The sequence below is a fragment of the Solea senegalensis genome, linkage group LG20 (assembly GCF_019176455.1).
Source record: "Solea senegalensis isolate Sse05_10M linkage group LG20, IFAPA_SoseM_1, whole genome shotgun sequence".
Classification (NCBI taxonomy): Eukaryota; Metazoa; Chordata; class Actinopteri; order Pleuronectiformes; family Soleidae; genus Solea; species Solea senegalensis.
In genome coordinates, this window is record NC_058039.1 from 212,129 (window position 1) to 283,951 (window position 71,823).

General features: G+C 42.7%; 4 protein-coding genes and 1 pseudogene across 8 annotated transcripts in view; all 5 read right to left on the reverse strand.

Annotated features, from left to right (window-relative positions):
* Positions 1-23,549: 23,549 nt before the first annotated feature.
* On the reverse strand, positions 23,550-31,791 carry LOC122786953 (annotated as a pseudogene).
* A 1,589-nt stretch (positions 31,792-33,380) lies between these two features.
* Positions 33,381-42,199, reverse strand: LOC122786540 (H-2 class I histocompatibility antigen, Q10 alpha chain-like). The gene is made up of 9 exons (XM_044052911.1): positions 41,984-42,199; positions 40,790-41,062; positions 39,631-39,921; positions 38,409-38,693; positions 37,925-38,044; positions 37,605-37,634; positions 36,690-36,740; positions 35,425-35,475; positions 33,381-35,305 (listed from the first exon to the last, which is right to left on the reverse strand). The coding sequence occupies exons 1-9, from the start codon at positions 42,066-42,068 to the stop codon at positions 35,256-35,258; spliced, it is 1,236 nt and encodes a 411-aa protein (XP_043908846.1). The 5' UTR covers positions 42,069-42,199; the 3' UTR covers positions 33,381-35,255.
* Positions 42,200-42,980: 781 nt separating this feature from the next.
* Positions 42,981-46,517, reverse strand: LOC122786598 (pyroglutamylated RFamide peptide). Its single transcript, XM_044053011.1, has 2 exons — positions 46,007-46,517; positions 42,981-43,663 (listed from the first exon to the last, which is right to left on the reverse strand). Exons 1-2 carry the CDS (start codon positions 46,055-46,057, stop codon positions 43,133-43,135), a joined length of 582 nt encoding a protein of 193 aa, XP_043908946.1. The 5' UTR covers positions 46,058-46,517; the 3' UTR covers positions 42,981-43,132.
* Positions 46,518-46,584: 67 nt separating this feature from the next.
* Positions 46,585-51,945, reverse strand: LOC122786580 (LIM/homeobox protein Lhx9-like). Of its 2 annotated transcripts, none has more exons than XM_044052982.1 (7): positions 51,886-51,945; positions 51,496-51,703; positions 51,015-51,223; positions 48,230-48,338; positions 47,854-47,992; positions 47,520-47,752; positions 46,585-47,094 (listed from the first exon to the last, which is right to left on the reverse strand). In XM_044052982.1, exons 2-7 carry the CDS (start codon positions 51,637-51,639, stop codon positions 46,744-46,746), a joined length of 1,185 nt encoding a protein of 394 aa, XP_043908917.1. In that variant the 5' UTR covers positions 51,640-51,703; positions 51,886-51,945; the 3' UTR covers positions 46,585-46,743. The 2 variants fall into 2 exon arrangements, with proteins under 2 accessions (XP_043908917.1, XP_043908916.1); XM_044052981.1 differs by having other exon boundaries at positions 51,496-51,718; positions 51,886-51,944.
* A 2,102-nt stretch (positions 51,946-54,047) lies between these two features.
* LOC122786467 (tenascin) overlaps positions 54,048-71,823 on the reverse strand; it is an 18,478-nt gene continuing 702 nt past the window's right edge. The window contains exons 2-18 of one of the 4 annotated variants that reach the window (XM_044052802.1): positions 71,332-71,490; positions 71,039-71,087; positions 70,733-70,948; positions 68,332-69,327; positions 66,515-66,630; positions 65,543-65,690; positions 57,224-57,346; positions 56,750-56,893; positions 56,404-56,523; positions 56,186-56,335; positions 55,944-56,098; positions 55,616-55,736; positions 55,397-55,548; positions 55,226-55,322; positions 54,989-55,144; positions 54,738-54,901; positions 54,048-54,465 (exon numbers count right to left, since the gene is read on the reverse strand). In XM_044052802.1, the coding sequence (XP_043908737.1) occupies positions 54,367-54,465; positions 54,738-54,901; positions 54,989-55,144; positions 55,226-55,322; positions 55,397-55,548; positions 55,616-55,736; positions 55,944-56,098; positions 56,186-56,335; positions 56,404-56,523; positions 56,750-56,893; positions 57,224-57,346; positions 65,543-65,690; positions 66,515-66,630; positions 68,332-69,327; positions 70,733-70,948; positions 71,039-71,087; positions 71,332-71,472 (3,147 nt within the window). In that variant the 5' untranslated portion in view covers positions 71,473-71,490 and the 3' untranslated portion in view covers positions 54,048-54,366. Of the gene's footprint in view, positions 54,466-54,737; positions 54,902-54,988; positions 55,145-55,225; positions 55,323-55,396; positions 55,549-55,615; positions 55,737-55,943; positions 56,099-56,185; positions 56,336-56,403; positions 56,524-56,749; positions 56,894-57,223; positions 57,347-59,970; positions 61,955-65,542; positions 65,691-66,514; positions 66,631-68,331; positions 69,328-70,732; positions 70,949-71,038; positions 71,088-71,331; positions 71,554-71,823 lie in introns of those variants that run through there. The other 3 variants (XM_044052801.1, XM_044052800.1, XM_044052799.1) reach the window with 3 other exon arrangements.

Consider the following 71,823-nt stretch of genomic DNA (forward strand, 5'->3'; position numbering starts at 1 on the left):
CATTTTGGACGACTTACTAAAGTATGACCTTTTTGTCTCATTTTGGATGACATACTGTACTATGACCTTTTTTTTTGGACGTCAGAAATGTGAAAAAAAACTAATACTTTAGTATGTTATCCAAAATGTGAAAAATGAAAGACGTCTCAGAGTGTACCGGAGTTGAAGTGGCTTAATGGATGAGACATACGGCTCCTAAGCCAGGGATCGTCAGTTCAAATCCCATCTGTGGGAACGTCTTTGGGGCTGCCCACCGATAATGTAGTTATATTTTAGTATGTCGTCCAAATTTTGACAAAAAAGTCATAGTTTAGTATGTCATCCAAAAATTGACAAACAAGTCATAGTATAGTATTTCGTCCAAATGTTAACAAAGACGTCATAGTTTAGTATTTCGTCCAAATTTTGACATAGACGTCATAGTTTAGTATTTCGTCCAAATTTTGACAAAGAAGTCATAGTTTAGCATGTCGTCCAAAATGTGACAAAAAAGTCATAGTTGCCCAAAAATTGAAAAAGACATCCACATATTGAACTGTGCATTTCTGGAATTGAACCTAGTACCTGGCAGGCCTCACGGTCGTACAGTCACGAACTAAGCCACCACACCACAGGTTCCTGCTGCCAGCAGGACTTTTCGTCACCTTTCAATCTTCACTGTGGATGTTGAACTTTAAGTTGTGTTGTTCTTTATAAGAACTGAACCCTTGACATTAGTACTTCAAAGCAGTGTTCTTGTCCACTGAGCCACCTGCTCCTACACTTCTTCATGTTTGCTTAGATCCTTTTTTCTGTAAATCTTAAACTAAAAAAGTGCACTTCATTATAGGATTTGAACTCACAATCTCAGGCATACAAGTCTTACTCTTACAACAGAAGCTATTTTGACTGAGCTGCCAACCGTTCCCTTTCTTGGTGAATTTAAGTTCTGTCTTGAGTCCAAAGTTTTAAAAATCTCTTTGGTGGACTGAGACACTTGTCTTCATGCTCTTACTGTGAATTCTTTGGTTTCTCATCTTGGTCAGAGTTTTTCCAAAAAGTGAACCGTTGTTATTTAATTATGAGGACAAACTGTTTGATCCCTCATCAGTTGATCCTCTGTCACTGTAGGGAAGATCACCAGCGCTGAAGATGGTCCAGTGGACAAGGACGTCGCATCATGACTCAAGACATCATGGGTTCAAATCCCGCTGGAGGTATGTGTCTACTAATATATGTGTGTCTGTCTGGGTGTTTCAAAACCAACTAAACCAAACCAAAAACCTTCAAAAGCAAACAAAATAACTTCTGAAAACTCTGCGTTGCGTTGCGTTGCGTTGCGTTGCGTTGCGTTGCGTCGTGTGCGTCATTTCAATTTCAACAAGGACTTCAACATCATCAACAACTCTGGAATAATGGGAGGAAAGAGCCAGCCGTGAAAAGGCTTGAAAAAGCCTCGAAAGGTGCTGGCTGAAACTTTTTGTTGACTAATGTCTGCAAAGACCAAAAATTGATAAAATTAGACATACTATACTATGACTTTTTTGTCTCATTTTGGACAACATACTATACTATGACTTTTTTGTCTGATTTTGGACAACATACTATACTTTTGACTTTTTGTCTCATTTTAGGACTACATACTATAATATGACTTTTGTCAAATTTTGGACAGTATACTATACTTGACTTTTGTCTCATTTTGGATCTACATACTATAATATGCTTTGGCTACATTTGACTACATACTATAATATGACTTTTGCCACATTTTGACGCATATACTATAATATGACTTTTTTGTCAAATTTTGGATTACATACTAACCTATGACTTTTTTGTCAAATTTTGGATGACATACTATAGTATGACGTTTTTGTCAAATTTTGGACGACATAGTAACCTATGACTTTTTTGTCAAATTTTGGACGACATACTATAGTATGACGTTTTTCTCAAATTTTGGATGACATACTAACCTATGACTTTTTTGTCAAATTTTGGATGACATACTATAGTATGACATTTTTGTCAAAATTTGGACAACATACTAACCTATGACGTTTTTGTCAAATTTTGGACGACATACTATAGTAAGACTTTTTTGTCAAAATTTGGACGACATACTATAATATGACATTTTTGTCTCATTTTGGACCTACACATACTATACTATGATTCTCTTTTGTCACGCCTTGAACTTATTACACTATTCTATGAATTTTTTTGTTCAATTTGGACTCCACATACCAATTACATCTTTTTTGTGTAATTTTGACTAATATACTTACCAAATATGACTTTTTGACTGATTTTGGACAACATACTATAATGTGACTTTTTTGTCACTTTTTGGACAACATACTATCCTATGACTTTTTTGTCACATTTTGGACGACATACAATACTATGACTTTTTTGTCACATTTTGGACGACTTACTAAAGTATGACCTTTTTGTCTCATTTTGGATGACATACTGTACTATGACCTTTTTTTCTTGGACGTCAGAAATGTGAAAAAAAACTAATACTTTAGTATGTTATCCAAAATGTGAAAAATGAAAGACGTCTCAGAGTGTACCGAAGTTGAAGTGGCTTAATGGATGAGACATACTGCTCCTAAGCCAGGGATCGTCAGTTAAATCCCATCAGTGGGAACGTCTTTGGGGCTGCCCACCGATAATGTAGTTATATTTTAGTATGTCATCCAAAAATTGACAAACAAGTCATAGTATAGTATTTCGTCCAAATGTTAACAAAGACGTCATAGTTTAGTATTTCGTCCAAATTTTGACAAAGACGTCATAGTTTAGTATTTCGTCCAAATTTTGACAAAGAAGTCATAGTTTAGCATGTCGTCCAAAATGTGACAAAAAAGTCATAGTTGCCCAAAAATTGAAAAAGACATCCACATATTGAACTGTGCATTTCTGGAATTGAACCCACTACCTTGCAGACCTCACAGTCGTACAGTCACGAACTAAGCCACCACACCACAGGTTCCTGCTGCCAGCAGGACTTTTCGTCACCTTTCAATCTTCACTGTGGATGTTGAACTTTAAGTTGTGTTGTTCTTTATAAGAACTGAACCCTTGACATTAGTACTTCAAAGCAGTGTTCTTGTCCACTGAGCCACCTGCTCCTACACTTCTTCATGTTTGCTTAGATCCTTTTTTCTGTAAATCTTAAACTAAAAAAGTGCACTTCATTATAGGATTTGAACTCACAATCTCAGGCATACAAGTCTTACTCTTACAACAGAAGCTATTTTGACTGAGCTGCCAACCGTTCCCTTTCTTGGTGAATTTAAGTTCTGTCTTGAGTCCAAAGTTTTAAAAATCTCTTTGGTGGACTGAGACACTTGTCTTCATGCTCTTACTGTGAATTCTTTGGTTTCTCATCTTGGTCAGAGTTTTTCCAAAAAGTGAACCGTTGTTATTTAATTATGAGGACAAACTGTTTGATCCCTCATCAGTTGATCCTCTGTCACTGTAGGGAAGATCACCAGCGCTGAAGATGGTCCAGTGGACAAGGACGTCGCATCACGGCTCAAGACATCATGGGTTCAAATCCCGCTGGAGGTATGTGTCTACTAATATATGTGTGTCTGTCTGGGTGTTTCAAAACCAACTAAACCAAACCAAAAACCTTCAAAAGCAAACAAAATAACTCTGCGTTGCGTTGCGTTGCGTTGCGTCGTGTGCGTCATTTCAATTTCAACAAGGACTTCAACATCATCAACAACTCTGGAATAATGGGAGGAAAGAGCCAGCCGTGAAAAGGCTTGAAAAAGCCTCGAAAAGTGCTGGCTGAAACTTTTTGTTGACTAATGTCTGCAAAGACCAAAAATTGATAAAACTAGACATACTATACTATGACTTTTTTGTCTCATTTTGGACGACATACTATACTATGACTTTTTTGCCACATTTTGGACGACATACTATACTATAACTTTTTTGTCTTATTTTGGACAACATACTATAGTATGACTTTTTTGTCTCATTTTGGACAACATGCTATAATATGACTTTTTTTGTCTCATTTTGGACGAGATATTATACTGTGACTTTTTTTTACTGATTTTGGACAACATACTATACAATGACTTTTTTGTCACATTTTGGATCTATTATACTATACTATAACTTTTGTCTTTATTTTGACAACATATTATAGCATGACTTTTTGTCTCATTTTGGACAACATGCTATAATATGATCTTTTTGTCTCATTTTGGATCTAGATATTATACTGTAATTTTTTTTACTGATTTTTGGCCAAATATACTATACAATTGATTCTTTTTTGTCACATTTTGGATGACATTGTATACTATGACTTTTTATCACATTTTGGATCTACTAAACTATACTATGACTTATTTGCCCAATTTTTAGATCATTATTACTATAATATGACTTTTCTGTCACATTTCCTGGACAGCTATTACTATACTCTGACTTTTTGTTCTTATTTTGGATCTATTATACTATAATATTTTGATTTACATACTATAATATGACTTTTCTGTCAAATTTTGGACAGCATACTATAATATGACTTTTTTGTCAAATTTTGGATGACATACTAACCTATGACTTTTTTGTCAAATTTTGGATGACATACTATAGTATGACGTTTTTGTCAAATTTTGGACGACATAGTAACCTATGACTTTTTTGTCAAATTTTGGACGACATACTATAGTATGACGTTTTTTTCAAATTTTGGACGACATACTAACCTATGACTTTTTTGTCTCATTTCGATCTACATCTAACCTATTACTTTTTGTTAATTTTGGGATCTATACTATAGTTGATTTTTGGGACTACATACTATAGTATGACTTTTTTGTAAATTTTTGGACGACATACTATAATATGACATTTTTGTGTCATTTTGGACGACATACTATACTATGACTTTTTTGTCACGTCTTGAACGACATACTAATCTATGACTTTTTTGTCTCATTTTGGACGACATACTATACTATGACCTTTTTGTCTCATTTTGGATGATATACTGTACTATGACCTTTTTTTTTGGATGTCAGAAATGTGAAAAAAAACTAATACTTTAGTATGTTATCCAAAATGTGAAAAATGAAAGACGTCTCAGAGTGTACCGCAGTTTAAGTGGCTTAATGGAGGAGACATACGGCTTCTAAGCCAGGGATAGTCAGTTCAAATCCCATCTGTGGGAACGTCTTTGGGGCTGCCCACCGATAATGTAGTTATATTTTAGTATGTCGTCCAAATTTTGACAAAAAAGTCATAGTTTAGTATGTCATACTATAAAATTGACAAAGAATTCATAGTTTAGCATGTCGTCCAAAATGTGACAAAAAAGTCATAGTTGCCCAAAAATTGAAAAAGACATCCACATATTGAACTGTGCATTTCTGGAATTGAACCTACTACCTTGCAGACCTCACAGTCGTACAGTCACGAACTAAGCCACCACACCACAGGTTCCTGCTGCCAGCAGGACTTTTCGTCACCTTTCAATCTTCACTGTGGATGTTGAACTTTAAGTTGTGTTGTTCTTTATAAGAACTGAACCCTTGACATTAGTACTTCAAAGCAGTGTTCTTGTCCACTGAGCCACCTGCTCCTACACTTCTTCATGTTTGCTTAGATCCTTTTTTCTGTAAATCTTAAACTAAAAAAGTGCACTTCATTATAGGATTTGAACTCACAATCTCAGGCATACAAGTCTTACTCTTACAACAGAAGCTATTTTGACTGAGCTGCCAACCGTTCCCTTTCTTGGTGAATTTAAGTTCTGTCTTGAGTCCAAAGTTTTAAAAATCTCTTTGGTGGACTGAGACACTTGTCTTCATGCTCTTACTGTGAATTCTTTGGTTTCTCATCTTGGTCAGAGTTTTTCCAAAAAGTGAACCGTTGTTATTTAATTATGAGGACAAACTGTTTGATCCCTCATCAGTTGATCCTCTGTCACTGTAGGGAAGATCACCAGCGCTGAAGATGGTCCAGTGGACAAGGACGTCGCATCACGACTCAAGACATCATGGGTTCAAATCCCGCTGGAGGTATGTGTCTACTAATATATGTGTGTCTGTCTGGGTGTTTCAAAACCAACTAAACCAAACCAAAAACCTTCAAAAGCAAACAAAATAACTTCTGAAAACTCTGCGTTGCGTTGCGTTGCGTTGCGTCGTGTGCGTCATTTCAATTTCAACAAGGACTTCAACATCATCAACAACTCTGGAATAATGGGAGGAAAGAGCCAGCCGTGAAAAGGCTTGAAAAAGCCTCGAAAGGTGCTGGCTGAAACTTTTTGTTGACTAATGTCTGCAAAGACCAAAAATTGATAAAACTAGACATACTATACTATGACTTTTTTGTCTCATTTTGGACAACATACTATACTATGACTTTTTTGTCTGATTTTGGACAACATACTATACTTTGACTTTTTTGTCTCATTTTAGACGACATACTATAATATGACTTTTCTGTCAAATTTTGGACAGCATACTATATTTTGACTTTTTGTCTCATTTTGACTCCATACTATAATATGACTTTTTGGCCACATTTTGGACTACATACTATAATATGACTTTTTTGCCACATTTTGACCTATTACTACCGAGTATTATGACTTTTCTGGCTTCACAAATTTTGGAATAAGTGGCTACTATACTTTTACTTTTTTTTAACTTATTTTGGATCTACATACTATACTTTCACATATTTTTCTGCCTACATTTTGACAACATACAGCCTTTTCTGCTTCCATATATATATATTTTGGACTCCAGGACATACTCATACTATGACTTTTCTGTCACATTTTGACAAATATATACTATACTATGACATTTTTGTCTAATTTTGACCCACATACCATCCCTTGACTTTTTATCTCATCGATGACATCTAACTCTATTACTTTTTGTCTAATTCTTTTTGGATCTAATATACTTATAGTATGACTTTTTGTCAATTTTTGGATCTATATACCATAATATGATTATTTTTGTGTGTCATTTTGGATCTACATAATTATACTATGACTTTTTTGTCAATGCCTTGAATCCATTATTACTATTCTATGAATTTTTGTCTAATTTTGACTCCACATACTACACTAATATGAATTTTTGTAATTTTAACCATTATACTCTACTATGACTTTTTTGACTGATTTTGGACAACATACTATAATGTGACTTTTTTGTCACTTTTTGGACAACATACTATCCTATGACTTTTTTGTCACATTTTGGACGACATACAATACTATGACTTTTTTGTCACATTTTGGACGACTTACTAAAGTATGACCTTTTTGTCTCATTTTGGATGACATACTGTACTATGACCTTTTTTTCTTGGACGTCAGAAATGTGAAAAAAAACTAATACTTTAGTATGTTATCCAAAATGTGAAAAATGAAAGACGTCTCAGAGTGTACCGAAGTTGAAGTGGCTTAATGGATGAGACATACTGCTCCTAAGCCAGGGATCGTCAGTTAAATCCCATCAGTGGGAACGTCTTTGGGGCTGCCCACCGATAATGTAGTTATATTTTAGTATGTCATCCAAAAATTGACAAACAAGTCATAGTATAGTATTTCGTCCAAATGTTAACAAAGACGTCATAGTTTAGTATTTCGTCCAAATTTTGACAAAGACGTCATAGTTTAGTATTTCGTCCAAATTTTGACAAAGAAGTCATAGTTTAGCATGTCGTCCAAAATGTGACAAAAAAGTCATAGTTGCCCAAAAATTGAAAAAGACATCCACATATTGAACTGTGCATTTCTGGAATTGAACCCACTACCTTGCAGACCTCACAGTCGTACAGTCACGAACTAAGCCACCACACCACAGGTTCCTGCTGCCAGCAGGACTTTTCGTCACCTTTCAATCTTCACTGTGGATGTTGAACTTTAAGTTGTGTTGTTCTTTATAAGAACTGAACCCTTGACATTAGTACTTCAAAGCAGTGTTCTTGTCCACTGAGCCACCTGCTCCTACACTTCTTCATGTTTGCTTAGATCCTTTTTTCTGTAAATCTTAAACTAAAAAAGTGCACTTCATTATAGGATTTGAACTCACAATCTCAGGCATACAAGTCTTACTCTTACAACAGAAGCTATTTTGACTGAGCTGCCAACCGTTCCCTTTCTTGGTGAATTTAAGTTCTGTCTTGAGTCCAAAGTTTTAAAAATCTCTTTGGTGGACTGAGACACTTGTCTTCATGCTCTTACTGTGAATTCTTTGGTTTCTCATCTTGGTCAGAGTTTTTCCAAAAAGTGAACCGTTGTTATTTAATTATGAGGACAAACTGTTTGATCCCTCATCAGTTGATCCTCTGTCACTGTAGGGAAGATCACCAGCGCTGAAGATGGTCCAGTGGACAAGGACGTCGCATCATGACTCAAGACATCATGGGTTCAAATCCCGCTGGAGGTATGTGTCTACTAATATATGTGTGTCTGTCTGGGTGTTTCAAAACCAACTAAACCAAACCAAAAACCTTCAAAAGCAAACAAAATAACTCCTGAAAACTCTGCGTTGCGTTGCGTTGCGTCGTGTGCGTCATTTCAATTTCAACAAGGACTTCAACATCATCAACAACTCTGGAATAATGGGAGGAAAGAGCCAGCCGTGAAAAGGCTTGAAAAAGCCTCGAAAGGTGCTGGCTGAAACTTTTTGTTGACTAATGTCTGCAAAGACCAAAAATTGATAAAACTAGACATACTATACTATGACTTTTTTGTCTCATTTTGGACAACATACTATACTATGACTTTTTGGTCTCATTTTGGACATCATACTATACTATGACTTTTTTGACTAATTTTGGATGACATACTATACTATAACTTTTTTGTCTCATTTTGGACGACATGCTATACTTTGACTTTTTTGTCTCATTTTGAACGACATACTATAGTATGACTTTTTTGTCTCATTTTGGAAAACATGCTATAATATGACTTTTTTTGTCTAATTTGTCGTCCAATGAGACAAAAAAGTCATACAAAATGATGTTTTTATGCTTTATGTACATGGGCCAGACATGACCGTCAAACAGGCCTGGTGGGTCTGGCACTGAGTAGTTCCTGCCACACCTCCTCTTTTTGCATTCTTCATATGGGACGACATACTGTACTTTGACTTTTTTGTCTAATTTTGGACGACACACTAACCTATTACTTTTTTCACACACACACACACCTGAGCTGTATGAATCCCCCGCTGTCGCCACGGTGACAGACTGCACATGAAAAAATGTTAAACGCAAACTTTTTTTTTTTCATTGATGGAAGATGAAGCTGCTCCAGATGTTCACGCCCCCTCTGTGTCGCCACGACGACAACAACACAACTGTCTTTATACTTGACTGACTGCAGAGGCTGAACACGCCCCCTGACCTGTGACCCTGACACACACACTGTTTTTTTATAGTAGTTTAAATTGTCGTATTTTATGAATTTGTCTTTTTTTTTTTTTAGTTTTAAATTCATTGTTTATTGTCTTGTGATTGTTTGTCATGTTTTATAATTGTAAATGAAAACACACCCTGTGTCTCTGTATGTGTGTGTCAGTGTGTGAGTGTGTGTGTATCGTGAGTACATCCACCAGGCGATCAGAGCAGCATCCAAATCATGTCCATCAAAGCTGTGGGGCTTGATGAAGACGAGAACGTTGGTCTGTACCTGTGAAGCCTCAGCGGAGGTGAACATGTCACCTGAGAATACTGCCGGCTTAACGACAAAAAACAATAAACAGACCGTTTTTTTTGTTGTCTGAATCAAAATCGAATAAATCTGAATAAATTCAAATAACGCTGTTTCATAATAATAATAATCTAAATCACATATATATATATATATATAGTATATATTAATATATACTATTGTATTAATATATAATTATATATATTCATATATATATAATTATATATTAATGCACTATTACATATTAATATTAAATAATAAAGCTGTTAAACTCAAAATGTGTGACGCTGATGATGATGTCATCACAGAGACGCTGTACACACGTTTTTACTAATGTGTGCTGGCATTAAATGCCCCTGATAGCGTGTGTGTGTGTGTGTCTGTATGTTTAGCGTGACCGGCTACTGTCGTCATGACTCAGCACATTCCCTCAGAAGCCTTGTTGTTCTGTGAAGAGCGTCTTTGTTCCAGAAGCTTCTGTCAGTGAAGTTGTGTCACATGACACACGGCGTAAAAATCACGATGTTTTCAGTTACACTAAAAAAATAATAAATAGATTTTATTTCAGCTCAAATCAAATACAGACGATGAACAAGTGAACTGTTCTCAGCTCTTCAGTGACCTCAGCTCTTCAGTGACCTCACCTCTTCTCTAACCTCAGCTCTTCAGTGACCTCAGCTCTTCAGTGACCTCAGCTCTTCTCTGACCTCAGCTCTTCAGTGACCTCAGCTCTTCTCTGACCTCAGCTCTTCAGTGACCACAGCTCTTCTCTAACCTCAGCTAATCAGTGACCTCAGCTCTTCAGTGACCTCAGCTCTTCTCTGACCTCAGCACTTGTATTTGTATTTATTTATTTGCACCATAAAAAAAACGACAATACAAAAAACAGAAATTAAAGAAGAATAGTAAGTGCAGGAGAGGTTAAAAAACCCTACATGGGCTTATAAGAAGCACCTCCCCAAGAAATATACACATTCAAAGGATAAATCAACAACAACAACAATAGGAGAAAGCAACAACAAATAACAACAAAAAAGGAAGCAATACAAGTGCCATTTTATAGCAGACACTCAAAGAAGTCAGAAATAAAAACATGGGTATGTATAAATATAAAATGATTGTATTTAACTGAGTGTATAAGCATGTAAAGAGATAATGATCCAATGACAAATATACTGGAAATATACTGGAAAAAAAAATAAAAAACTATTAGGAACTTTGATTTAACAGGTAAGCTTTCAGTCTTAACTTAAAAGTATTGAGGGATGAAGATAATTTAACAACATGAAGATGGGAATTCCAAAGTATGGAGCCTCTGTGAGCAAAAGAAAACTGAGCATGAGTAGTGCGGCAAAAAGGGGGATGAAGTTTATCAGTCTGTCTGGTGTTATAAGAATGGACCTGAGAGTTAACTGTAAAGAATTCATGAAAGGATTTGGGCAGCAAGTGGGAAAGTTGAATATATTTATAAGTAAATACACATGATTGAAGTATATTAATATCGTAGACTGACATTATCTGAAGATTCTTAAACAGAGGGGCAGATGGAGACAAATAATTAGAGAAGGTGGCTAATCTAACAAATTTCTTTTGCGCGATTAATAATTTCTGTAAATTAGAAGGATAAGTGCTAGCCCAAACGATATTACCGTAACTGAGATGTGGATGAATTAAGCTATAATACAGTATATTTAAAACTTCCTGAGATATGAAATCACGAATTTTTCTGATGATACCAATGGATTTCAACACTTTATTATTAACAAGTTTAATATGTTCGGACCATGACAACCTCTCATCAATTAATACCCCTAAAAATTTGGTGGAGGAAACCTGGATTATATCATTATCCCCAATAGTGATTTTAGCACTGGATTTACAATATTTTTTTCTTTTTCCCGTAAATATAATAAAATTTGTTTTTTTTACATTTAATGTCAACTTATTTATCTGGAACCATTCAGAAAATTTAATAATGCCAGAATTGGCTTCACTAATTAAAGAATCAAAGTGACTGTGAGTCAAAATCAGATTAGTATCATCAGCAAAAAGTATTGGTAGCATCGTGGAAGAAACAGTTGCAAGGTCATTAATGTAAACAAGGAACAATAACGGACCAAGAATGGAACCCTGGGGGACACCATATGTCAACTGGGCTCTGGAAGAAGTACAACCATTGACATAAACAAACTGTTCTCGGTTTGAAACATAATTAACAAGCCAAATATATGAAATATCATGAAAACCATAACGATGTAACTTAGAAAGTAAAATAGTGTGGTCAACAGAATCAAAGGCTTTCGATAAATCTAAAAAAATACCCAAAGCATATTTATTGTTATTTATGGCTGTATAGATTTTTTCAACCAGCTGTAAGAGGGCCATATCTGTAGAATGATTTTCCCGGAAACCATATTGGTGCTCGTGTAAAATGCTGTGTTTATTTAAATGAGATAAGATTCTTTTTTGTACCAGTTTTTCTAAAATTTTTGAAAAACCTGGTAAAATAGAAATTGGTCGATAGTTATTAAATGATCTTGTATCCCCAGTTTTATGAAGTGGGATAACTTTAGCAATTTTTAGATCTTTAGGCACACATCCCGTCTGCAACGATAGGTTGAAAATATATGTTAATGGTTCAACAATAGATGAAGACACAGATTTAATCAATGAAGCACAGATATCGTCATGGCCCGGAGCAGATGTTTTCAGTCTGCCAATGATTTCCATCACCTCTGCTATGTCTGTATTTTCAAACTGTAAAAGAGGGGGGAAGTTACCCTTTATGTAATCCAATGGATTTCTGTTAGAAGGTTTAATGTTCTTTGACAAAGAGGAACCCACTTGTGCAAAGAAATTATTAAATTCACAAGAAATTACATAAGGATCAGTAAATGTTACACCACCTTCATTGAACTCTGAAGGATGAGAAACAGAAGACTTTTGTTTATTCATAAGTTGATTGATAACCTTCCAAGTAGACCTGATATCAGTGGAATATTCTTTGAGTTTGTTACTGAAATATATTTTTTTGGCTATTCGAATTAAATGATTATATTTGTTTCTATATGTTTTGTACTTTTTTGAATTCAGAGGTGTAGGATTGGTAAGAAACCTCTTATATAACTTATTTTTGGTTGTTGAGGATTTGTGGAGGCCGGACGTATACCAGGGTTTTTTATTCAGTACAGCAAGGTTCTTTTTTAATTGTACCAGTGGAAAGCATAAATGAAATGCAGAATTAAAGGTTGTCACAAAAGTCTGATAAGCAGACTCAGCATCTGTATGTTTGTAAACATTATCCCATGAAATGTCATCAATCAACTTTTTGAACCGTTCGGTATTTTGCCGATTAAATAATCGACGTACATTACCGGAATTTGTACCAACAGGGCCAGTCTTGTCAGAGATAGAAAAATGAAAAATAGGAAAATGATCTGAGATATCAGTGAAAAGAATGCCTGATTTAGTTGTATTATTCACAGAGTTAGTAAAGATATTGTCAATTAGGGTGGCAGATGATTTTGTCACTCTTGTTGGCTTGTTAATAAGAGGATAAAAAGAACAGGAAAACAAAATATTAAGAAAGTCTGAAGTCCGAACCTGAGTTTCACATTTGAATAAATCAAGGTTAAAGTCCCCCAGTAGAAAACATAGTTTCCTTTCCGTATTTATCATTTCTAATATTGACCCAAGCGTATCATTAAAACTTACAGAGTCTGTATCAGGGGGCCTGTAAACACATCCAATGATAACATTTCTGCCACTAAAAAATGAACAAGAGGTAATTTCTATAAACAGGGCTTCCACATCAATGTTTTTCAATTCATGGGCCAGATCTTCTCTAACACAGAATTGTAGGCTGGTATGAACATAAATTGACACACCACCCCCAGTTCTCCGTGGTCTACAACAGTTAACTGCCTTATATAAAGGTATATCATATAACATTTCTGTTGAATCTGTCAGCCAAGTTTCTGACAGGGCGATAATAGAAAATTCATGATTGAGAGAAGATAAATAATTAGTAAAGTCATCATAATTTTTTGGAAGCCTACGAGCATTCAAATGACAAGTAGAAAAAGATGAATTAGAGAAACCCTCATGTAAATTTTTAAATTGTTGAACATTATAATATTCACAAATGGTAGACAAATTGCTGGTAAATTTAAGAAAATTTGAGTCTGGATCAGCAGAGTCAGTATAACCATCAGTTCCGTTTAACTCAAAAGGGTTGAAAACATGCTCAGCACAAAAGTCCTTTAAGTCAACATCAGTTAAAAACTCATTCATAATATGACAAAAGAGAAAAGAAAAAAAAAAACAAGTAGCACTTTAAGCTGCTAGGTTATGAACCAATTTGTCTATAGAAGACTCATGCATAAGCATTACCTAGATGTTGATTTACTTGTGGTGGGCTTGGATGAGGGAGCGTGAACAATCAGCTGGTCATACTTTAGATAAGCAATGTTACCTTTCATTCGTTCCTCCTTAAGCCTTGGCATTAACTCCTTCCTTTTGGAGCGCACCCTCTCAGAGAAGCCCTCATTAATAAAGAACTTTGTGCCCTTCAGACACTTGGCCCCTTTAATAATTTCTTCTTTGTCCTTGAATCGAAGGAGTTTGACAGTCATGGTCCTGGGTCTGCCATCTAGTTGGAAGGTGCCATTTCGGTGCGCTCTTTCCACTTCAATTAGTTTCGGATCCATCTTAAAGTGATCAGCAAGGAATTTCTTGGCTTTAACTTCAGTGTCATGCCAGGTTTCAGATTTCTCATCTTTGATGCCATCGATGAGGATGTTATTCCTCCTTGTCTGGTTTTCAATGTAATCCATTTTGGAAGTGAGGGCTTCTAAAGATTTTTGAAATTCATCAAAGTTTAAATTGATCGATTTAGAAGCGCTCAGATTGGCTGTGTGAGCACTCTTTAGGTCCTCCACTTCTGACTGAGAGTACTCCATACTGTGTTTGTATTCCAAGACATCTTTTACAAGATCATCTATTCGTTTGTTGGTTGAATCCATGACAACCGTGAGAAAGGTTTTAAAGTTCTTTTCCTGGAGATCCAGCATATCCTTGTAAAAGAGCTTTTGCTGGTCGAGTAGCTCCCTTAAAGTGCACATAGAGACATAGTCATTATCCATACTAGTTTTAGGCTCCTCATTTCTTTCCCCTTTTGGCTTTTCACGAGGCATGACTGAAGAGAAAGGTGGCTAAGAGCCACTGGGCCTGGTGGTGGCTAGCTGGCTAGCTGCTGCTGGTGGTGGCTAGAAGCCACTGGGCCTGGTGGTGGCTAGCTGGCTAGCTGCTGCTGGTGGTGGCTAGGAGCCACTGGGCCTGGTGGTGGCTAGCTGCTGCTGCTGTTTATGGGGCTCACCCAACTTTGGAACTCAATCCTTCAGATATCTCCACTTTTAAAAACCATCCACCATATATGAAGCTATGGAAGGAAGTATTTCCAATAGAACAACATATGGCTCTCAAAATGTTCAAAAAATTCTTGTTAGAAATCAAAAAATTACAGCTTTCTTTCACAAACAAACTGGAGTGTCTTTTCTCCAGCTCTGTCAATGTGACCTTAGCTCTTCTCTGACCTCAGCTCTTCTCTGACCTCAGCGCTTCAGTGACCTTAGCTCTTCTCTGACCTCAGCTCTTCAGTGACCGCAGCTCTTCTCTGACCTCAGCTCTTCAGTGACCTCTCCTCTAGCCTCTTCTCTGACCTCAGCTCTTCAGTGACCGCGCCTCCTCTCAGCTCTCTCTGACCTCAGCTCTTCAAGTGACCTCAGCTCTTCTTCAGCTCTTCTCACTCTCTGACCTCAGCTCTTCTCTGGCCTCAGCTCTTCAGAGCTCTTCTCTGACCTCAGCTCTGACCTAGCTCTCTCTGACCCTCAGCTCTTCAGCCTCAGCTCTTCAGTGACCTCAGCTCTTCTCTGACCTCAGCTCTTCCTGACCTCCAGCTCTCTCCCCTCAGCTCTTCTCAGACCTCAGCTCTTCAGTGACCACTCTCTTCATGACCTCAGCTCTTCTGACCCTCAGCCTCGCGGCTCTTCTCGACCTCAGCTCTTCATTGACCTCTGACCTCAGCTCTTCAGTGACTCACCTCAGCTCTTCAGTGACCTCAGCTGACCTCAGCTCTTCATTGACCTGCTCTCTCCTCAGCTCTTCCAGTGACTCTCAGCTCTCTGACCTCAGCTCTTCAGTGACCTCAGCTCTTCTTGATAGCAGCTCTTCAGCTCTTCATTGACCTCAGCTCTTCTCTGACCTCAGCTCTTCAGTGACCAGCTCTTCTCTGATTGACCTCAGCTCTCTCCTCTCAGCTCTTCATTGACCTCTAGCTCTTCCTCTGACCTCAGCTCTTCAGTGACCTCAGCTCTTCTCTGACCTCAGCTCTTCTCTGACCTCAGTTTATGTCACAGCTGTTGAACCTCCAGTCGTTTGATTGTGACGCTGCTGAATCGTGTGATTGAGGATTGGATTTGCAGCCGTTGATAATCGCTCTCACAGTCAATGACATTTTAAGCTTGTTAAGACGCAGCTGTTGAAAAGACGTGGCGTTAAACTGAGGACAGAGTCTTCATCTCACACTCAACCATGGCAGTGATTTTACACTGTAAAACATTCATGAGTCAGTAAATCTACGACATCTTTGTCACATGATCACGTCTTTATCTCACTGTTAAACTGAGGTTTGTAAACCACTCACTCTCACACACTGAAGCACATCAAGAAAATCAGTATTTTTAACATTACAGCACACAGGAGACTTCACTCAGTGACATAAAGTGACCACATGAGGCAGCAGAGGACCAGCAGCTCCAGCTAAAATCACTGAACTTTCCCTTTAAATAAATACATAAATGCACTTTAACACGACAACGCTGATGTGAATCACAAGTTTCTGTTTAGCATCAACATCCTTTCATCTCAGCAGCAGAACAGACACAGACCTTTGTGTTTAAGAGCTGAAAACGTTCACAGGAGCGACAAGAACTGGAGGTCACGGGTTCAAGTTTCCTTTCAGTGCTTTAATTTACAAAGAGATGTGGGAGTGTGTGAGCAGCGTTAGCTCAAACGCTAACACCAGTTACTCCTGCTTCTGACGATCAAACAGCCAGGGAGCGAGCACGACAGGTCAAAGGTGAAGGGTCGAGACCAGAGCATCTGAGACAGACTTTTATTTTGAAAATCCCTGTGTTTCCACTGCAGGAGCCAAAAAACTGTGAGCGAGAGTGTGTGTGTGTGTGTGTGTGTGTGTGTGTGTGTGTGTGTGTGTGTGTGTGTGTGTGACAGTTTCGAATCTCTCAGAGAATCTGAGGATGAGACGAGTGGAGCTGCGGCGCCACTGTACGTGTCACAGACAACACACACACACACACGCACACACACGCACACACACACACACAATCTTAAATGCCCAATGAGCACCTAGTCTTGTCCAGAGGGGGCGGGACTACAGAAAAAAAAATCAATTGTTCAGTCGGATTCAGTTCAGATTTCACAATAAGGTATTCTTGGTGATATTTGACTGAATTTCAAAGTAAAGGTTATGCAAGCCCCTCCCCCTCCCTGATGCCCCTCCTCCTTCCAAACACCTGTTTCTTACTGTCCAAAAAAAAAGTTGTCATATTGATGACAGAGAGTAAATGTTTGGGGTGTGAGCGTCAGGAGGCTTTAAGCCACTCCCACATTTACATCTGTGACAAACAGCTGAGAAACGACACTTTTTAAAAGTATTAACATGGGAGTGAATGAGAGGTTTGAGCAGAACTAAGAAAAACTACAAGTCATATGAACATGAAAGCAAAAATTGACGCAATTAAAATGGGTTTGTGTTAATGCCGTTAATTACGTGTTTAACTAACAGCACTAATATATATATACACACGTGTATATATATCTATAAAGATATATATACACACGTGTATATATATCTATAAAGATATATATACACATACATGTATATATATATACAGTGAAAATATTATATATATATTATATATGTATATCATATTATATATATAATATTATATATATAAATATTAATATTATATATATATTCTGTATATATAATATACAGAAAGTATTCAGACCCCTTTAAATGTTTCACTCTTTGTTTCATTGCAGCCATTTTCTAAAATCAAAAAAGTTATGTTATGTTATGTTATTTCTCATGAATGTTCACTCAGCACCACATCTTGATGGAAAGAAAACAGAAAAAGTGAAATATCACATGGTCATAAGTATTCAGAGCCTTTGCTCAGTATTGAGTAGAAGCTCCTTCTGAGCTAGTACAGCCATGAGTCTTCTTGAGAATGATGCAACAAGTGTTCCACACCTGGATTTGAGGATCTTCTGCCATTCTTCCTTGCAGATCTTCTCCAGTTCTGTCAGGTTGGATGGTGAACGTTGGTGGACAGACATGTTCAAGGTCTCTCCAGAGATGCTCTATTGGTTTAGGTCAGGGCTCTGGTTGGGCCAGTCAAGAATGGTCACAGAGTTGTTCTGAAGCCACGCCTTCGTTATTTTAGCTGTGTGCTTAGGGTCATTGTCTTGTTGGAAGGTGAACCTTCGGCCCAGTCTGAGGTCCTGAGCACTCTGGAAGAGGTTTTCTTCCAGGATATCTCCAGGTACTTGGCCGCATTCATCTTTCCTTCAATTGTAACCAGTCGTCCTGTCCCTGCAGCTGAAACACACCCCCATAGCATGATGCTGCCACCACCATGTTTCACTGTTGGGATTGTATTGTGCAGGTGATGAGCAGTGCCTGGTTTTCTCCACACATACCACTTAGTTCAATCTTGGTCTCATCAGACCAGAGAATCTTATTTCTCATAGTCTGGGAGTCCTTCATGTGTTTGTTGGCAAACTCTCTGCAGGCTTTCATATGTCTTGCACTGAGGAGAGGCTTCTGTGGGGCCACTCTGCCATAAAGCCCCGACTGGTGGAGGTCTGCAGTGATAGTGGACTTTGTGGAACTTTCTCCCATCTCACTACTGCATCACAGTGATCTTTGGGTTCTTCTTCACCTCTCTCACCAAGGCTCTTCTCCCACGATTGCTCAGTTTAGCTGGACGGCCAGGTCTAGGAAGAGTTCTGGTCGTCCCAAACGTCTTCCATTTAAGGATTATGGAGGCCACTGTGCTCTTAGGAACCTTGAGTGCTGCAGAAATTCTTTTGTAACCTTGGCCACAATTCTGTCTCTGAGCTCCTTGTGCAGTTCCTTCGACCTGATGATTGTCATTTGCTCTGACATGCACTGTGAGCTGGAAGGTCTTATATGATATGTATATATATATATGTATATATATATATACATATTATATAGACAGGTGTGTGCCTTTCCTAATCAAGTCCAATCAGTTTAATTAAACTCCAATGAAGGAGCAGAACCATCTCAAGGACAATCAGAAGAAATGGACAGCATGTGAGTTAAATATGAGTGTCACAGCAAAGGCTCTGAATACTTCTGACCATGTGATGTTTCAGGGTGCTGAGTGAACATTCATGAGAAATAACATGAACTTTTTTGATTTTAGCAAATGGCTGCAATGAAACAAAGAGTGAAACATTTAAAGGGGTCTGAATACTTTCTGTACCCACTGTGTATATACATACATATACATGAATATATACACATACATGTACATATATATATATATTCACGTGTATATATATCTATATAGATATATATACATACATATATATACATGTGTGTATATATAGATAGATATATAATAATCCTCATGTGTGTTTGTTAGACTGATGCAGTCGCAGCTTCTAAAGATGATGATGATGATGATGAACAGAGGGAGGAGGGAGGGATATAGGAAGAGAGAGATGATGGAGTGAAGAGAGGAGAGCTGTCCTCACAATGACCCCCTCCTCTCTCTTACACACACACACTCTCTCTCTCTCCTCACTCACTCTGCCTAATCTACTGAAAAAAAAGAAAAGAGAAGAAGATACACTGTTAAAAAACGGTTGGATTAACATCAGAATTCCTCCACACGACGAAAATGATGTTTATTTACATTAACGTTCACATAATGATGTAAACATAAAAAAGACAACTTTCCACTCACCGGTTTTTAATAAAACTAGAAAAAAAACAGAACAAACAAAATGGCTGCCTGTCCAAAAAAAATACTGCAAAAACATCGGCAAACATGATAAAAACCATGTAAACTTTCCTCAGTTTTCCCACACGTGTCGCAGCAGTAGGGGGCGCTGTCACAGCACCGTCAGTGTCTCTCTGTCTTTATCAGAAACACATTACAGCTGAGAGAGAGTTCAGGTTTAGCTGCACGCACACACACACACACACACACACACACACAGTAGAAGTAGGTCAGTAGTGAAAGGGTTCTCAGTTGTCCTCACGCGGCCTCTGCTCGGCCTGTTTCACCACGTGTCGACTGTTTCTCCTCCTCCTCTGTCTCCCTCCCCTCCCCTCTCTCCCTCTCTCTGTTTTCGGCGGTCGGCTGGTGTTTTCTCACCGGCCTCTGCCAGACCGTCTGTGGCGTGTAACCGGTGTTTTCGAGGGAGAACCGACGCCACAAAATGGGGCCGAGCACATTTGAGTGTGCGAAAGAACGTGACGCGACCATTTCACTCCACCCAACACACACGCACACGCACACACACACAGAAAAAGAAGTGATTTAGAGGAAAAAAACAAATCCTGTTTGTTTTCTGTGAACTTCCAGGAAAAAAACGTCCAAATCCCAGATCAGGGAGAAACGACCGGATTATCTAACATGATTTACAGAGGAGGCTGTGTGTGAGCTCACACTGCCACCTGCTGGACACTCACACACATACAGATTTGATTTGAACAAATTTTAAATTTGTAATTATTGTTGCAATTTATTTTGGGTTTTTTGGGTTGGTTTTTTTTTTTTAAATCAATGCTTAAAGAAAATCTATAAATTGTTTTATAAAGTTTGTTTTCATACTTTAAATTGTACATTTTTATTTTCATTATTATATTCTACATTATAAATTCTGTATATGTTGTATAGATATTTTATATTGGGTTAGGGTTAGATTAGAATTTAGAAATATATATATAAAATCTTAGATTTCTCATTGTTTATTTGTTATTCTACATTTTTTTAGTATATTTTAAAATATTATAAACGCTTCAAGAAATAGTCTTTAATAAAGTCTACATTAGTATTCATACCTGTGAAAGGGTTCATATACATGTTTATTTAATTAAAGATTCTATTACACGTTATCTGTGTTAATATCATTTTAGTATATTAGTAGTATATATATATATTAGTATATATTATACATCATATTTAATGCACTTTTCTTTTCTCACACTTAAGATTCTCGTTCATGTAAAAATGAGTCAGCAGTTGTTTTTTTCACTTTTTATTTCTTTTCATTACAGACAAAAAGAAAAGAAAAAAATCCATGATATCATGAATGAAGTCCAGATATAATAATAAATAAATTAACTCGTTTATTAAAGCAAACATACAGAAAACATCTAAGCAGACGGCTCCACCTGCTGGTCGTTCTGTGACGCTTCACAAACACAGGAAGAGAAAAAATGCTAAATAAAAGCTTATTTCTTTATTTTTATTTTCCTCACACGTATGAAAAAGATTAAAAAGTTCCCGTTTTTTGTCCCTAAAATATCGTGTGATGAAAAAAAACCTGAAGATTGTTGAGTTTTCACCCGTATTCATAAACGACGCGTGTTTTTGTTTTCTCTGTAAAATGATTCTCTGACACTTTGGCGACGACATAAAGAAACATTATTATCATCATTATTATTATTCTTATCATCACTGTGTTATTTTCATGCATACAGTATTAAATGACATGTAAATGACTCACTGAGGTAAAGTTTTCTGTTTCCTGAAGAAAAGCAAACATGCTTTTGTTTTCTAACTTTTTTTTATAGTTTTTTATTTTTTATCACTTATGAGTGTGAGGAACTACAGAAGGTTATTAGTGCCAAATGATGAAAAAAAGAAAGAAAGAAAATGGCATGAATTCTGAGAAAAAATTCAGAATTCCGAATTTTCCACATAATTCTGGATTTTTTGCCCCCTCAGAATTCCGACTTTAATCTCAGAATTCCATGTTATTTCCCCTCAGAATTCCGTCTTTCTGATTTTAATCTCAGAATTCCAACATTCTCAGAATTAATCTTAGACTTCTGACTTTAATCTTCAAATTCCGAGTTCAGTCTTAGAAATCCAGTTTTAATCTCAGAATTCATAGCATTTTATTTTTTTTACTTTCTTCTTTCTTCTGCTTTTACATGTGGCACTAATTTTCTTCCGTAGAAGACAAACTGTGTGGGCTTAAAAACATTTGAAGAAATTATGAAAAAATCCACCCCAAAAACATTTTTTTCAATTTTTTGTGAACTCGACAGTGAATAAAGAAAAATGGCCGATGTGGCGACTCTGGATCGGCCCCTTGTGGCTGGTTGCAGGATGACAACATAAGCCCCGCCCACTCCACATCAGCGGGACAAGTTTCTGATCACAGCTGAGACGACATGATTGACAACACTGACGCCTGATTGGTTGAGCAGGTGCGTGGGCGTGTTGTAAGGTCCCGCCCCCACCCACACATAGAAGTTTGTCGTGTCCTACGTAGCATGTTTTTGTAACATTACATTTTTGTAACTTTTTTTTTTCCCGTAACATAAATGTGTGTTTTTGTTTTTCCTGACATTCGTAACATTGATTCTTCAGTTTCCTCGGTTTACGTAGGATTTCAGAAAATATGCAAAATACAATCTAATAAAGTGCGAAGTAAAATATGCTGAAATATAAAGCACATGAAAGCATATTTGTACGATCACAATAATCTCATAAATCCCGAGCTGTAAAGATAAAAGTTTTTGTACGTAAGATTTATGTAAACATAATAATCGTATCGTAGCAAAATCACGGTTTCTGTGTTATTATCAAATAAAAAAACTTGTTGTTTTTTACCAGGGAGGGGTGGAGCCTAGTCAACCTTAACCTTAGGGGTGGGGGTCGCCAGAGATGTCACAGCGCGATATCATGCTGTTTGCAAAAAGTAGTACTTACAAAGTTGTGTATTGTGATAAACTCTCACAACAGCTCTAATGAACTGAAACATTCATGTTTCAGATTTTTATCATGTAAAAAATATTCATACTTCTCAAAAGCAATACAATAACACGCAGAATACGGCGATATTTCACTGTATCGATCCCCCCCCACACACACACACATACACACACAATCATACAGTCAATCACAGAATAGCCCCGCCCCTAAAGCACCCATTTGACCCCACTGGCGCATTTCCACCAGCTCTACTTGCCTCGCCTTACCACGGCATGGTTTAAGTAGCGTTTCCACTAGCCTAGTACCTGGTAGCAGGTACTGTTTTTAGTACCTGCTATCAGGTACTAAAAACAGTACCTGCTCTGGCGAGGTTCCAAGCATGCTTAAGCAGGTACTATGCGATGATTGGTCAGACTGCCGGCCGCTGACTGGCCAGAGTCCCGTCACAGGAAGAGACATCCCACACAGAAATCAAGCCGAACAGCACCGAACTGTAGATCACTTAAAACTACTTAACAATCCTCCAACAACTACCAGGGAAACAGGAGTCTTTTAAAGTGGAGTAGTGTATTTAGTGACAGCGCCGCTGATCGTGAGCCACAGACCGCTGTAGTCTGTGGAGTAGGAGGCTGTACCCCGGAGACGTGTGGACAGAAATCAAGCCGAACAGCGCCGAACTGTAGATCACTTAAAACTACTTAACAATCCTAACAACGTGGGTTAATCTCCAACATCTACAGAAGTGTGGTGTATTATTATTTTATTTTTAAAGGTGGTATTTTATTGTTTTTTTAAGGTGGATTTTTCTTTTATTTGTGCTGTTTTGCTGTCATGTGTCTGCTGAGTGGAAATAAAAACCCTGAAGTTAAACCGTTGAAAGTGAATGGACCCAAACTCCTGCAAACATGGATTGTTCAGTGGACTCAGTTTCCATCGTGGTATGCATGTCGATCGGACTTTAAAAAAAAAAAAAAAAAACAGAATAATGTTGACGCACATTTTTAGAAACAAAATGGCACGACTTCAGTTTGTTGTTTTCATTAAAAAAGTGGCTTTAAAAACCTTTTCTTTGAGTAAAAGTTGAGCTTGGGCAGAAAAGCATCTCGATAGTTCCTCTTTTATTCTGAAAAAACGTGCGAGGTCTCACCTCTTAGAAATGTCTTGGATTTTTTTCCTTCTTTATACAAATTTCACCTTAATACATAAGAAAAGGCCAATAATGCGAGCCCGGCCCCCCTGCCCCACCCCCCCCCACCGCTGGGTCGGCACGTTGTTTGTACAAGAGCAGAGCCAGAACTTACTCTGAATGTGGACTTGGTCCCAGAAACAAACTCAGTCCTGACGCTTTGTCCTTCTCAGCTGTAAAGTTCACCGGGTCGCCGTCACGTTCCCCGTCTGAGGTTTCACAAAATCCATGTTTGGGTCCCGACCCGGCAGCTGAGAACATGGACGAACAAACTCACCGCCGTCTGCGCCGGGTCCACAGTGGGGGAGGTGATGCTGATTCTGTGGAGACGGAGAGATTTGTCTTTCATTTTCAGAGATGGTTCAGGTTTTTTGTGGTTGTTTGAGGTGCTGACTGTGCTGTGAGCGCCCCCTGCTGCTGAGAACCAGACTGAGACCGAAAAACTCACTCTCAGTGAAAACAAAACCACTTAAAAGGCTCCCACACCAAAGTCCAGAGAGAAAATCAGTGATTTTAGCTGCGGGGACACAGGAGCTGCTGCCTCCTGTGGTCACTTTGTGTCACTGAGGAAAACCTGAACATAGGATTTCAAACAGCAAACTCCTAAAATCAGACATTAGAACTTTTAATCTTTTAATGCAGATTGAGCTGGTGGTCAGGTTTGACGACACATCAGAAAACAGAAGATTTTCTCTACGTTTCCGTGTGTACGATAAACAACATCTCGTGTGTACGGACTCACCTGCTTATGTCTGTGACTGGCTGATTCCTTCACCTTCCTCCCCCTGGGGCTCCTCCTCCCTCTGGGGCTCCTCCTCTTCCTTTTTGCAGTCATCATCTGAAGCCTCGTCTCCTTGTTCCTTCACCTCCATCTCTCCATCACTGTCCTGTTCTGCCGCCTCCTCTTCTTCTTCTTCTTCTTCCTCTTCATCCTCCTCCTCCTCCTCCACCGCCTCCTCCTCTTCTTCTTCCTCCTCCTCCTCGTTCTCCGCCCCGTCCTCCACCTCGGCCTCCTCGTCGCTGAACGGCCCCTTGCCCTCCTCGGCCCTCCTGGCGGTGGAGGAGAACCACTCCCTCACCTGCTCGTAGCTCATGCTGGACTTCATCACCAGGTCGTCGAGGTCCTTCTCGCTCAGGACGCCGTGTTTGAGGTAGTAATCCTTCAGGAAGGATTTACCGGACTTCACCTGCGACAGAACACACGTCAGCGAAAGTGTAAGAAAGCTCACGTCAGTATGTAAATGACCACAGACCTTGATGGCGGTGGCGCCGCCCTTTGGAGATCTTTTGCAGGAGTGTGGCCGCCGCGTCCTTCTGGACCAGCCCCGGTTACGCTTCCTTGACTTCCTCTGAATCTTGGCTCCACCGTTCAGCGCCTCGTCCCCCTACAGGTCAGATATGATAAGAGAGCAGCAGTTAGAATAAACTTCCCACAATGCTTTGCTGTGCTCTGTGCGTGATTCAGAGGTGTTGAGCTACCTTCCCGCTCTGGTAGAGGTAGTACCACTTCAGGTTGCTGTTCTTGCAGGCGTAGCGCGTGTCCCCGAACCAGTTAACGATGTACGACCTCTGCAGGCCGCTGTCTTCCGCCATCTGATCGTACTCCTCGGCCGTCGGCCACTGCGAGCGGACAAAGGCTTTCTTCAGGATGTGGAGCTGCTCCGGGGACTTCTTTGTGGCCTTCCTGCTGGCAGGGGGCGACCTCTGCCTCTCGCGAGCTGAGGATGACGGCGTGGCGGCTGGTTTCACTTTCTCTGCATCGACGTCTTTTGTTGAAGGCATTTTCCGCCTCTCGGTGAACCAAGCGTCAACCTCTCGCCTCGTCAGCTTCGTCTCAGCTCGCAGTCGGCTCAGCTCCTCGTCCGAGGGCGTGTCTGACTTCTGGTAGCTAGCCTCCAGGACGAACAACTGCTCCGGCGTCTTTTCCTTGAACTTCTGTGGTGTGAAGTCGGGGAAGGCGTGGCGGAATTTGACCCGGGTGTTACCGGATCGGCCATGTATAGTGCCGGGCGCTGGCAGAATGGAGAGGAGTCGCCATGCCGCTACTGGAGTCGGCGACGCATGGTGGCCACGTTGTCGCTGCTGTTGATAAGGCTCCCACCGCTGTTCCGTCCCACTCTGCCGCCACCCGACGATGGCGCCCTGCTGGGCGACAACTCGCTCAGCAGCACGGCATGATGGTCCTTGGCGTTCCTCTGGTTGTAGCGCGTGTCGCTGAACCACTTCTTATGGCCTGCCGGAGAGTCCACAGTGACTTGGCATGAGTCGCAGAAATCTCCTACCAGTGGTTAACTGTCGCCGCCTTTAGTTGACTTGAAGCCGGGCCAGCTGCTCCTTGATGCCGCTTCATCCGTCGACCCAACTGAGCCAGCCAACCGAGGAACCCACATCTCGCCGCTTGACTGGCTGGTTCGGGCGGCTTTGGGCTGGTTGCCATGGACGCCCGCGACCGCCAGTGTGATGGGAGAGGCGACCGGCATGGTGCCGCCGTTACCCGCTACCTGAGTGAGGACAAGCCCCGGTTGTCCAACGATCTGACACGTCTGGAAGATGGACTGCAGGCCATTGGTGGCAAGGTTGGTGGGGATGACGGTGATGGTCTGAGGGACGGACTGCACCGTGCCATTGAACTTCTTCCTCCGCGCCTCCTCCACCTGCAGAAGAGCAACATGCGAGAAACACACGATAAACACAAAAGAAACAGCTGCTGTGTGGTGACTTTGTGACACTGAGGTCAATCTGAACAAACACTGAAGTCGCAAAATGAGACATTAGAACTTAGTGATGGAGGCAGCAGTGCATCAACAACTCTTGTGTGTGTGATGTTAAAATCACTGATTTTCTCTATGAGGTTTGGTGTGTGTGGGTTTCCTGTTGTCTGTCTGTCTGTCTGTCTGTCTGTCTCACAGTGCGATAAAGACATTTCCCTCAGATAAAAGTTGTGTGAAGGCCTGAACAGTTTCTTGCGTGTGTGTGAAGCACTGACCTCCTCTGGTGTCCAGCTGACTCCATGTTTGAGCCTCTGAGCAGAAAACCACACCTTAATCTGCTCCTCGCTGAACTTGGTCTGAGACGCATAACCTGCGGATCTCTGACAATCGACGGTATCGAAACTCCGTCAAGAAGACTAAAACACACAATCACATTTGAATGAACTGTGAGCCGTGAGGATAAGAAACTAGAGGCTCCGCCCCCACAGTGACATCAGGTAGTGATGAGACAAGATCTGTTCTTATTTTAGACATCGTTATTACAGGTGTGTGTGTCACCTGTTGTAGGCACTCAGCAGCAGGACGTTGTTGTCCATGGTGCTGTTGTAGGTGGGGATGCTGCTGATGGGGATGAGCAGCTGCGTCTGTGTGCCGCTCTGCTGCTGCTGCTGCTGCTGCAGCGCCGACAGAACCTGAGCCAGCGTTCCTGGAGGCAGCACGCCGCCCGAGCCACCTTTGATCTGCAGCAGGTTGGAGCTGTTGACCACGATGCTCTGTGGCACGGCCTGGACCTGCAGCGGCGCCGACACCGGGATGAGACGGGGAGCGGTGGCGGCGGTGGTGACAGCGATTGCTGTCATGGGCGCCGGGGAGAGAACGGGCGGCTCCTTGTCGTCGTCATCGTCTTCCTCCTCCGCCTCCTCTACCTCGTTGTCGCTCTCCACTTTAATGATGTCGTCATCGGCCATCTTGTGCGGCGCTGCGGTGAACTTCTTGGTCTCCAGTCGTCCCCTGATCCTCATGATGGGCGTCTTACTGAGGGCGATGCCTCTGCACGACATCTCCTCCGCCTCCTCGTCCTCCATTTTGACAAAGCTGCCGTCGAAGGTGAGGTCGTTGACCGTCTGCTGAAAGACGGTCTCGTTGTTCCGCTTCACCATCGTCCGCGTGAAGTTGTCCTCGCCGGGGTGCAGGTGGGCGTTGTGGGCGAGCAGAGTGTCATAACTGCAGGCAGAGAATTGTGGGTAAAAAAGAAACTTAATTAATCTCCGTCAGATTCAGTCTACAATATCTACGTCAACATGATCCCGTCTCTATCTCAGTCTTAGACTGACAGACTTTGTAAACCACTCACTCTCCCACACCAAACCCCAAAGAGAAAACCAGTGATTTTCTCTATGGACTTTGTTGTGGGAGAGTGAGGAGTGGGGGCTCACAGCTCCTCATACGAACACACTTCAGAAAAGATATTTGCCTTCCATTAAAAGCCACATACTGAGAGCGCCCCCTACCTTTTTGTGTGATAGTCACACTCCATGCACACATAGGACGTGTTGATGACGACATCGGGATGCTCCGTGGACACGTGCATGGTGAACAGGTTCAGCTCCGTCGTCTGGAAGCTGCAATATTTACACTCGTATCCTCCCTCTGCTGTGTTCACTTCCAGGTGGAGGTCGGACACGTGTGTGACGTCACTGTCCTCTGATGGGATGAGTGGCTCTGCAGAGACACTGTTACTGTCCTCGGCCTCCGCCATCTCGTCTGTGACATCCTCCATCTCCTGGTCTGAATCGACGGCCTCTCGTGGGGGAACCATGCAGGGCGTGGTGGACTTCCTCCTGCTCGCCATCTTGTGGTCACGTTGAGCTGCTGCGCGTGAGAATCTACAGTGTCTCAGTTCAAATCTGCAACTGTGGCGCCATGAAGAATGATGTCATCTGTCAAAATGAGTCAGCAGTTTCCTTAATCCTGACAAGGACAACAAGACTTTAAAACATGTTTACATTTGATTCACTTTGAGACAAACTACAGAGAGAATCTAATACAAAGAGACAAACTACAGAGAGATAATGAACTACAGAGAGAATCTAATACAGAGACAAACTACAGAGACAAACAACTACAGAGAGAATCTAATACAAAGAGACAAACAACTACAGAGAGAATCTAATAATAAAGGCATACAGAGACAACAACTATAGAGAGAATCTAATACAAAGAGACAAAGTACACAGAGACAAACAACTACAGAGAGAATCTAATACAAAGAGACAAAGTACACAGAGACAAACAACTTGAGAGAATTCAATACAAAAGAGACAAAGTACACAGAGACAAACAACTACAGAGAGAATCTAATACAAAGAGACAAACTAAAGAGACAAACAACTACAGAGAGAATCTAATACAAAGAGAGACAAAAACTACAGAGAGACAAAACAACAACTACAGAGAGAATCTAATACACAGAGACAAAACTACAGAGAGAATCTAATACACAGAGACAAACAACTACAGATAGACAACCAACTACGGAGAGAAACTACAACGATAAACAACTACAGAGAGATAAATAACTACAGAGACAAACTACTACAGAGAGACAAACAACCCATATGAGACAAACTAGAGACAAACAACCAAGGGTAGAGAAATCTAGAGACAAACAACCAAGCAGAGAGACAAATAACTACAGAGAAACCCAGGAGACAAATAACTACAGAGAGACAAACAACTACAGAGACAAACTACAGACACAAAAAACTACAGACACAAACTACAGAGAGACAAACAACCACAGAGACACTACAGAGACAAATAACCACAGAAAGACAAACTACTACAGAGACAAACACCTACAGAGATATCTAAAACAAAGAGACAAACTATAGAGAGAAACAACAGAACCAGAGAGACAAAACTGCAGAGAGAGAACTACAGAGACAAACAACTTTCAGAGAGAAACCACAGAGCAAACAACTACAGAAAGACAAACACCATAGAGAGAAACTAGAGAGTCAAACTACAGAGACAAACAACAGAGAGGCAGAGAACTCCAGAGAGACAAACAACTACAGAGACAACAACCAGAAAACTGCAGAGAAAACAACCAGAGAGATAGAGAACTCCAGAGAGACAAACAACCAGACAGAAACTAAGAGAGAACTAGACATCAACTAGACACAAACAAATATAGAGAGACAACCACAGAGAGAACCAGACAAACAACCAGACAACTACACACAAACAACTACAGAGAGACAAACAACCAGAGAGAAACTGAGACAAACAACTACAGACAAACAACTACACAGAGATAAACAATTACAGCAGGACAACAACTATAGTAGAGACAAACAACTACAGAGACAACTACAGAGAAACAAAATGCAGAGACAAACAACTACAGAAAGACAAACAACTGCAGAGATAATCTAATACAGCTATATTTGCAAACAACTATAGAGAAACAACTACAGAGACAAACTACAGAGACAAACAACTATAGAGAGAAACAACAGAGAGACAAACAACTACAGAGAGACAAACAATGAGAGAAACTACAGAGACAAACAACTACAGAGATAAACTACACAGACAAACAACTACAGAGAAAATCAACTACAGAGAGAAACTACAGAGACAAACAACCTACAGAGAGAAACTACAGAGACAAACAACAGAGAGGCAGAGAACTCCAGAGAGACAAACAACTGCAGACAAAAACAACTACAGAGAAAAACAACAACAGAGAGGTAGAGAACTCCAGAGAGACAAACAACTACAGACAGAAACTACAGAGAGACAAACAACTACAGAGAGAAACTACAGACACAAACAACTACAGACACAAACAACTACAGAGAAACAAACTACGGAGAGACAAACAACTACAGAAAGACAAACAACTACAGAAAGACAAACAACTACAGAGATAATCTAATACGAGACAAACTATAGAGAGAAACTAGAGAGACAAACAACTGCAGAGAGAAACTACAGAGACAAACAACTCCAGAGAGACAAACAACTACAGACAAAAACAAATACAGAGACAACCACAGAGAAAAACTACAGAGAGGTAGAGAACTCCAGAGAGACAAACAACTACAGAGAGAAACTACAGAGACAAACAACTACAGAGAGCCAAAGAATTATAGAGACAAACAACTATAGAGAGAACTCCAGAGAGACAAACAACTCCAGAGAGAAACTACAGAGACAAACAACTACAGAGAAAACCTAATACAAAGAGACAAACTAAAAAGAGAGAATCTAATACAAAGAGACAAACTACAGAGAGAACCTAATACAAAGAGACAAACTACCGAGAGAACCTAATACAAAGAGACAACCAACTACAATGAGACAAACAACTACAGAGACAACCAAGTACAAAGAGACAAATAACTACAGAGACAAATTACAAATAGACAAACTACTACAGAGTGAATCTGCAGAGAGACAAACAACAAACAGCTACAAAGATACAAACAGCTATGGAGAGACAAACAACTATGAAGAGACAACATGACGACAATGACACGAATAGAAAGACAACAGAGAGACAACCTATGACTACAAAGAGACACAATCACAAAAACCCTGTATGAAAGAAACAAGGGACATTAAACATGGGGGCTTTAACCTGTGTGAGCCCGGGGGCCCATGCTGTGTTTGATACGCTCATGACAGTTACAGGGCGCGCGCGTACACACACACGCGCGCACTGTCGTTAGCTAACAGCAGCTAGCTCAGTGTTAGCTGTGACTCTTTGTGTTAGTCAGTGTGTGTGTGTGCGTGTGCTTTTACCTCAAACCGACATCTTAGCTCGTTAGCCCGTTTGCTCGTTAGCCTATTAGCTCTTATTGGCGGTGTCCGTGCTGCACGTCTTCATGCGCAGTCTTCCGCCTTATTTTACCCGAACACACTGAGGAGCCCATCGGCTTCAGCGGCGCACTGAGCCGCTCTACCACCGGAAACACGCCGACTACCGGCCGTTAGCTCCGGTTTCCGCTGACACCGACACCGCTGGCATCGTTCGGTCCCTTTATTTGTTACTATAAGACGGAGTTCAGTTTAAAAAGGCACCGACAGTTCAACGAATCTGGAGATTTTTTTTCATCTTTTTTTTTTTCAACTTCATCCGGTCTGAGCGTTTCAATATAAAAGCCTCAACCGAAGTTTTCAAATACGGAAAGCAAACACAATAACAAACAACTCTAATAATAAATATTAAAATAAAACATTAAGTAAAACATTACACCACAAAAAACTACTGAGAACATGAATATCGAGGAATGTGTTTTAAAAATGATCTCTAACATTGATGTTCTTGACCTCAAGAAAGCACAAGTTCGTTTTAGTTGGTAGATCATTTGTTAACTGTGTTATTTTTTTGTTTTATTTTTCCAAACCCACATGACAATGTTAAATAAACGTGAGAAGGAAAATATGTCACCGGTTAACGGTTAAAAGCATCAATATAAAGACGTCAGTTTAACATGTTTGCTTGGTTGTTGTTTTTTTCCCAAATCAACGTCAGTGCGGACGGTTAGTGTGCGTCATTATGTCATCAACAGACGACAGGAGTGTTTCCATCTTGTACTCATTCAGAAAGTACATGGATATAAAGTAGATGCACGTCGTGTACTGTCACAGTAAAGTACATGGATGTAAAGTACGCGTACGTCGTGTACTGTCACAGTAAAGTACACGTACAATTCTTAAACTCCGCTTCATCAAGTAAAAGAAGACTGATTTAAATGAAATATTTTAAACATTTATTACATTTGCAGTGTAATAGACCCTTTCATTGTATACAAACATTCCAAGCCTAGCGAGAATGGGCATGCAGTTTGGGGTCAGAAAACAAAATAATTCTGAATATATTCTTTCGTTGACAATACAAATACCTAAATAAATGAGTACTAGCTGACAGCAATAGCCTGCCTGACCCAGCTTCCATAAAAGATTGATGGTATTAGATCAGGGGTGTCAAACATACGGCCCGGGGGCCAGAACTGGCCCACCAGAGGATCCAATCCGGCCCACAGGATGAATTTGTTAAAATTTCACACTACCATTACAATCTAAATCTCTTCCAGATACCTGTGACTAAATGTTTGTGCCTTTATAGAGCCAGTGTGATGTGTAAATAGTAAATTTAGGCACGATATTGTTGAAATTGCCCTTATATTTCTCAAGAAACTTCATGTTTTTTAAAAATATCCTTCATTAAATGTAAAACAAAGGAGTTCTTGTTGTTCATAGGTTATTATGCTATTATTTTACTATTTTTACGGGTCCGGCCCACTTGAGATCAAATTGTGCTGTATGTGGCCCCTGAACAAAAATGAGTTTAACACCCCTGTATTAGATAGCCCGTACACACGAGAAAGTCTATGTGCATAAGTCTTACAAGGAAGGTAGGAAGATAAGGTTTCGTACATATGTGCGTTGACGCACACATTTCTGTGAAATCCAGGCTTCTTCTCTTTTTAATGCTTGGAGCCACAGACCATGTTTATTTTTTTGAAAGGGATGAGATCCTGTTGGGATTCTGAAGAACTTATGCTGGTTTTATGTTCACATCCTACGCTACAAGTAGGCATCTTACGTGCTGGACTGTTGTACAAGTTATTGGTACGAGTGTGTTTTCTGATCCCAAACTGCGCACAAACATTTCTGTGGCGTAGCTCTCGTAAGGGTCTATAAAGGAGTTTATATAAAGCACTTTTACTTATCGTGACTTTACAAGAGAGATAAATGATTCAGATATGATGAAAAAATACAACTTTAGATTCAAATTGAAAATACAGTTCAAAAAAAAACATTCCACAAAGACTATATACAAATACTGAAAACCCACGTGAGATAAAATCCAGATTAAAAACACTGACGACACATAATCTAGAATATTTCATTCCTTCTGTATCCATCTGAGAGTCTAACATTGGAAAAGGAAGTTTAATTCATTATTTGTCTTAAAATAAAAAGTCAAAGAACAAACAAAAACGACTTTTTTTCATACATTTGTGCTTAAATCAAATATAGCAAAAACAAAAAAATATTTGTTCATTTCATGTACAAAGACAATCTAAAAAGAAAAAGAGTGATTTCTTTATTTGTTTTATAATCTTAATCCAAACATTTTTGTTTTCATAACTTTTGATTTTGTGCATATATCAAGAAGTATCACATTTAAAAAAAAATAAAGAAATTAACTTCAATAAACATTTTATGTAGAAATTCCTTCATTCAATATTCAACTGAGAATTAAAAATCTGAATTGATTTTTATTAATTTGCATTTAAGATTGTGTTGTCTTTATTAAAATTAAAATTAATTAAGATTTTTCTTTTTAATTTCCTAAATGGGAGTAATAGTGCCACATGTAAAACATTTTTTTGAAAGAAAATAAAAAAGCATAAATTCTGACCTTAAAGACAGAAATCTTAAATTTTAATCTCAGAAGTCATGCTGGGGTTTTTTTTTACATGTGGCACTAACACTCTTCCGTACAATTAAATTTAGGAAATTAAAAAGAAAAATCTGATTTTAATAAAGTGAAAATTTGATCTCGTTACAAGAGAAACTGAAATCTTTGTTTGTCTCTACGTCTGCGTGTAAATGTAATTGAAAAAACCTGGCTCAATGTTTCTATAATATACCGGAAGTATTTTTGAAAGAAACAAATAAAACGGCATAAAATCTGAGATTAAATGATTTTTTTTTTTTTACATCATTTTTGGTTCAGTATGAATTAAATTTGTGTTAATATTTTCAAACACTTTATGAATCAAGCAAAATCAAAAATGAACAAATTGCAAATAAAATATGGATTTAATCCTTGAGAAATATGGGAAACTCCTAAATATTAACATAAATCAGATTCCACAGTAGGACAGAAGAAGCAACACCACAACACGGGTGTATACAATCATCACCACAGACACACTGTGTTTTTACTGCTATCATCGACAACTCACTGTCCTTGTTGTTGTTACTTGCTGCTGTTTATTATATTGTTTAGACTTAAATCTTTAGTACTTACTATATTTGTATATGTATACCTAGATATTTAGGGTTTATATATCTTTATAATCTTGTATATTTACAGTCTTCACACCTCATTCCAAATTATTACACAAATTACATTTTTCTCTGATTTTCCTAAATAGCTGATGCAAATGACAGTCGGCATAATTTCCAGTATTGAGAATATAATTTGAATGTAATTGAACAAACCTCCCAATGATAACATTATTTTTTTCAAAAATAAAAAACGTGTGCGCTGCACTGTTCCAAACTATTATGAACAGAGAAAGAGTTTCGAAACATTTTATAATTTGTTGAATTTGCAGCATCAGGAGGTCGTGTTTACTGAAATAAAAAACATCATTTTAACATAGGAAACCTGATTTACAGCAGATTCACCATTCTTTCATCCTTTGAACTTGTGAGGTTTTGCAGACTTTATCCTTGATTTTCTTTGCAGGGTGTCAGAATAACATCCCACAGCTGCTGTTTGGATGTCAACGGCCTCCCACTCTCATAGATCATTTAGATCTTTTGCTTCAGACGGAGACGCCAGAGTCCGAGCCGTTCAGGGACGTCTTTGCTCCTTCTGTGTGGACACACGACAACATACAGAGGAAGTCAACAGCGCCCCCTGAAGTCTGTAAACCACTCAGTAAACGCTGATGCTACGTGAGGACATGTGTGTGTGTGCGTGTATTTGTTTACCTTCCATCGGTGGTGTTATCAGAGAGTCTTTCTCGACAGGGTTGCCGTCAGCTGTACACACACACGCACACACACACACACAGTCAGTAAGCTTACACACATTTCTGATTGACGTTTTAGTTTATTTGTCTTTTATACATTTGTTTGAAAAAAAACTCAAATCTTATCAAGACGCATCATTTGGAAATTTTTATGTAAAAAAAGTGTCAAGATTCTCCCAACGTCCAAATGTCGTATTCTGACTCTGCGACGTTTTTACGTCATATCAGACATCTTACTAAACTGCGACGTTTTACGCCATATCCGACATCTTACTAAACTGCGACGTTTTTACGCCATATCCGACATCTTACTAAATTGCGTCGTTTATGTCATATCCGACATCTTACTAAACTGCGACGTTTTTACGCCATATCCGACATCTTACTAAACTGCGACGTTTTTACGCAATATCCCATATCTTACTAAATTGCGACCTTTTACGCCATATCCGACATCTTACTAAATTATGTCGCCCGACATCTTACTAAATGCGACCCTTTTCGCATATCCAACATCTTACTAAATTGCATGCGTTTTTTATGTCATATCCGACATCTTACTAAACTGCGGCGTTTTCGCATATCCGACATCTTACTAAATTGCGGCGTTTTACGCATATCCGACATCTTACTAAATTGCGACGTTTTTACGCCAGATCCGACATCTTACTAAACTGCGACCTTTTTACATCATATCCGACATCTTACTAAATTGCAACCTTTTTACGCCATAGCCGACATCTTACTAAATTGCGTCGTTTTATGTCATATCCGACATCTTACTAAACTGTGAGTGTGTGTGTTTGTTTACATTTCGTGTGTGGTTTCATCAGAGGTTTGTTGCCATCAGCTAGACACACACACACACACAGTCAGTTAGCTTACACACATTTCTGGTTTTAAGTTAAAACAATGACGACAGTTTTAGTTTATTTATCTTTTATATATTTGTTTGAAAAATAACACAAATCTTTTAAAAACGTATCTTAAACGTAATTTTCAGATTCATAACATGCACATTTTATTGTAAAAACCAATCGGTGTCGACATTCTCCCGACGTCCAAATGTCGTATTCTGACTCTGCGACGTTTTTACGTCATATCCGACATCTTACTAAACTGCGTTGTTTTTACGACAAATTTCAGCGCCCTCTTTCAGCATGGGCAAACAGGACATTAGACTTTTATTTTGGAAGCAATAATGAGGAAAACAAAGAAGGTTACCCAATTTATGAGAGCCAGAGCTCTGTGAGCTGCCCAGGGAGGGATTTGAACCTGCGAATGAGACAAGACGTTTGGACACGTCAATACTAGTGCTGTCAAGAGATTAAAAAAAATGAGATGAATTAATTATGATCTGTAATCAATTAGTCTAATTAATCTCTTTTTTAACCTCGCCTGAAAATTACTTAGAAAAGCCCTTAAACTGAGGTATTTTCTTTTAAATTCATTATTAAATTCCGCTGTGTTCTTTTGTCAAACTCCAAATAATTAGAAAATACAAATAAAATAAAACATCAGGTCCATATAAAGTAGCCTGTTGGTCACAGACGTGCACATACGCGGGGTGTTCTCTCCTCCAGTTAAGTTTGCTCGCTAAACTGCTAACATCTTCGCTGCTAACGTTAGCTGTGGTTGCACTTGCAACTGGGTGCTTTGCATTGACGTGGTCAGCTAAACTTCGGTGGTACGCTAACTCCTTCTATCACTTCACCTTTATTAATGGTGCCGTCCGGGCGTTTTTCAAATATAAACGGCCGTTCATTGAGCCGAGAACCCTCACATGACCATTGTTTTCCACCCCCAACAACTCAGCACAAGAAGACAACACATAAAACAGATGATATAAAAAATTGACAGTAGATTAAAAATTAGATTAACGCGATTAAAAAATATAACGTGCTAAATATGACTGTAACTAATTAATTGCAATTGACGTGATAAGTGGACACCCCTCATCAGTACGTCAAACTTGTCTTTCCACTGATGTCCAAACAATTCACAATTTTTAGTTCACCCTCTGCTGCCCCCTCTTGGTTCAAGGAAGGATGGTTTACACACAATTTCTGGCTTTAAGTCGCTCATTATAGTTCTAGTTACCAAAGTTAACACATTCACATTCAGAACTGCGTCTGTTACCATTGTTGGTTCCACTTTTGAAGGGAAGACCTGTAAATGAACAGAAACACATTAATCAACAATGCAAAACACATTTTCATTGAATCTGACGTCACATTTTAGTATCGGCTCAGCTGAACCTCGTCAGAACAGGAACTAAAGAAAACAGCAGGTACCAGGTTCTACACACTGTTGGAGTGTGTGTGTGTGTGTGTGTGTGTGTGTGTGTGTGTGGAAAAGCTCCATTAGATACATCACCATACCTGTCTAATGAAGAACACAGTATTTAATAAGACTGCCTTTTTCTTGTTAGCTGCGTGTACCTAATATTCTGCACCTACCGATGATCTTTTTCTTGAACAAGAGAAGCAACACGAAAGGCACAACCATCACAACCAAGAAGCCGATCAACCCCCCAGCAATGATCGGGACATTTGAAGACACGGAAGGAAGTGTGCGATCTAAAAAACACAGAAAACACTGGTGTTATTTTAACATTCACTGTGTAACCACTCCTCCACACACACACACACACACACACACACACACACACACACACACACTGAAGTCCAGAGAAAATCAGTGATTTTAACATCACACACACACACACACACACACACACACACTGCTGCCTCCATCACTAAGTTCAAATGTCTGATTTTGTCTCTTCAGTGTTTGAAATCCTTTGTTCAGATTGACCTCAGTGACACAAAGTGACCACACGAGGCAGCAGAGTAGCAGCAGCTAAAATCACTGATTCTCTCTGTGAGGTTTGGTGTGGGAGAGAGAAGAAAAGCTGATTTCAGGAACAAAAACATTTCCTACCCCAAACCTCTGTGACGTGTAAACGTGAGGGCGCGTGGACGACCTCACACGTGAACTGAGACTTGTCGCTCTTGAAGATCTCCACAGAGTCCTTCCTCTGGTACGTGTTGTCATGATTCGGTCGAACTCCAGAGCTTGTGAGTCCCATCGACCTGTCGATGATTTCGCCGTTCCGCCTCATCCGCAGCTCGATGTCTTTGAGGTGGAACCCGGTGGCGAAGCACGTCAGGCGCACGCTTGACTCGACGTGGGACCTGGCCGCATATATGACCACCTCTGGAGGAGCTGCACACAGAGGCGACAAAGCATCATCACGTTACAGCGTCTCAGAAACACCTTAACAAGGTCTTGTTCTTGGGCAGAGCCTACTGTCTGTACTCTATGAAATCTTAATGTCACTAAATGTTACAAAAGTTATAATATATACACTACACACAAAAAGTCAGGCATATAAGGCTTTCAGGTGACGTTTTAGGATGACCGCTATAACCTTTACAGGTGAACTTAACGTGACCTTCTCTCAACTTGTGAATGGATATAACCGACAGAGCAGAGCGAATAAACCAGAGAACGCTGAGCTCGCGAGGACTCTTTCTGTGATGTAGTAAAGTGAAGTACCATGTGGTGTCAACACGGGATCTTTTATTCTGAAAAGTAAACCCGCCAGAGTGGACCTGGATCAGAGTTGGACCTGGATCAGTCAATGATGTTACTAGATAGCCTTATACACTAGGTTTAACCTGAACAAAGTGGTTTAGAGGTTTAGTTACTCTTTAAAAAAAGTTTTATTTAAATATCGGGGTGGAGTGGCTCAGTGGTTAAGACATCATGATCACAATGGTCGCAAGTTTGACTCCACCCCTGGCTGATTATGCTCAATTCCATTGTAAGTCGCTTTGGACAAAAGCGTCTGCTAAATGACATGTGATGTAATAATGTAATATTCCTCTAGCGATATGTTGTAACGTAGAAAAAAATAACACAACTAATGTGACTAAAAAAAAAAAAATACTTGAACTGGAGCTTAAACCAGAGAACTGACAGGGGGAGGAGCTAAGATTTTTATTCGCAATGACTTATATACTTTTAAGTCATGGCTCATGATTCCTGACAGAAGTGGCTTTGGTTTGGTCGAAACACATCAACTGCAAGAGGAAATAAAAAAAATAAGCTTCGCATCGCAGACACTTAATAACCACCATCATCATCATCATTTTCTTACCAGTCACATTAAGAAACTTTTCTCTGTAACCCAAGAAATCCTTCATCCACCTCAAGCAGTCCGACTCCAGGTAGCTTCTGGTGTAAACCTTCAGAGTGCTAACTTGATCCCACTTCCTAATGGTCTCTGTTGCAGCAGAGTTAGAGGAATACCAGGCATCATGGACGTCGTCGAAGGACAGGAAGTCATTCCCGTCATAGCTGTACATGTCGAGGGCGCGGCTGAAGGACAGCTGGCCGTCGTCCAGCCTCTTGGCCTTGCAGCCGTGCATCCACTGAAGGGTGTGGAGGTCTGGACAAATGAGCAGATCACATATTTACACAAGGACACACCCCCACAATGAGTTTGAAATGAAACAATCAAGATGTGATTAGAGAGTGGACTCTCAAAATAATCACAGTAACCGTTGAGCAGTTAAAGGCATTTTTTTTATGATTGTCCATTTTCAGGAAAGAGAAAACTGATTTTAGCAACTTAACACAAGACTTCCGTTATAAAAATCAACGATACCTTTGAGAACAGGATCACGTCTTTATCTCACTGTGAGACAGTGAGACAGACGTCTGTAAGCCACTCACTCTCCCACACCAAACCTCATAGAGAAAATCAGTGACTTCAGCTGCGGGGACACAGGAGCTGCTGCTCCTCTGCTGCCTCGTGTGGTCACTTTGTGTCACTGAGGTGACAAAATAAGACTTTTGAACTTAGTGATGGAGGCAGCAGTGAATCAACAACTCCTGTGTGCGTGAGATGTTAAAATCACTGATTTTCTCCTGGGGTTTGGTGTGTGTGTGTGTGTGTGTGTGTGTGTGTGTGTGTGTGTGTGTGGGAGAGTGAGTGGTTTCCAAACGTCAGTTTCCTGTTGGAAAAGTCTGTCTCACAGTGAGATAAAGACGTGAACGTGTGATGTAGAGATCGTAGACTTAAGCTGACGTAGATTTTATCAGTCAAGTCTTTTCTTAAGTGGTTAAAACCGGCGCCTAAAGCTGGTTCTCAGCAGCAGGGGGCGCTCACAGTACACCATTTTTGACGATATGTCACTGTCTCACACGAGAACACTTATATAAACCTGAATAACTTTTAGCAGCTGATTTATGAACATTGGATTACTTTAATTGGTATTAAGGAAGCCCCGCCCATCAGGTTTCATCCATCGTACCAGAATTATTCTGTCTCAGGCGCTCCATTAGGATTCCGATGTTGACATCGAACCACTGCTGCTTGCTTTTGCGAGTCTCTGTTCCTCTGGACCAGTACGACTTCGGAAGATTTTCCTTCATCCACGGCTGATTGGGAATCTTCTCAAGTCCGTCGCTGTCAAAGTAGTCGATGATGACACCGTCCAGTCGACCCTCAGCTGTGAACTGGTGGAAGCCGGGCAGCGAGGGTTTGTGGGAGAAGGCCGTGTAGATGTAGGTGAGGGAGTGAATATCTGTGTGGAACCACACACACACACACACAGCAACAACTGTGATCTGTGATCATCAATCACTTTACACAAGAACCTCTTAACTTAAACTTAAGCTAAAACTATAAACCTACACTAAATCAAAAATCTGACTCCAAACTAAAACTTACAACTTTAACCCAAAACAATCCCAAACCTGAATCTAATAAACTAAACCCAAACCTGAATGAGAACTGATCTAAAACCTAAACCCCACCATCTTAATGTTCTGTGATCGTCACGTTATAAACATGTCAACAATGTCAAAGATCGTGAAGAACCACAGAGACAGAGATGCTTCACGACGCTGCACAAACATGGACCCGCACACTTTTCATCATTTTAAACATTTTAAACGTTTTAAACAGACAACGATAATAATAATTATGACAACATTAATTCCTACAATTACAATAGAGTCACTCATTCATGATTTCATTAATGATGATAAATGCTGCAGTCCTACCATTATGTTACATTTGATTTGATATTTATTCAGCTGTAACCTGAAGAGACACAAACTGAAGATGAGAATATGGATCAAACTGAGAAAACATAGTTTACTTATGGACCTAGAATTATAAAGTCCAACTGAAGCGTCCGTGTTCAAACTGACTCTCTTTTTTAACTCTATTTTACATTCAAACATCTTGCTCAACACTATTTCATGACTGCATTTCCACATGTAAATATAAACACAGTCACTGAAATGCTGTCAAACTTTCGCAATAGTTCCGTGTTTCGTGTAATGTACGGACTGTTTAATGTTCCGCGACTGTAAAACAATTTAACTCGACTCAAAACAAAATACAACAACAAAAGTTTGTTTGGAATCAAAAACAGCTTTTCATTAACTGCGTCACACAGAATTCTTACTTTCGATTTCACCCGCATTTACGAACTCACCGCTGTTTTCTGTAGAAACTGCCGCCTGAAGGACGAACACTCCGCAGAAATACACGAAGACGACACCAGTCTTTACGAACCACATTTTTAAGTGTTTAAATCTCGTAAAACAATTATTTTAAGTCTTATTTTAAGTCTTTGCTGCAGTTTTTTCGTTGTTCGTCCTCGTCCTTCGTCTTCTTCCTGCTTGTCTGCCTCTGTGGTGCGTTCACGGTGGCTCGGACAAATGGGCGACAACGTTCAAGGAAACAAACTTGAGACGATATATTTCTCCTTTCAGTCACATTTTAACTCAAAATATCAGTTGATTATATCATATCAATTGCGTCATTTGAGAAACTTAAACGTTATCGTATTGTTTATCCCAAACCAAACCAAACCTCGTACACTTCTATTTTTTATTCTACCCTCTGGTGGAGCTTTATCCTCCACCAGAGGGTCGCGGGGTCTGCTGTGCCAATCTCAGCTGACATAGGGCGATAGGTGGGGTACACCCTGGACAGTTCTTACTTTACTACTTCCTACTTTTTTCGTACAGCTGTTTTCCAAGGATCCGCGAACGCATCACCGAAGTTTCTAAAACGCCCAAAAACAAAAGCCTGTCACGATGACGTCAACTGCTGCATCGTCCAATCAAATAATAGTAAACACGTTGCCAGGCAGATTTTAGTGGAGAAGGTTTGTGTCAGAGGACGAGGAACAGCGGAAGTACAACAGTACACGACTGAAGTACAACACATTATATTATGTTTTGTGAATGGGTGAATGTGGTAAAAGCAGACAATAAAAACACTACATATATACGTGTATATATATATATATATACAGAGTACTGCCAGTACTGTGTTGTTATTATTAAAGTACTACAGTAAAGTAACTTTATGTCATTTTATAAAGTGCTCACTCTCCCACAGCAAGAAAATCAACACAAATTGACAGAAAAATGAGGCGTTTGTGTCGCTGCGATGGACGTGATTTTGACAAATGTCATCACAAGTTAGGAAAAGAAAAATATTTTTATTGTAAAGTGGTTTCACACGTATACAAACATGTCGTTATTGTTAGATTCTATTTGTGAACATTACAGACTGGACCTTTAACTTAATAGTGTATTTTCCTCACACCTTCACCCCCCTCTTCCCTCTGTCATCACTTCCTGTCCTCTTCTGTGCTTCCCCTCCCCTCATCCCCCCATCCCTGCTGCGTCCATCTCTTCCTCCCGAAGCGGAAACCGAACCCTCCTTTCTTGCGGTTGACGGCCTGCAGGCCGCCCACGATGGAGGTCAGCGCCTCGCTCCTCCTCTCGTCCTCCTCGCCGTCTCCTCCGTCCTGATAGAACAGGATCTCTGTGGAGTGACCGCCGGGGAGGGACGAGAGCGGCAGAGCCATCGGGTGTCCTCTCTGCGCTCTCAGCAGCACCCCCTCCTGGCCAGGCATCAGCAGGACTCGCTCAGGGTGAGGACGATGGCCGGTCCAGGTCCAGGTCCAGGTGTGGGGCTGGTCGAGGTGGCGGTGGCTGAGCTGCTGCAGAGCAGGCTGCAGGTCAGACACGGCCACTGTGGCAGTGGACGGGAGGGGAGGGGGGAGGAGGAGGGGCGAGGGCGAGACCATCACGGAGCAGAGGAGGGTGAGGAAGACGAGGTCGAGCTGCGCCGCTCCGCGATTCAAAGATGATGTCATCTGAAAAACAGGGGTCAACAGAGGTCACAGAGGTCAAAGTGTTTCCTGTCGTATTTGTCTCACTGTGAGACAGATGTTTGTAAAGCATTCACTCTCCCACACACACGCACACACTGCACACACTCTCCCACACACACACACACACATACTTTGTGTGCAGTTACATGAATGATCTGTCACTGCATTACATTACATTACATTACATTACATTACATTACATTACATTACATTACATTACATCACATGTCATTTAGCAGACGCTTTTATCCAAAGCGACTTACAAAAGTGCATTTAAACATTTGGGTACAAATAAGAGCTAGAAGTAAGTAAGAGCTTAAAGTAGAACAAACTATGTGCTAGTCATAAGTCATAATTTTTTTTTTTGTCGTCTTAGTCGAGGTAGAGTCGGAAGAAATGTGTTTTTAGTCGGCGTCGGAAGATGTGGAGGCTTTCAGCTGTCCGGATGTCGATGGGGAGATCGTTCCACCATTTGGGAGCGAGGACAGTGAACAGTCTGGAGTTCTGTGAACGCCTCTGCGATCCTCTCAGTGAGGGAGCAGCAAGCCGGTTTGTCGATGCAGAGCGGAGTGGGCGGGCTGGGGTGTAGGTTTTGATCATGTCCTGGATGTAGGCTGGACCGGATCCGTTTGTAGCATGGAACGCAAGCACTAGAGTCTTGAAGCGGATGCGAGCAGCTACAGCTTCAGCGCATAAGCGTATACTTGAATGATTTGTTACTGCAGTTACATGAAGCAGGGATGACTGACTGTGTGTAAAGAGGCAAAATGTTTAGGCCATAACATAACAGATGATCTACCAGATTACAGAGGACATCTGAAGACCTTTATACACTGCCCATCTGTGGAGATGTTTTAAAAAAGGCAGCATGCAGAGACTTAAAGTGACCCACAATGACAGTTTGAGGCTGCTGCTAAAAGCTACAAGAAGCTGCAGTGCTAACCTAATGTGTTAATGTTGGTGTACCCACCTGCTCTGCTGTAATAAGGAACCTTATATAGATGTATGTGTAGGTTATTTTAGCCTTAATCAACTCTAAACTGAGCTCTGTCATGTTCTCGTCTAGAATGTGGAACCACTGGTGTGTGTGTGTGTGTGTGTGTGTGTGCGTGCGTGCGCATAAGCGTATATGTATTTTTATTATTTTTAATTTATCATTGTGTTTTGTTTTGTTGGTGCTATGGACCGCTCACCTGATGTGTCCTTAATAAAGTTTTGAATTGAACTGAACTGAATTGAATAATAATATTATTATTGTTATTATTATTATTGTTGTTGTTGTTGTTATTATTATTATTAATAACAACAATAATAATATTATTATTATTACAAAATCTAAATCTCCAATTTAAGGGGGTGTTCCCTTCCACTGGGAAACGCCCACTTAAGTCGGAGCAATGTTGCCAACACTGACATAGGATTCCAAGATGGCTGCCGATCGCATCAATAGTGAAAATACCTCAGAATAGCATTGTTATTGACTGTTATTGCTAACAATGGCTAACCCAGGATATCATATCAGCTAAAAAAGATACAAATCTGCATCAGTTTAAGTTTCTACGACATCTACGTCACATGATCACGTCTTTATCTCACTATTAGACAGACTTTTCCGACAGGAAACTGAAGTTTGTAAACCACTCACTCTCCCACACCAAACCCCATAGAGACAATCAGTGATTTTAGCATCACACACACAGGAGCTGTTCAGATGTCTTATTTTGGAAAACTCGGCATTCAAAATCCGTTGTTCAGATTTACCTCAGTGACACCAAGTGACCACACGAGGCAGCAGAGGAGCAGCAGCTCCTGTGTCCCCGCATTCAAAATCATTGATTTTCTCTATGGGCGTTGGTGTGGGAGAGTGAGTGGTTTACAAACAGTAAGATAAAGATGTGAACGTGCAACGTCGATATCATGGAAGTTAAAATGGCGTGGATTTTATTATCATTTATTATGGTAATATTTTATGAAAGTGTGTAATTATTTCTTTTTGTCACACCCACTCTTTGAATGTTAAATATGATCAGCATTAAAATTTAAAAACCCACATTTCCTGTAGAAAACAACGCTGAACACCAGATAAACCAGATTTTATCACCTGAATGAAATCATGAAATGAGCCTTTATTTAAAGCGACACATTTTTTTTACAGTTGACAAAAAGTATTTTGAAATTTAAACTCAGAATAAAGAATTGAGCCCTGCTGATTCAGATGAGTGAAAGTTTACCACGTGAATGTAAAACACACGTAAAGTCAGAAAAGTCAACCTTTGCTTTCAGAGGATCGACGGTGAATCAGTGAAGGAAACAAACGTCTCTTACCTTTGCGTCTTCTCCTTGAATCTTGTCCAGCACCCGTCTCCTGGGGACCATTTTAAAAACCAGGCGGCGCCCTCTGTCCTCCCCCGCCGCCCTCAGGTCTTGGACAGCCGTCAGCCATTGGTCGGTGGCCGCGGTGACACACACACACACACACACACGTGTGGTCGACTCGTGTAACCTTCATTCTTTGAGCTTAGAAACAGACTCGGTGCCAGAGTGACTGCAATTAACGCCACTTGACTGAGGAGGTGAATCACAAAGAGGAAGCAGCCAATTCATTAAGATGCTTGTGCAGGACAGCGAGGGACGAGGACGAGTGTCGTCTCGCGGGGAAACACAAACACAACTGAAAGAATGTCATTCAGGTTTTTGACCAAACATCAAAGACAACGATTTTAGTCACTTGAACAAAAGACTTGTGTCATAAAATCGACGTGAGTTTAAGTTCACGACGTTCACATCTTCATCTCACTGTGAGACAGACAGACAACAGAAAACTGAACTTTGTAAACCACTCACTCTCCCACACCAAAGCCCACAGAGAAAACCAGTGATTTTAGCTGCGTGGAAACAGGAGCTGAAGACAACGTTTGTTTTTTATTTAAAACCAACGATGCTAACAAAACAAATTCTTACGTATTGTGACTTTAACTTCTTGTCTGACTGTTGTGTCACACACACACACACACACACACACACACACACACACGTGTGCTGGTTGGTGTGTAGTTCCTAGTTCAGCAGTAACGTGGTGTGAAACTCGGATCAGGATCAGCGTCTGCCTCATCGTAGCCGGAGACACGTGAGGAGACACACCCCAGTGCATTCTGGGAGTCGTAATCCAGGTAGAAGACGGGGGGGCTGTGCAGCTGCCGAGGCTGGTCCACGTCGCCCAGCGGCGCCGTGAGCAGCGACAGCTGCAGCTGGTCGATGGTGCTGGTGGAGAAGGGTGGGGAGCAGGGCGGAGGGGGCGGGGTGCTGGTCGTCATGGCGACCCCCGCCCTTGGGGCAACAGAGGGCGAGTTAGCCTGAACGTCGTCTGATGTGAGGGAGCGTCGAAGTTTGGCCCGGGCATTTTGAAACCACACCTGAAAGTGACAGGTAAACATTAGCGTTAGCATTATCCACGCTGAAACTACACCTGAGAGTGACAGGTAAACATTAGCGTTAGCATTATCCACGCTGAAACTACACCTGAGAGTGACCGTAAATGTTAGCATTAGCATTAGCCATGCTGAAACCACACCTGAAAGTGACAGGTAAACATTAGCGTTAGCATTAGCCACGCTGAAACCACACCTGAGAGTGACAGGTAAACTTTAGCTTTAGCATTAGCATTAGCCATGCTGAAACCACACCTGAAAATGACAGGTAAACATTAGTGTTAGCATTAGCCACGCTGAAACCACACCTGAGAGTGACAAGTAAATGAAATGTTAGCATTAGCCATGCTGAAACCACACCTGAGAGTGACAGGTAAATGTTAGCATTAGCGTTAGCACCTCCGTCTCACCTGCAGGACTCTCTTGGGTAGACCTGTCCTGTGGACGAGGAACGTCCAGTCTTTTCCGTCCGGGTTTTGTTTCTGAGCGAAATACGACTCGAGCGCTCGGAGCTGCTCGCTGCGGAAACATGTTCTGATGCGCTTGGTGCGTCTGTGGCTCCGCCCACCCGTCGCCCTGTCATTCAGCCGTGGCTCTGGACTGCTGACAGACTCCTCCCCCTCGCCGGACGCCTGGCTTTGGTCTGTCCTCACACACACACACACACACACACACACACAGGGAGGATTTGTGTGCTGATTTTGATTATTCGTCGTTTTCTGTATCAGTTTTTTCTTTTCTTACCTTCTTTCATCTGAGGTCTGAGCAGAGGATTTTGGGAAAGCGGGACGCCGTCATCACCACGGCAACCGTGTGACTGACAGTAGAGGCTCTGGCCCTGAACGCAGTACAGATTACCAGGGACGAGTTTGACGTCGCACTCCTGAAAAACATATAATCATCTGTGAATAAAGTCAATAATCTGTGAAAAAACTTTAATCTGAAGGAGAAACATGTTCATTATCTGTGAAGAAATTAATCTGAAAATAACTGTAAAATCATAATCTGGAAATAAATGTAATACTAAAATAAGAGAAAAGAAACAACGTAATCTGAGAGAAAAACATGTTAGAACATAGAACAACATTCTCGTCTTTGTGAACGTGAACGTGCCGCTGACCTGGCAGGAGAAGCACTGAGGGTGAAAGGTCATGTGTCCGGACCTCATGACCAGATCCGACGCTGGGATTGGCTGGTAGCAGCGAGCGCACTGACCGCCCCCAAAGATCCTGAAGACAAACAGAGTGTGAGATGAACGTGTTCATCTGGATGAACGTGTGAGATGAACGTGTTCATCCGGATGAACGTGTGAGATGAGTGTGTTAATCTGGATGAACGTGTGAGATGAACGTGTTCATCTGGATGAACGTGTGAGATGAGTGTGTTAATCTGGATGAAACGCGATGTTCATCTGGATCAACGATGAACGCAGATGACCACGGATGAACGGTGAGATGAGTGTTAATCTGATGAACGGTGAGATGAACGGTTCATCTGGATGAACGCGAGATGACGTGAGGAGATGAACATGTTCACCACGCGGTGAGATCTGGATGAACGCGAGATGAACATGTTCACCGGATGAACGCGGTGAGATGAGCGTGTTCACCTGGATGAACGGTGAGACGAAGGCAGTTAATCTGGATGAAGAGATGAAAGTGTTCATCGCGGTGAGATGAACGTTCATCTGATGAACGCGTGAGATGAGTGTGTTAATCTGGATGAACGCAGATGAACGTGTTCATCTGGATGAACGGTGAGATGAGTGTGTTAATCGATGAACGCGTAGAGATGAACGGGAGATCATCTGGATGAACGTGAGATGAGCGGTTAATCTGGATGAACGTAGGAGATGAGCGGTTAATCGATGAACGCGGTGAGATGAGCGTGAGATGTGATGAAGAGATGAGCGTTAATCTGGATGAACGCGTTAATCTGGATGAAGAGATGAACGCGGTTCATCTGGATGAACGTAGAGATGAGTGTGTTAATCTGGATGAACGCGGTGAGATGAACATGTTCACCGGATGAACGGGTGAGATGAGCGCATAATCTGGATGAACGCGGAGATGAACATGTTCACCGGATGAACGCGTGAGATGATGCGGTTCACCTGATGAACGCGTGAGACGAGCGGTTAATCTGGATGAACGCGGGAGATGAATGTGTTCATCTGATGAACGGTGAGATGAACGGTTCATCTGGATGAACGGTGAGATGAGTGTGTTAATCTGATGAACGTGAGATGAACGTGATCATCTGGATGAACGCGGTGAGATGAGTGTGTTAATCTGATGAACGCAGGAGATGAACGTTCATCTGGATGAACGCGGTGAGATGAGAGATGAAGTGTTAATCTGGATGAACGTGGTGAGATGAATGTTAATCTGGATGAACGGTGAGATGACGCGGTGAAGATGAGCGCTGGATGAACATTGGATGAACGAGATGAGTTAATCTGATGAACTGAATCTGAGATGAATCTGGATGAACGGTGAGATGAGAGATCTGGATGAACGCAAGATGAGCGAAATAATCTGGATGAACTGGATGAACGTGAGATGAGCGTAATCTGATGAACGCTGGATGAACGGAGATGAGCGTTAATCTGGATGAACGCAGAGATGAACCTGGATGAACGGTGAGATGAGCGCAGCACCCGATGAACGCGAGATGAGCGCGTTAATCTGGATGAACGGTGAGATGAGCGCTGCTCATCTGGATGAACGGTTAATCTGGATGAACGCGGTGAGATGAGCGTGTTCACCTGGATGAACGTGAGATGACGCGGTTAATCTGGATGAACGCAGGTGAGATGTTAATCTGATGAACGCGTGAGATGAGCGAAATCTGGATGAACGTGAGATGAATCTGATGAACGTGAGATGAGTTAATCTGGATGAACGAGATGAGCACTGATGAACGTGAGATGAGCGGACTGGATGAACGGTGAGATGAGCGCAATCTGATGAACGGTGAGATGACTGGATGAACGTGTTCACTGGATGAACGGTGAGATGAGCGCATCACCTGGATGAACGCGGTGATGACGAGCTGGATGCACCTGGATGAACGTGTGGAGATGAGCCGGTTAATCTGATGAACGTGTGAGAAATGAACTGATGAACGCGCGCTAATCTGGATGAACGTGTGAGATGAGCGTAATCTGATGAACGGTGAGATGATGAGAACGGTGAGATGAGCGCAGCACTGGATGAACGTAGAGATGACACCTGATGAACGGTGAGATGAGCGTTAATCTGGATGAACGCGGTGAGATGAGCGGCTTCACCTGATGAACGGTGAGATGAGCGGCAATCTGGATGAACGCGGTGATGAGAGGATGAACGCGGTGAGATGAGCGCTAATCTGGATGAACGCGGTGAGATGAGCCGCCTAACCTGATGAACGTGAGATGAGCGCTGATGAACGAGAGATGAGCGCTAATCTGGATGAGCGCAGAGATGAGCGCGCTCATCTGGATGAACGGGATGAGCAGATCTGGATGAACGCATGAGCGCTAATCTGATGAACGTGAGATGCTGCCACCTGGATGAACGTGGGAGATGAGCGCAGCAGATGAACGGTGATGAGCTGCCACCTGGATGAACGCAGGAGATGAGCGCATAATCTGGATGAACGCGGTGATGAGCGTCACCAGGATGAACGCAGAGATGAGCGAGATGAACGTGTGAGATGAGCGTGTTAATCTGGATGAACGTGTGAGATGAGCGCGTTAATCTGGATGAACGTGTGAGATGAGCGCGTTCATCTGGATGAACGTGTGGGATGAGCGCGTTAATCTGGATGAACGTGTGAGATGAGCGCGTTCATCTGGATGAACGTGTGGGATGAGCACGTTAATCTGGATGAACGTGTGAGATGAGCGCGTTAATCTGGATTACCGGCTGTAATCCTGTTGACAGTAGATGTTTCCGTCTCTGCAGTAAAGCGAGGCGTGCGTCCGCAGCTCACACTCACACTGACTGCAGCGCAGACACCAGTCATGCCAAACTCCACCCACCGCTAACAGGAAGTAACGCTCGCACACCTGAGTGCCGCAGCCGGAGCATGTGATTGGCTCCTGGACGGAAATGGGAGGTGGAGCTTGAGCCTGAGGAGGTGGGATTAAAAAAACAGAACATGGCATATAAATAATGTATGAACATAAAAATATAAACTGTATAAAACTGTGTGCATGTGTGTGTACAACAGATTATAGATTATATATGACAACATACAACCATGTAAATGATGACTGTGTACAGATTATAGATGTGGGTGGAGTCACATATCATGTTTGAATATAATGTATTTGATGAAGTGGTGAAATGTTTGCATGAATGTAATTTACATGTTGTATATGACGATAGTGTTGATGCTCACACTTTCTTCAGAGACACTCTGCTCCTCCCCCTCCTCTTCCTCCTCCTCCCTCAGTGGGCGGGGCATAGGCTCTGTCCTCTCGTCACCAAGGTCACTGGTGAACAACAGGTCCTCGAGGACGCGGTCCTCGTCTGGAGACATCATGATTGTCCTGAGGACCAAGGTTAATGACGAGTCCTCTCCAGAATCAGCGGCCTCGTTAGAGACGCTAAAAACAGACTCGCTTTAAAAATCAACAAACAAACACTTTCATTTAGTTTGATCGTAAAGATTTGAGTCATTGGACGTTAGAAACATTTATCTGCGTCACATGATCACGTCTTTATCCGTCACGTGACATGTTTGACGTCTTTACTTTAAAATACTCGGTCATGTTGAGAATGAACTCACCTGTTCAGAAGCTGCTGCTCGTGCTTTTCCCTCCAACGCCTCAGCTCTTCACTGATGATGCCTCCTCCTCCTCACCTGTAAACAGGAGGCCCAGGTGACCCGGGGACCAGGTGACACCTGATCTGATTGGCCAGCTGCTGAGCCAGAGAGCGTGGAGGGGGCGGGGCTTCACCCTTGGGACTAATTAAAAAAAAAACCTGAGGATGTCTACAGAGACTCCTGAGATCTGATCCAAATAATACAAAAAAGAAAGAAATGACTGATGTTTATTTGTGAACCAAACCTCAGCACACACAAATGTCTTATTTTGTCTCTTCAGTGTTTGAAACTCAACGTTAAGATTGACCTCAGTGACACAGAGTGACCACACGAGGCAGCAGAGGAGCAGCAGCTCCTGTGTGACGTTTGGTGTGGGAGTGAAATCTGCTTTTCTATAAAACTGAACGTTCAGTGATTCTCGTGGATGAAGGTGAGGTGATTTGTAAAGTTACACCAGCAGGGGGCAGTGTCAGTTAAAGCTTGTGTCGTTGAGCCGACTCCTCTGCTAACCGTGAGTCAGAGACGTCGGTCCCACCCCTGAGCTGACGGACGTATCAGGGGACTCGTACTGTTCGCTGTCCACGCTGGACGGATGAACTTTACTGGTCCTCTTGTAGAAGAACGTCCTCAGCGTCCTGAACATTCCTCCGTGCTTGTGCAGCTTCTTCATTAAAGCGGCGGCGACGGCGTCCTCAAAGCAGCGGCCGTTGTGCAGCATGGCGTCTCGCACGTCCTTCGCCGACCCAAACTCCGAACACAGTTTCCTGTGGACGATCACTGTGATGTCTTTGACGTCTGGGAGACGGGAGGTCAACTTTCCCACCGTCTGCTTCAGGAGACGCGTCAGCATCCCGTCAAAGTCCACGCCCCCCGCGCTGCACCTATGTGAGCGCAGGACGTCATCCACCAGGTGAGACAGGAACATGGTGACGAAGGTCCGGTCGCGCTCGTCCTCCCAGCTCGGACTGGACGAGACGTCTGAGACGCGATGTCGGGATTCCGCCGCTTCAGAGGTTTTCGTCACGTGCGACTTCATCATTGTCATCGTCTCATTTTTGTGCTTTAAACGCACCTGTGGCGCCCCCTGTGGCTGCGTGATAAGGTGCAGCCAGTGTGTGTGTGTGTGTGTGTGTGTGTGTGTGTCTGTGACCTCGCCGACGATCCGCTCCAGCGTCTGGTTCGAGACGCACGAGAGGAGACAGGCCAGGACGTCAGGAGACAGCATGAGGCGCCACCACCTGGAGAACCTGGGTACTGAGCTCTGCTCGTCCGATTTTCTCACGGTCGTCGTTCATTTCTGCCGAGTCGGCCGATCCTGAACGTCACGATCGTGGACTTGATCGGATCGTCGCCTCCGCTCAGGTACGGCAGCGATCGGTCGGCTGTTGCTTTGGTTTTAAATTTAAAACGTTACATTTCTTCTCTCTGGACTCTGAGGTGTGAGGACATCATCAAAGGACATGACATCAAAGTGATGAAGATCGTCATTACATCATTCTAGTAAACGTTACAATGTAAACACAAGACAGAAGCGGAGCTATGACATCATCACTCACGCTCCCACACCAAACCTCACAGAGAAAATCAGTGATTTTAGCTGCTGGTCCTCTGCTGCCTCGTGTGGTCACTTTGTGTCACTGACATCAATCTGAACAAAGGAGGCAGCAGTGTGTGTGTGTGTGTGTGTGTGTGTGTGTGTGTGTGTGATGTTAAAATCACTGATTTTCTCTATGGACTTTGGTGCGGGAGAGTGAGTGGTTTACAGACTTCAGTTTAACAACGAGATAAAGACGCGGTCACGTGACGCAGATAAAGACGCGATCACGTGACATAGATGAAGACGTGATCACGTGACTCAGATAAAGACGCGATCACGTGACGCAGATAAAGACGCGGTCACGTGACAGATAAAGACGCGATCACGTGACGCAGATAAAGACGCGGTCACGTGACAGATAAAGACGCGATCATGTGACGCAGATAGACGTGGTCACGTGACAGATAAAGTCTTTAGTTTAGTGACTAAAAATCAGTTTTTCCTCGTGTTCCCTGAACTATCCCTTTGTTCAAAGTTCATCATCATCATCATCATCATCTGTTCAATTTGAATAAAACACGAAATGTGAAAATAAACGTTTTTTATTTATTTTGTAAAATTAGACGTGTGCAGCGACAGATTCTGTTTGTTACTTTATTTATTTATTTACAAACATCATGAAACCGTGGACACGCCCCCAGAAAACAAACAGGAAACTTAAAAAAAACAGAAAACAATGCAGTGTGACCTCTAGTGGTGAGGAAGAGGACAGAATAAAGATGAAGATGCTGACACGTCTCCACTTCCTGTCGCCACAGAGTGATGACATCATGAGATGAAGTGACCCTTTAAATTTTTTGTGTGTGTGTGTGTGCGTGAGACAGTTCACCCTCTCTCTCACTCGTTCAGTCAGAGGGTGAACGAGTGAAGGACGTCGGTCTCATCTTCATCTCAGTGAACGAGATCGAGGAATCTTTTCCTTTCCAGGTCGTCCAGATCACACCCTGACACACACACGCACACACGCACACACACGCTCGCGCACACACACACACACACACACACACAAACACACAGAGTTTTAGTAGCATGTAATATCACAGTCTGCCATCAGAGGGCGTCTCAGTCACAAAAACAAATATTTCATATACAGTGTGTGTGTGTGTGTGTGTGTGTGTGTGTGTGTGTGTGACACATATACACACACACACATCATCATTTCACAGCTTGAATTACATTTTAAAAATGTGTGTGTGTGATGATGTCATCAGGTCACCTGATGTCTGGTGTTGACGCCGTACAGTCCGTTGAGGTTGGCCTCGTGACAGTTGTCGTACCACCAGCCTCCGCGGTACGACACGGCGCAACGCGTGATCAGCGCCGCCGGGTCGCGGTCATTGGTGGAGAAGATGCGGTTGTTGTGGTAGCTGAGCGAGTCACCTGACACACAGAGAGAGAGGAGGGGGCGGGGCTTACAGCAGCCGTCTACCAGGCTTGACCGCGGGTGAACAGTGGGCGTGTTCTCACCTGCCGTGCCGCGGTACCCGCCCACTGTCAGCCTGTAGTCGTCCTTGTCCACTTCAAATGTGGAGTACGCGGCGTACGTGGCGTCGCCACCGTCTCGCAGGTCCACGCGCAGACTCATCCTGGTCCTGGACGTCAGGTGGTGGAGAGCGTCCAGACCTGAGGTTTGACACAAACACCACGTCACAACGTCTGTCTTCACGCACAGACACCGACACGCAGTCCGTCCGTCTGTCTCACCAAGCCAGAACTCTCCGCCCACGTCTCCGAATCCTCGGACGTAGTCTCTCCATCCTCTGAAGAAGTCGACCGAGCCGTCGCTCCTCCTCTGGAAGACCTGCGGACACAACACACGTCACCTGTCGTCACTGAAGGAGGAGGAGCCAGCCGTCCATCGTGACGTCCCCTCACCGTCCAGCCTCCGCCGTCCGTCTCCATGTCACAGTAGACCCTCAGCGGCGCCCCCTGTCTGCCTTCAGGGTAGATCTCCACCGGGCCGGACGTGGCGATGCCGTTAAGCAGCTGCTGAGAGCAGTCGCCGGGGAACGGGAACCTGAGAGAACCTGAAGCAGAAGGGGAGGAGCCTGTGATGCGGGACACGCCCTGAGAGGAAGTGAGGAGCTGTCGTACCTGTGGTGAACTCTGTGGAAACGTCCGTCTGTCCGTCCGTGTGCAGCGTCACCGTGTACGTGGATCCTGGACCGAGTCTGCCCGCGGTGAACTCAGTCACCGAGGAATTCAGCTTCACTTCCTGTGTCACGGCGATGAGAACCAGACTCAGCCCATCATAACATCTACGTCACATGACCACACACACACACACACACACACACAGGAGCTGCTGGCCCTCTGCTGCCTCGTGTGGTCACTTTGTGTCACTGAGGTCAGTGTGAGTGAAGGATTTTAAAAGTAAGTAATAAGACATCAGGATCAGAGCAGGGGGCGTGGTTTAAGTCACCTTCATCTCCTGACCTCCTGTCACGTACGTCAGCCTGAAGCTTCCAGTGGGTTTCGAGGGTGGTTTCCATGACAACGTGGCAGAACGAGGGGTCACGTTTGTGGCCCGGAGATCTCTCGGCCCTGCACCTTCATCTTCATCTTCACTCCCGGAGCCTGGAGACCGTTTGGAGATCTCTTTTCACCAAACGTTCAAGATTTATCCAGGTGTGTGTGTGTGTGTGTGTGTGTGTGACCTCTGACCTCTGCTGGTAGTAAAGCTGGTCGTCTCCGCGGTGCTCTTGGCCCCGCCCAGCTGGCTGGTTATGGTGACGGTGTAGGTGGTGGAGTCTTGGAGGTCACTCAGCTGCTGCTCGGCGGCGTTTCCAGAAACCGTGATCCTCAACTCTGATCCTGGACGGACATGGGGTCAGGGGTCAGGGGTCAGAGGAGGGAAGTGATGCCACGGCGTCACGGCTTACCTGGAGCTGATCGGTAAACGATGGCGTACTTATCGACGGCGGCGAGCGCTGGACGCCACAGCAGCAGAGCGCTGGTGTCACTGATGTTTATGGCGTGAAGATTTGTGGGCGGATCCGGCGCTGGAATGAAAAGATTTCACATCAACATAACTAAGCTCCGCCTTCTTCTGAGGCCTGAGAGCTGAGGGAGGGGGGGGAGAGGAGGGGGCAGTGCAGGGGGAGGGGTCTGACACAACAAGCCTTGTGCTGATTGGACAAGAGAGTGAAGAAAGAAAGAGAGGAAGAGGACTAAGCCGGTGTTTGAGTATGAAGGTCAAAGGTCAGCGTTGGTTTTATACTCGCTCACGTGTCACGACGACCTCGCTGACCGGGTCACTCTCGTCCGCTCCCAGGACGGAGACCACGCTGACCTCGTAAGTGGAACCCGGCGAGAGCTGCGAGAGGGCGAGGGACGTGTCCTCAGAGTCCAGGGACACAGACAGAGGGTCTCCTACAAGGGTCAAAGGTCATCTGCTCCGGTCACCACGGCAACAAACGTCCAATATCATATAAATAAATAATATAAAGGAGTTTTTTTTCTTATATTGTTCAAAATGGCTGACTTCCTGTTGAGGTGAGGCCATGGTCCCAGTGGACATCTTTGTTTGTCCTTAAAGTGAGGACATTTAGTCAAAGTGAGGACATTTAGTTTTCCTTTTACAAAGTTGACCTATTGTTTACTTTTCTGTGTTTAATGTTCACATGTTTGCAATAAATCCTTAATTCATTTATTCATTCATTCATTCATTCATTCATATCCAGGTGTGTGTGTGTGTCTCACCGTCCTCTCTGTGGGTGTAGGTGACTTTAAATCCACTGACTGGTCTCTTTGGTTTGGTCCAGGACACGGTCAGAGACGTCTCTGTCACGTCACTGAAGACAATGTCGGTCGGAGGATCTGGACCTGGACCATGAGAGCGGGGACACGAGTGAGACGGAGACGTTCAATAAAAGACAGACACAGGAAAAGAAGAAGAAGAAGAAGAAGAAAGTAAATGAGCCGTGGATTTGGTTTAAGTAAGAAGAAAAAACAAAAAGTGCACATTATTATTATTATTATTATTTATTCATCCATCCACACGTCTGTATTAGGGCTCCAATACATGTGTGTTTGTATATATGTAGAGTGCAAACATATATACAGTATATACACATATACAAACATGGGTCGTGGACAGCAGCAGAGGACAGACAGAGGACAGTGAGACAGTTAGCTGCTCGCTCACACCTGGAAATGAAAGTGTGGCAGGAATAAATGAAAAGAGCACATTTTCAAAAAGATGATTAAAAAACATTCAGATATTCTATATACACACACACATATATACAGTAGTAGAGCTGCAGGTGGAGATGATTGTGTGAAGCGTTTAGAATTCATTCATTAGTCTGGGTATCACAAAAAACAAACTTTGTTTTTTAGTTTTTGGAGCGTGGTGAATAACGTTCACGTCTCTATGTCACTGTGAGACACACTGAAGTTTGTAAAGCACTCACTCTCCCACACCAAAGCCCACAGAGAATATCAGTGATTGTAGCTGCGGGGACACAGGAGCTGCTGCTCCTCTGCTGCCTCGTGTGGCCACTTTGTGTCACTGAGATCAATCTGAACAAAGGATTTTAAATTTAAAGTGTGTGTGTGTGTGTGTGTGATGTTAAAATCACTGATTTTCTCTATGGACTTTGGTGTGTGAGAGTGAGTGGTTCACAAACTTCAGTTTCCTGTTGGAAAGTCTGTCTCACAGTGAGATAAAGACGTGGACATGTGACGTAGATGTCGTAGACTCACTGTGAGACACCCTTGTCCAACACTGATCACATTGTCTTGTTTGATACCCAGATCAATTAGGCTTTTATTTGCTTTAATGAAGGTTTCAGGTGAAGACGGACCACATGTACAGAGACCAGCTGCGGTCTTACCCTGGCTTTAGGTGAGAGGGTGAAGGTGTCAGTGAAGCTGGCTGTTAGCTTACCCTGAATGAGAGAAGACCAGAGCAGCAGTGAATGAATGGTGCTGTTATAGTTGTTACTTTGAAGTTGTTATAAACTGTCATTTGATGTCAACTCAGTTGTTTACACTGGTTCTAAGCGCTTTAAAGTGATGTAAACTGGTTTAAAGTGGTTTGGTTCCCCAAGGCTCAGTCCTTAGACCACTACTGTTTGACATGCACGCGCTTCCACAGACGACGTTTGACAATAAAACATCCGTCACAGCGATGACTGCATGTTACATCAGTGCATCACAAGTCAAACTGGGAATGAGTTCATGCTAATATGTTGCTAATCTTAGTCCCTGTCCACACGGAGACGGAGCACGCAAACCCACTGCTCTATAAAACATGTTCTGTTTCCTTCAACTAAAACAAATAAGATTATAATCCAAGAATCAATCACAACAACAACAATCCCGTTGTGGTTCCGTCGGTGGTTAGCTCAAACTGACGCTAACAATAAGATGCTAGCACCAGTGTTTACTGAGACTTGACATCAAACACCTGAGCGTCGTTAACGTTGACCGTATGATAATGTTTGAATTCATGAATATGACTATTTCACACATTCATGTGAGCGAACAAACAGCATGAACACAAACAACGACAGCAGATAATCTGTGACTGACGTCGAGCTTTAAAACACACACACAATGAATGTTGAAATGAACACAGAAGAAGAAAATATTGAAGTTATAGTTCAGGTTCGTATGACGTGCTGACTGTTTTATGTGAGCGCCCCCTGCTGCTGAGAAACAGTGAAACCATGGCTGCCAGCAGGCACTCAAGGAAAATCGGATTTTAGCCACTGAACAACAGACTCGATTAAAAAAATCCACATCAATTTAAGTCTGCCATATCTACGTCACATGTCCACGTCTTTATCTCACTGTGAGACACACACACACACACACACACACCAAAGTCCAAAGAGAAAATCTGTGATTTTAGCTGCAGGGACACAGGAGCTGCTGGTCCTCTGCTGCCTCGTGTGGTCACTTTGTGTCACTGAGGTCAATCTGAACAAAGGATTTCAAACACTGGAGTGACAAAATCAGACATTTGAACTTCGTGATGGAGGCAGCAGTGTGTGTGTGTGTGTGTGTGTGATGTTAAAATCACTGATTTTCTCTGTAGTGGTCTGGTGTGGGAGAGTGAGTGGTTTCTCTTTGGTGTGGGAGAGTGAGTGGTTTACAGAACAACAAGTAACTTCAGCTTCCAGGTGGACACTTCTGTCTCACAGCAAAACTGTGAACATTTTTCAGGATATTAGAGACTTAAGAAGGCCAACAGTCTTTTGTTCAGTGGTTAGTTCTCAGCACCTCATATAACCAACCTTCAGAAAACCTCAAATAATCAGCTCAAGACAAAGTGCGACGAAGACATGACACACGATGAGTGTTTGTTCTGATGGATCGAGGTACGAGCTCAAGAGGAAAAGAACAAGTTCTGTTTGAAAATGGATCCACAACATCGACAGTGATGTTGCAGCATTGTACAGTAGTAGTTTGTGTTGTTCTACTGTCACAATGACTTGTACCTGTACTGATGACGAGCTTGTGCAGTCTGGACAGAAGACCGGGACCCTTTCCAAGCAAAGTCACGGTGTACTCGGTCTGAGGAGGCACATCCCCAAAGTGGTGAGAGCGAGCTAAACCGGGAAGAACTTCTTGGACGGTTTTGTCACTTTTGGTTGTGGGTTGGACTGTTGTGCTGCTTTGTTTTGTTGGAACATGTGTAATGAGACTTTCTGGGATTCTGTTTTCTGATTCCAGGTCATTGGCTGGTTGTTGCTTCCTTCCCTGCTGTGGATCTGGTCTTTTAGAGTCTTCTTGTTGCCTTTCTCCATCTTTCTGATCATCCTTTTGCTTTGGCCTTTCGTCTTTGTCGACTTTTTTCCTTGTGACAACAAAGTTTTTGTACTTCCCTTCTGGTGAGTCCCATACAAGTGTAAATCCACTTGAGGTCCTGTTTGTCACTCCGACATGGTTCAGAGGTTCCCTTGTGACTGGGGGTGAAGAAATGTCTGATCCCACCAAAGGTTTGGATGCAGCACTTCTTGTTTTTTCAGTTTTGCCATCAAAGGGATTTGTTGTTGGAGGCTTTATTTGGCTCTTATTGATGTACTGTCTCGTCTGGGTGCGGCGATGTCCCGTTATATTTTGTGGTGGTAATCGTCTCTTCGGGAATGAGACTGGTCTTGAGGATCTTGAATCAGAGGACAGTTGACGGATATTTGGTCTCTCTTGAACAGTAGGGACTCTGGATTTATGGACATCAGAGTTGTCACTGGAAACTTGGCCGGTAGTTTCTTCTCCTCCAGATTTGATGGCTTGGATTGGAACACGTTCCCCATTTTCTAATTGGTCAATTTGTGGTCTAACAGTGGCATCAAGTTTCCTCAGGACATTATTATGTCCCGTTATATTTTGTGGTGGTAATCGTCTCTTCGGGAATGAGACTGGTCTTGATGATCTTGAATCAGAGGACAGTTGACGGATATTTGGTCTCTCTTGAAAGGTAGGGACTCTGGATTTATGGACATCAGAGTTGCCACTGGAAACTTGGCCGGTAGTTTCTTCTCCTCCAGATTTGATGGCTTGGATTGGAACACGTTCCCCATTTTCTAATTGGTCAATTTGTGGTCTAACAGTGGCATCAAGTTTCCTCAGGACATTATTATGTCCCGTTATATTTCGTGGTGGTAATCGTCTCTTCGGGAATGAGACTGGTCTTGATGATCTTGAATCAGAGGACAGTTGACGGATATTTGGTCTCTCTTGAAAGGTAGGGACTCTGGATTTATGGACATCAGAGTTGTCACTGGAAACTTGGCCGGTAGTTTCTTCTCCTCCAGATTTGATGGCTTGGATTGGAACACGTTCCCCATTTTCTAATTGGTCAATTTGTGGTCTAACAGTGGCATCAAGTTTCCTCAGGACATTATTATGTCCCGTTATATTTCGTGGTGGTAATCGTCTCTTCGGGAATGAGACTGGTCTTGATGATCTTGAATCAGAGGACAGTTGACGGATATTTGGTCTCTCTTGAAAGGTAGGGACTCTGGATTTATGGACATCAGAGTTGTCACTGGAAACTTGGCCGGTAGTTTCTTCTCCTCCAGATTTGATGGCTTGGATTGGAACACTTTCCCCATTTTCTAATTTGTGGATTTGTGGTCTAACAGTGGCATCAAGTATCCTCAGGACATTATTATATCTCGTTACATTTCGTGATGGTACTCGTCTCTTTGGGAGCGAGACTGGCCTTGAGGATCCTGAAGTTTGTCGGCGAGATGGTCCATATAAGACAGTAGGGATAGTGTTCTCACCAGCATGGACTCTGGGTTTATGGAAGTCAGTGTCGTCACTGGAAACTGAAACACTAGTTTCTTCTTTTTTTGACTGTGTGGTTTGGACTGGAGAACTTGCCTCGTCGTCAGTGGTCTGAGGTCTGTCTGTGGCATGTGGTCCGACAGTGGTCTGGGGCATGGTCGGAGGTCTGTCAGTGGTCTGGGGCATGGTCTGAGATCTGTCAGTGGTCTGGGGCGTGGTCTGAGGTCTGTCTGTGGCATGGTCCGACAGTGGTCTGGGGCATGGTCGGAGGTCTGTCAGTGGTCTGGGACGTGGTCTGAGATCTGTCAGTGGCCTGGGGCGTGGTCTGAGATCTGTCAGTGGTCTGGGGCGTGGGCTGAGATCTGTCAGTGGTACTAGCTGTTTTTTGCTCTCCTGCTTGACTGACCAGAAGTTCTTGGTTTGGACTGGGAACCCCCTGCTCTCCTGGGGTTTTATGGACACTCTGCTTCACTTGTTGGCTTGTTTGACTTCTGACATTTATGGTAGCACCTCCATTTAGCTTTGTTATTGGTGGAGGTTTGCGTATGGTACCTCTGTGTGGATACTGAGGTGGTCTCAGGTGTGATCCTGTTTTGTTTTGAAGAGGTCGACCATACGGTCCGGGTCGATGGAAATAATGGACTTCGGTGGTTGGGTGATGGGAGAAAGGCTCGTTACCGCCTCCGAGCGTCTGATTTAACTCATTAGATATGCTTCTTGTGGATTGTTCATCGTCTTCTCTTACTGGCTCTACCTGTATCCTTTTCTGGTTTTGTTGAGGTCTGGTGGATTCAGGTGAAGATGCTCCGTCCTGGTCTCTTCTCACATCCATGATAGGTGTTTTTACCTGAAGTGAAGGTGATTCATCGGATTCACCTGTAGACACAGGCCTGGTCTCTGTCTCTCCTCTGAAAGAATCATTGAAGTGTGGAGAGGGACGATGAGGAGCTCTCATCCTTGGATGATTTTTGTTCTGAGACAAACCAAAGTTTGGGCGTGGACGGCGTGTGAAGCCATGTTTCGGAGGTGTTTTGCGGAAAAGTGGTGAACCACCTTTTCCTGAAGGTGGTTCTGTCTTTTTTTCTTGTGGTAACACAATGTCCACGCTGCTTCTGAGACGATCAGCGTCAGCTTTATCACTTCTGAATGAATCTGACTTTACTGAGATGGATGGTGGTGATGAGGAAGAAACCTCTGAGGTTGAAGATGATTGTGATGATTGCAAGGATGACGATGAGGATGATGAAGGTGGCAAAGATGTACGTGATGGTGGTGATGAAGTTGATGGTGGAATGACATGTGTTAGTGATGATGATGGTGGAGGTGGTGCAGATGATGAAGATGAAACTTGGGAATTTGAAGACAAAGATGATTGTGATGATTGCAAGGTCATCGAGGAAGACAGTGAGGAAGACTGTGAGGATGAAGAGGAAGACTGTGAGGGTGAAGAAGAAGACGGTGAGGAAGACTGTAAGGATGAAGAAGAAGACGGTGAGGAAGACTGTGGATGAAGAGACTGTGAGGGTGAAGAAGAAGAGGGGTGAGGAAGGGCTGTAAGGATGAAGAAGACGAGAGACTGTGAGGGAGAAGAAGCGGTGAGGAAGACTGTGAGGGATGAAGAAGAAGACGGTGAGGAGGATGAAGAAGAAGACAGTGAGGAAGACTGTGAGGATGAAGAAGAAGATGGTGAGGAAGACTGTGAGGGTGAAGAAGAAGACGGTGAGGAAGACTGTGAGGGTGAAGAAGAAGATGGTGAGAAGACTGTGAGGATGAAGAAAAGGCGGTGAGAACTGTGAGGGTGAAGAAGAAGATGGTGAGGAAGACTGTGAGGATGAAGAAGAAGACTGTGAGGATGGAAACGAGGACAGCGGCTTCAGTCCTGTTAGAATCTGCTTCTTCATCACGTCTGTATCAGCAGAGAAGGTCGATGGTTTGGCCAGGTGAACGGAAAATGTTGAGACGTTCAAACTTTCATAAGTGTCCGTCAGGAGTTTGTGTAGAGGATCGGGTGAAAGGTCGAGGTCCACCTCTGCAGATGAGGGTTTCAAACCCTCGGTGTTTCCTGCTAACCCTCTGCATCCACCGCTTCTGTCCTTATGAGCCAGTCTGAGGAAGTGCGTCACTTTCACTTTGTTCAGACATTTCTTCTCCTGGTTTGGGACGACCGCCGTCGGAGCGGTGACTTCTCCTTGTCCTCCTGTGGAAACATCTGGTTGCTGTTCCCGCTCCTCTTGTCTGTTGTTTTCTGAATCAGTTCCAGACGCTAAAGCTGGATTGTTGTTGTCCTTCCTCTTGAGGTTTGATGCTTCAGTGCTCGATCTGTTTTCAGGTTTGGTTTTTTTTGGCACTGTGGGCGTTTTCTTTTCTTTTTTTAAAGGCCCAGAACCAATCTTCCCCCCTCCTGGCTCGGCTCTGGTCGTGGTAAAACCGAAAGGACCTGGCACTTTTGGTTTCTTGGACAAAGCGAGCCTTTCAGCATGAACGGGCCGGCTGCCATTTATGACTTTGGTCCTGCTAACCAGAGGTTTACGTCCTGATCCCACAGAGGGGGAGGAGTCTTTGTTGTGTTCATCACCTGCCTTTCTTTCATCCTCCCTCCTCTGATGTTGGTTTATGGTGAATTCCTGGTCTACGTGGTCAGTGTCTTGTCCAGGTGTTGGTGTGACCCCCTGTATCGTCTGTCCTACAGATGTGAGGGGAGTGAGCATTCGGATTCAATGTTAAGGTCATGACACATGGTTGATAAATCCCGTCTACTAAAGGAGGGAAACACAGATTTCATTTTCACTGGTCATTTCAAGAGTCTCATGTTCAGGGAAACCCAAAAGTTAAAACTTAAAAGTCCTCCAGTCCAGAAGGAGGCGATGCTGTGTCTGACAAAAGCACCAGAACTTCTGAATTTAGAAAATGATTCCTGACATAATTACAGTCAGGGTCCAAGGGGCCAATATGCAATGCACTTGAGCGCCACTAGTTGCCGCAGTTGAGCATGCATGTCTGATTACATAAGTCTTGGTGAAGGCTAATACCAGCGAGCTATCACATGTAACATAATTACAACAGGTTTACGACTATCTCGCTCCTCTCTGAGTTCGCGGAAATGTCCCTCTGAAGTAAATCCAGAGCGCCACCTTCAGGTCTCGGCTGAGCGACGTGTCTCGCTGAGACCTATGTTTGGAACTTGTGATCACGTGATCACGACATATGTACGATGTTCGGGACATCCTGAGCTCGGAGCTTTCATTAAATGGCCACGAATAAAAAGTGTTCAAATAAACATTGTGCAGCATAATTATGTCCAGCCTTACGACGGTCCTTGAATGCAACACTTAGACACGTCGCATCAGTTTCTACGGAATATTTACATTTTCTTCCAGTTCACCTGGGCTGTTTTTGGACGATGGGAAGAACATGCAAACTGGTGGGATTTGAGTCGTTGACCCACCTTGCGCTAAGACATCAGTGCTAGCCACAACTCCACCATGTGACCCTCAGTCATTTCTTTCTAAAGTCTTGTGAAGTTGCATATTGGACCATGATTATAGAAAAAGAATTCAGTTTATTTACACTCGGCTTTTTCTGAGATTCATGAGACACTTGAGCGACACAGTGAGAATAAGATGATTCTATCAGAGCAAACAAGAACCTGCAGGGAGAAGATTGAAAGATGGTTAATGTTCAATGTTCAGTCTGGAAACACAGTCACTGTTAGTCGCTCACAGCTCATGTAACTCAGAATTAAATGAGAATGAGGTCAAAGATAAAAGACAATCTCACGGGTGATGAATTCAGTTGAGCTCTGAGCTCCTCTGCGGCCGTCGATCTCTCCACTGATGGTGGCGCTGTACTCTTGACCAGCTGCCAGTCCAGTTTGAGTGAAGCTGCTCTCACTTCCTTTCACCTGACCTTTGACCTGCTGCTCCTTCTGTTTACACACACACACACAGACGACCCTCAGAGAAATGATTTCACAGGTTTAACAAACATCCTCTCTCTGTCTCTCTCTCTGTCTCTGTCTCTCTCTCTCATCACAGCTGTGAGACGGCAGTGATGTCAGCTTTCTGGCAGTTGCCATGTTTTTGACTGTGTTTACTCGTTTCCTTGGCAACTGTGTGAAGAGTTTTTATTTGACTCCACTTCACACTTTCATCTGTTCTTTCTGAGACAAACCTTTGTTCAACACACACACTTAACTCAGAGTGAACATACTCAGAGATGATTGCATGGAGTTATGTTGATCTCTGTCTGTCTGTCTCTCTGTGTCTGTCTGTCTCTCTGTGTCTGTCTGTCTGTGTCCGTCTGTCTGTCTCTCTGTCTCTGTGTCTGTCTCAATGTCTCTGTCCTGTCTCTCTCTGTGTCCGTTTGTGCCTCTCTCTCCTCTCTCTGTGTCCTGTCTCTCTGTCTCTCTCTGTGTCTCTGTCTCTGTCTGTCTCTCTGTGTCTGCAAATGCTCTCTGTCCGTCTGTCTCTCTCTGTGTCTGTCTGTGTATGCCTTCTCTCCCAACCCTCTCTCTCTGTCTCTGTCTGTCTCTCGTGACTCAGATTCATTTTCCCCACAGATCAATAATCAATGATCTGATGAAGCTCTTTTATCAGTGAGAGTCATGAAGCGTAAACACTAGTCACATGTTCATGTTGTTGTTTACATCTTTATGTGTGTGTTTGGGATAAAATCTGCCATGTGTACACACACACACACACACACACACACACACGCACGCACACATATGGACAAGGGGGCGGAGTTTACCTGGCTGGTGAAGGTGATGTGGTAGGTGTCATAGAGAACAGGAGGCGGAGTCCAGAGCAGTGTGACAGATGTCTCTGTGATGTCCTGAGTCCTCAGCTGAGAGACGCCTGACATGACTGAGGACAGAGACAGTTTATGATGGACCTCACCTCATGTGACATTTAATATGAAGATTATTTGATTGGTTCATTAATAAATGAACACGATGGGATGGAGTGGCTCAGTGGTTAAGAACGGTACCCTGTGTGCGAAAGACATCATAGTCGCAAGTTCGACTCCACCCCCGGCTGATTAAACTCAATTCCAAGTCACTTCGGATAAAAGCGTCTGCTCAATGACATGTAGTGTAATGACCAAACAAACAGCAGCAGAGAAACGTCCCACATCAAAACACACACACACACACACACACACACACACACACACCACACACACAGGAGTTGTTGATCCTGCACACTTGCCTCCATCACTAAGTTCTAATGTCGTTTTATTATTAGTTGGCTTCTACAAAATATTTAATTTTGACTTACCTCAGGGGACCAAGCGGCTCCTGTGTTGGGAATTCCCTCTCTCTCTCTCTCTGTGGGCCAGGCTTTTGCACACACACACACACACACACACACACACACACACAGGTGTGGGAGAGTGAGTGGTTTACAAAAGTCTGTCTCACAGTGAGATAAAGACGTGAACTTAAGATGTCGCAGATTTAACTTAGATTTCAGAGTCTTTTGTCTGCTGATTTCTTTATTGCACAGAAACGCAGTCACACACACGCAGGGAAACACCGCGACACAAGATTCTGCTTCACTAATGAAACTCTTCCATCACTGAATCACCGCAGCCTGAACCAGCTCCAAACTTATGAGCTCATGTAACCGTGGCAACGGCCATAACAACAACATGAGAACAAAGCCAAACGCTTAAGTAACTAAGTGAATGAAAAAAACATCATATTTGACTAAATAAATGAGAATAAAATGCATCTGTTGAATGACTCATGAGAAAAACACGAGGTTATTGTGTGAGACGACGTGAGCGTCCGGGAAATGCAAAAGTTTAAAACCACTAAAGAAACACACATGGCAAACACAGCCGATCTGGACTGAAGACACATGTCTAAAAATGACAACACCCGATGGTTAAAGTTCGTTTCCGTTGACTCACCGCTCTTGTCCTTTGGGTCTCACGGGAGGAAATGGCGTGATGTTTTCAAAGAGCACAGACTCCTCAGAAAATGTAACGCTAACATTAGCATCTGAACGTGCGATAACACACATCAATGTCGGCCTCATTTTACGCAGCTGAGGCTCAACGAGACGTTTTACAGAACAAACTAAAGCGGGTCAAGCATCGAGCCATGAGGGACACCACAACTTATTTTCACACTACAAACTTTGATTCGCTTTGATGTGCAGCATAAGTGATTGCCCTCAGGATCTTGGTCAAAGTCAGTCTTTGTCATTTGTCTCAGGTGAGATAGACATCACGCTGTCATTTTCTCTCTCTTTCTGAACGTTCCTCGCTCGCTGTTTGGCACGGAATCTCACATCAACAAAACTTTCAAGGATTTCAAGGACCCGTGGGAACCCTGAGTAAAACACTGTCTAAGACATTTGTCGTTAAACTTCATTTTCTGCCTGATTGGACACAAGGAAAAGAAAAAGGGCCCCAGGATAGAACCTTGTGGTACGCCACACATCAGAATCACAGATGACGACACAAAATAAACAACAATGTTGATTTTGAAATATGCGTCAGGTCACAAAAATAACCATTATTTACCAGGCCTCCGTGTTCAGGTGGGTTGGACTCACCTGTATCACAGTTGGGTCCGGTCATCCCCTCGACACACAGGCTGCAGTCCTCTCCGCTGAATCCATGCTGGCAAAAACACTTGCCTTTGATGCAGCGCCCTCTGCTGTTGCAGTTCTTCGGACAGGCTTTGGCAGAGCAGTCTGGTCCAGTGAAGCCAATGCTGCAAACACACTTTCCACTCACACACCGCCCCCGCGCGTTGCAGTTTTTGGGACAAGCTTTTTGAGAGCAGTCCTCACCTGTGAATCCATCGTTGCACATGCACTGACCGTTGACACAGCGCCCCCTGTTTTTGCAGTTTCCATGACAAACAATCTCTGAGCAGTCTGCACCAGCGAAGGCACTTCCGCAAACACATTTACCGTTAACGCACCTGCCACGGTTGCTGCAGTTAAGAGGACAAGCTCTTTTGGAGCAATCAAGTCCTGAGAATCCAGGATTGCAGACACACTCCCCGTTGACACAGCGCCCCCTTTTGTTGCAGTTTCTAGGACAGGCAATCTCTGAGCAGTCCACACTAGTGAAGCCAGTGTCACAAACACATTTACCGTCAACACACCTGCCACGATTGCTGCAGTTGTCTGGACATGTCCCTTCAGAGCAATCAGGTCCCGTAAATCCGGGATCGCAGACACACTTCCTGTAGACACAGCGCCCCCTGTTGTTGCAGTCTCCAGGGCAAGAGTTCTCAGAGCAGTCGTCGCCGGTGAAGCCGGTGTCACAAACACATTTACCTTCAACGCAGCGTCCGCGGTCACTGCAGTTCTCGGGACATGTCCCTTCAGAGCATTCAGGTCCCGTAAATCCAGGATCGCACAAACACTGTCCGTCCGTGCACCTCCCGTTACCGTGGCAGTTTCCAGGACAGTTAGAGTCACTGCAGTCCAGTCCGCTGAATCCAGGGAAACAGACGCACTTGCCGTCCTCGCAGCGACCCTGATCGCTGCACTCGTTCAGACACTCGGCGTTTTCCATTTTGATGGAGCAACCTGGACCTGGGATCAGAGACCAGAGTCAGGAGGAACAAAATCCACCAGGTTTGTTTTATTTTAGGCAAAATGAAGTTTGAACAACAATCAAACTGAGGGACACTGGTGGACATGACTGAGGAAGACGAGTGCTTTTGTTTTGTCCTTGGATGTTCTCATGAGTTTTCATGCACTGAAGGGGGCGCTAGACTCCTTTAGATGCCACGTTGTCTGGGTTCAAACAGCCACGAGTTTAGCACCCCCTTCAGTGCAGTAAGACTCATCAAAACATCCCAGACTGAAACAGGAGGACTCTCGGACGTCGGGTTGTCCCTTCAGTAACTTTCACCTCCAGGTGAAGAAGGCTGCACCCTGCCAGTGATCCACTGTCTGTTCTGCTGTAATGAGGGCGGAGCCAAAACGGTCTACGTGCTCGATTCTGAAGAGGGTGTGTGTGTGAGTGTGTGACTGGATTCACGTTGTTGGTGGTCATTTACAATGAAAACGGTTAGCTTAGCATTAGCCCCAGGAGAGCAGTGAGTCACAGTCGGTCACGTTATGGGATCTGCGACAAACATGTTTATCGGAGGTCTCTTCATCATCACAGTGACAGACGTGACGAGAAAAATGGAACGCACCCCGAAACCAGAAAACACTTTAACTTCATCAGGGGCGGAGCTTCAATCAGCGTGTGAGTGACAGACAGACAGACAGACAGACGACTTTATTAATCCCTTTGGGAGGTTCCCTCGGGGAAATTAACAGTGTGTGCATGTGCATGTGTGCGTGTGAGGGTGGAGATGAAGAGTGAGTGAGATCACACTGGGCAGAGAGAAGAGGACACACACACACACAACACACACACACACAGACACACACACACACACACACACACACAGACACACACACACACACACACACACACACACACACACACAGACACAATACACACACACACACACACACACACACAGACACACACACACACACACACATACACACACACAGACACAGACACATACACACACACAGACACACATACAGACACACACATACACATACATACACACACACACACACACATACATACACACACACACACACACACACACACACACACACACACACACAGACACAGACACACACACACACACACACACACACACACAGACACACACACACACACACACACACACACACACACACACACGGTTGCCAGGTTATAATGTGAACGGTTTGACTCTGACATGAATCACAGTACATTTACTCCAGTGCTGAGATACTGTGTGTACTGTTACTGCATATGTGTACTGGGTCTGTGTTGTTCATTTGTTGCTCGTTCCTTCAATTGTTTGTTCGTTTGTTTGTCCGTTTGTTTGTTTGTCCGTTTGTTTGTCTGTTTGTCCGATCGTGTGTGCGTGCGTTTGTTCACCTTTGCTCTCCTTGGACGTGCAGCTGCCTCCGTCACCTCCACACTTCTCTCTGAGGTTCGACAACTCTCTCTCCAGATGTTCCAGGCGCTCGCGAAGGGCGGCAAAGTCCGCCTCACATCCACAAGATCCCGATCCCATTCCTGATCCTGATGGAACCAGTTTGAGCTTGTGGGTCAGAACCAGAGGAGAACCAGGGACCTGGTCGATCTCTTTTGCTGAGAAACACAGAGCTGGAAACTTGACAAACTGTTCCTTTATGTCCACAAACAATATTTAAAAATAAACCGACTTTTTAAAGGTTTTACCTCCATCAGAAGAATGAGCCGCGGTGACGCATCCTTCAGAGACGGTCAGCTGTGGAAAAAACTCTACGTCACATGATCACGTCTTTATCACACACACACACACAGCTGCCTCCATCACTAACTTTGGTCAGATTTATGTCAGTGACACAAAGTGACCACACGAGGCAGCAGAGGATCCGGAGCTAAAATCACTGATTTTCTGATAAAGACGTGATCATGTGACGTAAGATATCGCAGAAACGATTAAAGTGATTTTTATGTCACGTGTAAAATCTGAATAGGTCGAGTTTCACCTTGACCGAGTCTTGTCTGGCTTCCCTTGGTTCCCTGTGACCTCTGACCTGGAGCTCTTGGGAGGTTGATGAGGTCAGGAGGGCGGGGCCAGGGAGGAGGAAGAGGAGGAGGAGGAGGAGGGAGGGGGTGACGGGAAACATGGCTGAGGTTCTGGACGACTGTGGACTCAAACAATGAGGTCAAAGGTCAGCTGGTGACTCAGGCTTTTTTTCATTTGTTCACTGAAACACACAAAATCACACATTTATATTGTGTGTGTGTGAGATATTAATAAATAAATATTAAAATTCACCTGTTTGTATTTATGACACACATGCTGTCATGTCACAGTTTGTCCACCAGAGAGCGCCGACACGTGACAACACACTGAATCTCATTAAAAATGTTTGAGATTTTCCAGAAGTTCATTTTCTTCAGGTTTAGTTTTTTTAATTTATGTTTCTGACTTTTTTTATGTACAAAAATATATATATTTATATTTATTTATTTAA

Coding starts and splice junctions, on each gene's coding strand:
- LOC122786540 (XM_044052911.1), bottom strand. CDS start 42,068: ATGTGGTTCGTAAAGACTGGTGTCGTCTTCGTGTATTTCTGCGGAGTG. Junction 41,063..41,983: donor AGTTTCTACAGAAAACAGCG/GTGAGTTCGTAA, acceptor GGTTCCACACAG/ATATTCACTCCCTCACCTAC. Junction 39,922..40,789: donor CCTGAGACAGAATAATTCTG/GTACGATGGATG, acceptor TCATTTGTCCAG/ACCTCCACACCCTTCAGTGG.
- LOC122786598 (XM_044053011.1), bottom strand. CDS start 46,057: ATGGTCCCCAGGAGACGGGTGCTGGACAAGATTCAAGGAGAAGACGCA. Junction 43,664..46,006: donor TTCAAGGAGAAGACGCAAAG/GTAAGAGACGTT, acceptor CCTGTTTTTCAG/ATGACATCATCTTTGAATCG.
- LOC122786580 (XM_044052982.1), bottom strand. CDS start 51,639: ATGATGTCTCCAGACGAGGACCGCGTCCTCGAGGACCTGTTGTTCACC. Junction 48,339..51,014: donor TGTCAACAGGATTACAGCCG/GTAATCCAGATT, acceptor GTTTGTCTTCAG/GATCTTTGGGGGCGGTCAGT. Junction 47,993..48,229: donor CTCAGTGCTTCTCCTGCCAG/GTCAGCGGCACG, acceptor TATGTTTTTCAG/GAGTGCGACGTCAAACTCGT.